Source organism: Anthonomus grandis, chromosome 13 (assembly GCF_022605725.1).
Source record: "Anthonomus grandis grandis chromosome 13, icAntGran1.3, whole genome shotgun sequence".
In the NCBI taxonomy this organism is placed as follows: Eukaryota; Metazoa; Arthropoda; class Insecta; order Coleoptera; family Curculionidae; genus Anthonomus; species Anthonomus grandis.
This window is the reverse complement of record NC_065558.1, coordinates 16,435,234-16,499,701: the sequence shown is the minus strand read 5'-3', so window position 1 is coordinate 16,499,701 and position 64,468 is coordinate 16,435,234. Positions and strand designations below refer to the sequence as shown.

Sequence of the window (64,468 nt, the reverse complement as noted above, 5' to 3'; positions counted from 1 at the left end):
ATATGTATATTGTTTTTAAATATGTTTCTATAGATTAATACTTCTTTTTGGTATGTTTCCTATGGCGTAAACAAGAAGATTAGAGGGAGGACAGATATCTTGCCTGTGCTGGATAAGCCAAATCCTGTAAGGCAAATTCGCTACCTCCACAATGGTATTCTCGAACTAGGATTTGCGCAGTAGCGTAATGCGCAACGTCCGCCTGGCAAATGTAAATTAAAATCAACACCTAAGCAAGCGCGAAACATGTTCAAACTCACTCCAAGAAGACAAAATTTGTCTTCCTGTCTACAAATTTTCAAGGAAAAATAACACAATGTTAATTTTGTGTCTATGAGTAAGACTAAAGAAAAAGATTCCTCATTTATCTACAATCTAGTAAATTTTTTAGTAGAAAATTCTACACCCAATTTGGTAGAATTTGTAGTAAAAAAATATGATACACTCTAGTGGATTTCCAAATTTATGGCTGGCAACACTGCACTTGTCACTGTCAACGTCAGCCAGACTTCTGGAACATTCCAAGTTCCATTGATTCCAAAAAGTTTATTGTTTATATTTATGTCAATATTTTATTGTTTACTTATTTGGAAAGATGGAAGAATCAATTTGTAGGATATGCTTATCGAATTCGGGCGAGTTCCAACACGTATTTACTTCAATACATTTAGATTTTGAGGGAATTAACACTAGGATGCACCTCTCTGAAATCATTTGCTCTTTTGCACAAGTACAGGTAGGTATTTTTACATTAAAATCCATGGATTCAAAGGTAAATCAACAAAAAATACATCAATATTATCTTTGGTTTTATTATTTCTGCTTGTTATCAACCTCAGCCGAAGGACAATCAAAACCAAGTCTTTTTATTTGGCCCTTGAAAATATTAGTTAAATATATTTCAGCTTAATCCTAATCTAAACTATTATATTGATTATCACAGGAGAATATATAAAAATAGAGGGAGAATTCCTATTTTTCCAAGTTCCCTCAGGTTTACTTTACGCTACTTAGACTCCTCAATACAATTGCTATATCCTTGTCTCTATACTTTTTATTTATTTATCCCATTATTAACTTTTACAAGGCATAGCTAGATAAGTTTTGTCAGGTGCATATGTAGATAAAGATTAATCACATCTTATTGATACAATCATAGGTGGAAAGCTATAAAAGTATAGACATTGCAGATATCTCAAAAAAGAAAAAAAATCCTAACATAAATTATATAGAAGATCAAAATCCTTGAAATACTTACCAAGATTCACCTTAGTGTGTTGATAAAACATTTTATTCATCTTAATGATTGCCAGGCTGCATAAAAATAACCTGTAGTGAATGAAATTGTAATTTAGTAATGACACTATTTCAGTTTATGCCTAAAATCTGGAATAAAAACTGTTGTCCTAATATTATAATATTAAGAATATAATTAAATATTTTAGTTGGAAGTATTTTGTGTGGGGAAGGAGGGGACTGCTTTTTCCACATATTGGTTTAAGTTTTTGGGCAAATTACAATTTTATTCATTGTATATTGTAACCCAATTGATGTAGCCCCATAAGAAAGTAAAATGTGAATGGTAAAAAGATCAGCTTGTCGCAGATGCCATCAACACTGTACTGATATATTTCCTGGGATATATTAGATAGGGTTGCCAGATTTTAAAAATTGAAAAGCGGGAGGTGGATAGTGCCTTTGAGGGGAAAATAAATAGAGGCGCAGGAAAATTTTTTTGGGATTTCACACCTTAATTATGCCACACTTTGGCATAAAAAGCATGAGAATATTATAGATAATAAAACACAACTTAGAAAACTTAACATAAAGATAATTTTTTTTGGCAACTATTTACCAAGTCTTGGCCACATTTTTCCAGGATAAAACAAATAAGTCAAAACAAATAACAACATAAAAAAAATTATTTTTAAAACCTTAAACTAAACAGAAAAATACCTATACTAAATACAAAATTTATTTATGTAATTGCAAAAATAAAATATCACTAAACTCTAAACACACTAAAGGTTATTAATATTTTTGGCTAGATTTAACCTTTTTTATAATATGTGAACTATCCTTTTTTAAAAATTTAGCAGATTCTTGGCAAGATTGGGTGTAATTATGTTTGACCATTAATTCGGTTTCTAATGTTTTTATTTCCAGTCGGTTTCTCTCTTTTCTCCATGCCAAACCCATTAAATTAAAAATTCTTTCGCTCATGGCGTTTGAATGCGGAAGGGAGAAAACTAATGAGCAAATTTTAAAAAAATTGGGGGCATTACTTTTTTTGAAATAGGCTACCCATTGCTGATCTGCAGTTAGCTCATGAAAATTTCCTGAAAATGTTTCTATAAAATCTAGTAAGGTAACATATTCATCAAAAAGTAAATCTTTATTAACTTCGATACGGAAATCTTCGCAAATTTTCAAAAAGTTATTCATATTTGGCTTGTTTTGCAAAGCCATTGCACTAAGTGATTTAAACTTATTATCGTCACCAAAGTTATACCTACAAATTAATTTAAATACATTTTTAACTACTTTAGTTGTTAAGTTAAGTTAATAGTTTATAAAAAATATTTACCATTTCTCCAAGTAGTTTATAATTCTCTCCAAAAATACACCTGCTTCTCGTTTAAACATGGTAACTTTCGTGTGATCATTGCACTTTCTTAATAGAGAAAGCTCTATGGATCCATAAAATTGTTGTTCCTTTTTTAATTTTAATGAGCACCTCAGTGATTGCATAATATTAAATAATTCTATTGATAACGTTTTTTCAGATTCTAACTTAGTTATTGTATTGTGCATCGAATTTCCGATATTCAGTAATAAACCTACAATTAAAAAAAAATGTGTAGCTTAGAAGAACAATACTATTTTATATAAAGATCTTTATCATAGAAACAACACTCAAACATTTTCACCAGCAAAAGATTAATACCTTGACACACAAACCTGGAAAAAACGTTAAAATAACAAATTTTATGACGTTGAAATAATTAATATGTGCTTACCTAAATAAGCTTCAGCAAGCTCATCTTCAAAAAAAGTTTCCAGTAATGGCGGGGATCGTTCTTGCGATTGAAAATATGATTTAACGGGACTAAAATGTTTTAAAAGACGTTCAGTGGCAGGAATTAAAGAAAGCCATCTTGTTGGAACGGGTCTTAATAAATCAGACCATTCTTCTTCACAAAAAATGAAAAATTCTTTTAATTCATGCACCTTTTTTGTGCTACTACTAAATTCATTGTAACACTTAATAACTAAAGATTCAACATCATACTTAAGTGCTACTTGCCCGTGCTTCCCGGCATTATGTATGATATGGCAAACACATCCAACAGGAATAATATTTTGATTTAATTTGTTGAGTTCAGTAATAACACTTTGCTTTTTGCCGAAGTTTACGGAAGTTTGCGCAATAAGCCGTAACGTTTAAAATATTTAAGTTAGCTTCTGTCAAACTTTCGACCAAACTTTTGGTCAATATCTTCTGAATTTTCTGAGGTGGCCGAATAAAATTTCAACAATTTTGTGCAAACACCAACGTCCTTTTTAAAATATCTAATAACAAGGGGAAATGTTTTAACACTCCCTTTATTTGACGAATCAGTTGCTATGCAGAATGGCTGATTATTGGCTAAGTCATTTAAAATAATATGTTTAGATTCTGGGCCAAGAATGTTTGTAACAATTTTTGTTGCTTTGGTTCTACCGCAGGAATAACGTTCGGCAATTTTTGAGTCTTGAAAAATCGTTTTAAATATTTTTCCCGCACAATCAGTTGATAAATAACTATGAGCATGTTTGATAGAGTGAAAAACGAAAGCACATTCTGCTTGAGCGGTTAAATCCAAGTCTAAATTGTTTTTTGAAAAAAAAATTATCAATTTTTTTTTCTTGTGAACCTTTAGCCGAATTTTTCTTGTGTTTTTCTGTTTTCATGTGTTTAATTATATCGTTTTCTCCGCCGTGATTTATTGTAAATTGTGATTCACAAATCGTACATTTAGCTTGTAAAATATCTTTTCCCTTAACAATCCAAGAATAAGTTTGGCTCCATTCATTATTAAACTTTACATTCCATTTAGTTTTTTTAACAGAAGGTCCAGCCTCCTCTTGATTTGGGTTATTTGTCTCAAATATCGGAAATTTTTTTTCTTGTTCATCATCATCTTGGTCAACACTTATTTGCCCAACCCAATCAATCTCATCACTTGAATCACTACTGCTAGAAAGATCCATATTATGAACCTCAAGAAAACACAACTAATAGAAAGGACGTCGGTAAAATCCATACGTAGGATGGCGATAGCCACGCAAAAATAAAATCCTGACCCGAACGACGCCTCGCTGTCGTTTTGTTTTAGTTCCTAGTCCGGGGGAGGGTTGGCAACCCTAATATTAGATTGACTTAGATCTTTTATTGAGTTCCTTTGATGATAATAGAAAACATCTGCAAATAAGAATATTGAAGCTGACACAAAACTCTTTTTTTTTACTCTTACTATATCTTACTTATCATACCCACACCCTACAGTGAGGTTGAGAATAAACTTGTCGAGAATCTTTTGACTCAGATATTTGGGGATTATATATAAAATTAATGGTGATTAATTCACCTTTAAATTCTTCAAAAAAAAAATTTAGTGCATATTTTTAAAGTACCTGTGTTTTAAATCAGATGATTTGACCATCAGTTACTTCTTGAACAACTTAACTTATATATCTTACTATGCCAACTTAAGCAATCAGTTGTTTTTTGTTCCTATTATACAAGAATAGAATTGATCACTTGAGCTGGCAACTACTTATTTCTTGTATAACCTAGAAATGTTGGTAACACTATTTACAACTATTTAGTTTCTAAGATTTAGATTTAATAGATCTGAAATAATGTTAATGTTTATGTAATATAAAATATTTAGTTTAGTTAAGTCTTTGTTTTAAGTTGATATTAGATAAACTAATTCTAGATATTAATAATAGACTATGTGTTGTTATTACTAATACAAAGATCTTACACTATTAGTTTTAGTTTGGTATTCCTTTGGGGTTTTCATTTTGTTTTGGGTGCCTCTAGGATAGAGTGTTCTTTTAGTCATACAATTATTAAATAGAATATTATAATTACTATATTCAAATCCTAGTTTTCTATTAGAACTCTTACAAATTTTTTATGATATATTACATTATTTCAGCTTTTACTTGTAGATTACATTAGGGGATGGCCTCCCAGAAAAAATCTGTGCCTCATGTATAGAAACATCATTAAAAATGTATCATTTCAAAATTCTTTGTGAAGTAAATGATAAGAAATTAAGACTGAAGACTGAAACAACTATTTATAAAAGTGAGATACTTGACAAACCCCCTGATAATAAACCTGCTTTGGAAGAAAATAATGAACCAGAACCTGATGCATTGTCACCTTTTTGTAATGCATCTTTTAGCAATGATGAATTTGATGATGATGAGGTTTTGAAAGGGGAGGGTAAGTTATGTAAGTTTTTATTGAAAATATTTTAACAAGCACTCTTTGTAGAGTTGTTTAAGATAATTAAACTAGAAAAATCCAAGGATTTTTTATGTGAAATATGCCAAAAACGTTTTACCAGAGAAGATTTACTTTTAAGACATAAAATCGCTCATGCCTCAAAGTTACCTGATTTTGAAGATTCAGACTCCTCTGATGTGAAATCTGAAAAAAGTTTTATACCTGATGAGGGATTTAAATGCTCAGTTTGTGATTTCAAAACTTTGGAAGATTTTATAATGGATAAGCATTATGTTGAAAAACACTCAGAGAGTAATCAGGACACTATAACTTGTAAATTGTGCCAAAAAGTGTTGGAAAATGAAAACAGCTTTAGAAAACATATTAAAAGACACTGTCAGAACAAAAGGTGAGGGTAAGCATTTATTTTAATATTTTGTTTATTATTTAATTTATCAGTTTAAAATTTGAATATGCAGTTGTGATTAATAGACACAGGGATAAGAATTACCATGTTAATATTTTTACAATTTGGACAATATTTATTTACTTATTTAACAAAGACATAATTTTGGTTTCTCTTGAAATCTGTAAGTTCATAAAAATATCCTGGAAATGAAAAAAAAAATTTTTCATTTCATGTATGTTGCTTTGAATCATGGCTGGAGATATAAAAAAGTTATTGAACATTGAGTTGGACATTTAGAATGTTAAAAAACACTTTCAGCAAACTGTCAAAAAATAATCGATTGATGGTGGAATGATTGTCCTAGCCTGTATGGCTAAAAACGCACTTTTATTACTTCTATCGATATTCAAAAACAGCTTGTTCCAGAAATACCAAGAGAAAGGCCAACATCTTATCTCACCACTTGAATTTCTTTTGTCGAATTGTAGAGATATTTCTTTTTAAAATATAGTCCAATGATCTGGTGTACTACAAAGGGCAAATTTATCGAGACGATTATTAGACGATCTTTATTATTTCTTTTGGTTGTTAACCCTGGAATGCTACACTTATTTCCGACTCTGCATCTGCTATACAGGGGTACAACCGTATCCCAAATAAAACACGTCGTATTTTAGAAAAACGAAAAATTTATTCACTTATAGAAAAATAATAACTTAAACCGAGTCTCTAAGAACACTTTTAACGCACATCCATAATAAAATGTTTATGCGGCACACACTGAGCATATTTTTTTTTGATGTTACAAACATCATGAAGTGGTTATCTTGAGGACCCTACATATAGGTTCACGGAGTTCGCGCCTCAAAGTTGGAGCTTCCAAACGACTCATCATGTGCCGACCAGGTCAAGGGCAAGCTTCTTGAGGTATTCTCTCCTGTGCTTTACAATTTCTTTATTCACTTCACCAGAGCCACACAAAAGAATCATTGAATTATATCCCAGAATATCCAATAAATTATAAAACATACATAATGGCCAGCGACGTGTTTTTCTACCAGTAGAATGAGTGTGGCACAACTGGTCTAAAGTATCCACTCCTTCTTTTGTAGAATTATAAAATTGAAAAACTTCTGGTAACTTGGTCGTAAATGGTCATCACCTTTTTCGTGCATTGTCGAAAGCATAATTACTGCTTTTTTAGCACTCTTGGGTGGACAGTATGATAACAGTGTCAGATGTCCACTGTAGCAAAATATGGCAGAATTCTGATTCCTTTCTTTGAGTTCCAAAAACGACTCAGGAATTTCTTTTTTATTTCTTCTCACAGTACCAGCAATGGTAATTTTCCTCTCCAAAAGATGTTTCGCGGTCTCAATAGTCTAGGTCTCAGAAGTAAACCAGTTATTCATGGTCAAGTTCCTATTTGTTCCTTGGACAGAACTGGTTAGCTTATTCAGTAATACTGAGCTACAGGAACATCAGTTGGTGTGGAACCTTTTCCTATATAAATTTCAGCATCAAGTGCAAAAGCTGTTTTGGCATCACAGGACAACACAATTTTGATTCCGTATTTATTGGGCTTTGAAGGGATGTACATTTTAAAAGGACATCGCCCTCTAAAACCAACCAATTGTTCATCAATTGTAATATATTCTGAAGGAGTATATAGGTTTTTCATTTTAATGCTTGACCTCTCAAATACCTCTCGAAAAGCTGCAAGCTTATCAGTTTCTTTTCTTTCAGCTCTGGACTGCTTATCATCAAAGCGAAGAGAGTTTATCAAAAACCTGAAGCGTGCCTCGGGCATGCAATATTGGAATTCCTGTGTCTTTATCAAACAGTTCCTTGGTCAAAACTCCGGCCATTTTCATAACACCGGCATAATAAAATAGCCCGAAAAGTGCTTGGAGTTCAAGGCTGTTTGTATCCTTAGTCCAAGAGGGTCTCTTACCTACTGGCGTAATAACAGGTGCATCAGTATCTTGGTCATCGTTCTTATTTGAATATTTCAATCCTTGAACTTGGATCTCGTTATAAGTATATTGGGTAATTTTATCGAGATTTCTTGAGTGAAACATAATTTCCAAGCTTCAGTTCCCGATGTTATATGTTTTGCTTCGTTTTTGTTTCCAGGTAAATGCAAAACCAGATTTCGTTTTGGTGTACGATGAATTGCGCCTTTCTTACCTGACCACATAAACCCATTTTTACCCCTTAATTTGGTAGGCACTGGTAAAATTTCCACCATATCTCTGTTGATCGCCTGTATTTCTGCCAATGGTATATTGTTATCTTCCGAATCTGTATCAGATGGAAAGGTATCCTGAGTCTGTTCTAGTGCAATAAAAGAATTTGATTGAAGATTGATTTGATTGCCGCGTATTTCATCCTCTTCTGGCTCCTCTCTAAAATCAGGTATAACGGCATCTTCCTGCTCGCTGTCATTCGAAAAACTGTCTGAATCAGATTCATAGAGAATGCGATAAATTTCTCCGACATCTTCAGGCTTTGTTAGGTCGAAGAACTTTTTCTGCCCAGCCATTATTCGTGCAGCCTAACAAAGAAAATCAATAATAACTTAAAAATCAAAGAAAAATATAATAACTTAAAAAAAAACTAAAATATTTTATAAGTATTATAGACATATTTTTCAAAAAAAAAGATACTTACTCATATAATAATAATCACCAAAATCTACGGAGAAGCGAAATAATCACAGAGTATATTTAACCTAAACTGCTACACTGGGGTACGCGCTAACCCCAAATATCACAAATCTCGAAAAGAAAAAACCGTGTGCCAATGTCAATTGTCGCACGCGAACTGACTTGCCGCGTCTTGAAACTAATAAGACGTCGGCGTTCGTTCCCCCGCCCACTTCCATTTAACTTGAGATATGATTAATGATGGGGTACAAATGTACCCCAAGTAGCATTCCAGGGTTAATAATGTAGAAAATAATGTTGGTTTTAAAAAATGACTCATATTTGCTAATGATTAATCATTGTTTTATGTAATAAAAGAATAAAATTTATTACAAAAGGATCTAAATTATTTTTTTCAGAAAATATAAATCTTAACCTAATATTCCAAAGTATGTTGTCTGACTTTCTTACAGGAACAAAAATTTTTGGGTATGAAGTGTTATATCATATAGGGAATAGTGTTTTAGAAAGGTCCTGGAATCAAATTAAACTCTAATAGCATAATAACATTACAAAGAGTCGAATGAAAAGTTGAAAATATTGATATTCATAATGACACCATTGTAAACACTAAAAATCACTTTCCTGATCGGTCTGAATAATATTTCTATTTTGGCCCTATAATTTATGTAGTGGCAGCTTGCAACTGTATCAAACTCTCTTGCCTTTGATTATTCCAAAACTTCAATGTTTTATTTGAGTCCCTCAATATGCAAAGTAAATGTGTTCAAAAGAAGCAACAACCAATTTCTTGTAGTATACTTGGTCTTCCTAGAAATACTGATATTTTTATGTAAATGAAGGAATAATACTGTTGTAAATAAATTTATCCTTGAAAAACTTTGATTTAGAGTAGGCAGTATTTATAGTGCACCATGTAGAGGTAGGTTTATACAACAATTCAGCAGAAAGAGATTATATTTTGTGATGTCTCCACTAGCACTTAGTCATTTCCAAACTAAACTAAAAGGAGCTTTACATCAATGTAAATTGTAGAGAATTTTTTTAAAAGCTTGATCATTTTTTAATCTATCATCATCATCATTTAATCTAACATTTGAACTAGGTAGTAGATGTGAAATGGCCAAGAGTAAACAAATTATCCTAAATATACAACAATTACTTTAAAAGTTTTTGGAATGTTTTTCATGGCGCAGATTTATTCATATAATAGAAATCGATGGCACCCTTGTCCAAGATATATAGAAAATAATCATGAGGGGTTGTATGGTACCAAGCAAAACTGTGAAAAAACAGTTCAGCAATAATCATGTAACATTAATGGAAAGGTACTTTATCCCTGAATTTAAATCCCCAATTGAAAATCTTTGGATCTATTAGGTAGTCCTATGTTATTACTTATACTACTTTTATGGTTGGAATCTCTGGTGTGATACTCATATCAATGCCACATAAATGTAGGCATATGCATAACATATATTTATAATTTTTATTAATTTATACTAGAGATATAATTTCTGTAAAATAAACATAATTTGGTTGGAGTGTAAAAAAATAAATTAGGCACAATTGTAAGTATAATATAAATGCCAATTAGTTCAACTGCTACGAAATTGTATTGATTTCTAATGAGTATCAAGTGCAAAAATCTCATCTAATTGTCATATATACTAAACCTAGTCTTCAACTCTTCATATAGGGCCCAAAGAATTCTAATAATTTTTATCTCTAACAAAATTTCTAAAAACACTAGCTGTTATAAAAATGGTTAGATATTAGTTAGAAAATCCAATATAAAAACATTTAAAAAAATTATGTTATTTCAGTAAAAGTCAAAAGTTCTCATGTCCACACTGTCACATGGCTTACTCAAAAAAGGGTAACTTAGACAACCACATAGAGTGCCACAAAAGATCAAATACCTTATCACAAGAACCTGCAGATGCAAGTGACGGAGAATTTGCTTGTGACCACTGCAACAAAGTGTTTAAATCTAAAAAACATATTCTGGCACATCTAAGTAGGGTTAGTGAGAGGAAAAAGGCACATTTTGGTTCCAGAAAACCCCATATTTGTGATATTTGTTTTAAAGGTAATGATTGTTCTAAAGTTACGGTAAACACATCTGTTAATGCAATCAGTAAAAAATCTGAGAACCCCAGTTCTTTGATAGCTGGGTTTACCTGATTTGCTTTTTTTTGACTTATCACTTTATACAATCATATTGTTTATAGCTTTTAACCAAATCTCAAACCTAAAAGACCACTTGCGCACCCACAACGGAGAAAAACCATTTCTCTGTCCCACTTGTGGTAAAGGGTTCAACCAATTGGGAAACTTACGACAGCATCAAGTGCGCCACAGCGGGGTAAAATCGCACATTTGCTCCACCTGTAACCACGGTTTCGCCAGTAAGGGCGAACTAGACGCCCATTTAAGAAAACACACAGGGGCGCGTCCGTTTGTATGTGATGTTTGCGGAAACGGGTTCACCACCTCCTCCTCACTAACCAAACACAAACGTATCCATTCGGGCGAAAAACCGTACGAGTGCGACTATTGCAAAATGAAATTTTCTCGGTCCGGGATTTTGAGTCGACATCGCCGTATACACACCGGAGAGAAACCGTACGTGTGCGAAGTATGCAAAAAGGCGTTCACGCAATCGAACGATCTGAATTCGCACGTGCGAATTCATACGGGTGAAAAGCCTTACGCGTGCGATAAGTGCGGTCAACGGTTTAGACAAAATTCCGCTTTGAGGACACACAGAAAGACACATTCGCAAGAGCCCAGATGTAGGAAGGAACGACAACCGCGACCTCCTCTTTTCGTCGAGGAGGAGGAGAATATTTTGATGGTCAACTTTGAGGAGGGAATCGCGCCTCATTCAGTATTTGCTGCCATGTAATTTTCAGTTAATAAATTATTTATTTTAGATATGTTTTTACTTTTAATAAATGCATTAGTTTTATCCCAACAATTTTCTGAAAAAAAAATGTAACTAGAGCCCAAATACGGGGTTTTTGGATCTGTTCTATTTCTACAACAGATGAAAACGACAAATTCAGCACAATTTAATTATTACACAATTATCAGCGGCAACGTCGCTTTTGTACCATGCCGCTTACGGTTTTTTGATGTTATATAAATAACCACCACCCGCGTAGTGCCTTTGAGTGAGTCGCCTCTGTCTCGTCTCCGCCCAGTCGTAAGGTGGAAGACACGCTCGCAGCTAATCAAATTTGAACTTGGTTGTTTTCTCTTCAATTACATTGATTTTACAATAAAAAACTGCTGCAGAAATTAAAGACGGTTGAGTGAAGCTGTAATAGGCCTCCATGGTGGAGCAGTTCATTCTTAAAATTGTAAGTAAGGTCTCTCATTCCAGAGGAGAGCGCTACAAGTGGTTGGGGCAGAAGAATCCTACCCATCAAGATCTAAATCTTAGCTCCCTCAACCCCTTCTCACAAAGTGGAGTGATCACAGTTTTAAAGGAAATGAAAAATCAACACACGGTCTTGTCGTCATTCTCTTTTTGTCGAGGAGATACATGATCAAGGCGACAGTAATTTCGAAGTTGAATACCAGAACCGCATTACACGAAAAAATAATCCAGCTAAATCCATCCTAGTTCAATTTACGATCTGGATTACAGATAACATTTTCTAATCTTTCACCAGGGTTCGTAAATATATTTTGTGAAGATTGCTTAAGATAATATCCATCCATCAAGATTATTTATGTTTCTTTCTGGCTTGGCGGTTCCTTTTCCAATTTTTCCCTATTAAGTAACATTGATTTAAAAATGCATATAGAACCCGTCTTATATGTACCTATCAGCTACAAGCCGTATCATTTGTCGTTATTAGAAAGGAATCAAGTTCGTCAGATTGTAGCCGATCTGCTAGAAAAAAATATTGAACCAACTACATCAGCTTATAGTAGTCCAATCCTGTTGGTTAAAAAGAAGGCAGGTGATACTCGTATTGTCGATTACCATAAACTAAATAACATTACAGTAAAAAACAGGTATCCACTACCTTTGATAGCAGATTTGCTAGCTAGGATGTCAAATAATGCTGTGTTTACCACATTGGATTTAAAATCTGGTTACCACCAGATTCTAATGGCGGATAACAGTAAGAAATATATAGCTTATATCATTACTCCTGATGGCCATTATCATTAAAATCCTATGCCATTTTGATTTTTTAACACTCCGGCGGTGTTCCAAAGAGCAATAAAAACAGCTTTGGGAGAGTTGGCATATGGGTATGTACTGGTCTATTTAGATGACATTTTAATTATATCGGAAACAAAAGAACAAGGATTAGAACGCCTAGAAGAAGTCTTGAAAGCTTTAAGTCAAGCTGGACTTACTTTAAACCTTTTTGAAAAGTTCTGTGGAATATTTAGGAAGCGAAATAAAGAAAGTATAGCGCGATCTCCAGCTGAATTAAAAGCAATTCCGGTTCCTAATAACGTTCATCAAACTCGACAATTTTTAGGACTGGCTTCATATTTTAGGAAGTTTGTAAAACCGTTTGCAATTCAAGTGAGACCATTAACCAGGTAGTTAAAGTAGAATAAAATGTAGATTTGTATGGAGGAACAACAAACTGCACTCGATAATCTTAAAACTACACTAGTGAATGCACCAGTTCTTTTTTTTTAATTATATATATAATTATAATAATTTTTAACCCTGATTGCGAAACCCAGGTACATACCGATGCAAGTAAGGATGATATTGCAGGGGTTTTATTACAACATCAACAAGGTGAGTAAAAGCCAATAGCCTACATGAGTAGACACATACGCGATATCACAGTTATGAGCTAGAGACCCTGGCAGTATTTGAAACTGTTAAAATGCTGACATTTTACCATAATGACGGATTGTAATGCAACGCGACAAACGTAGAAATTAATTATTCTTATAGTTTAAAAAATATGTTTTTTTAATTGAACCAAATATGGAATCGGTCTAATAAGTTAACATGCAAATGACAGCAGAGAATACACACTTGACTTATCCCCAGCATCTTTATATTCAAAACTTTGAATTTTTTTTTGTTTGATTTTTATATATTATGTTTTTTGTGTCGTTTTATATTCTTCCTGAAATAATCTAAAAGGGAAACATGTTCCTCTACATGGCAGACAAGTTTACCTAATTAAATAAAATAAGACGCTGTAATGAAATAAAAATGAATATATATAATGTCAATAAAATAATGATATTATATTTACAAGTTGTATAATAAATTTAAATAGATGTATAAGAGCAAATAGAATATCTTAAGCAAAGATTAGTACCTTAACCGAATAAACAACAAATGAAATAGATAACAGGAATAATGATAATAAATAAGCAGGATGAATTCACAATCGAAAAAATTGTGTTTTAAGGCAAAATTATGCCTCTTCAGACTTCTCAGTTTCTTCTACTGTTTGATTCTCATCATTTTCTGCCACTTTTTGATCATCAGTGGCATTTTCTCCTACTCCTAGAAAATGAACGAATAACATTTTTTTTTAAATAGTTAAGCTAAACATACCATCAACAGCTGGGGGTGATGACTCTTTTTTTTCTGGAGATGGTGATTTTTCTTTAACAGCATTTTCGTCACCTACATCACCGTTTTGTTCGGGGGTTGCTTCTTTAGATTTAGTTTCTCCATTAATTACTTTTGCTTCTGGCTGTTCTTCAGGGGATAACTTAAGGAACTTTTCCATTTCATCCATTTCATTTGCCATATCAAATGCATCATAATCCTAAACAAGTTAATGTTTATAAAATTATTGTTCAGAAAAATAGTCCATAATCTAGGTAATAAGCTTAATTTAAAAAAAGGGTCGAAGTCATGTCCAATCAAAAAAATTCAAAGCCTCCAATTAAAGCTCAAAATCAATCAAATCAAAAATGTATTTATTTCCCAAAAAGTTCAAATTAATTAACAAATTATAGTATGATTCTGGAGCATATTAAACCAAAGTCTGCGTGTGCACCTTGAATTAAAAATTCTGGCCTACAAATTATCGCGTTCACTTAAATTTTGAAAATTTCAATTGACAAAATTTGTAATGTCAACCCTACTGTAATAATTGTGAGCAATAATTTATCAAACAATTACCTAATAAACTTACATTGATGCACTATTAAAACACGTATAAATATAATCAAAACTATTAATTAACCAAAGGCCTATTTTATTTTTTATTTTGTTATAATTTGGTGCATTTTTTAATTCACTTGGAAGTATGTTTACTACTTTGGGTAGTATACAAGAAATGTCTTTGAGTAGATGGAAATTATAGAGTTGGAATATTAAACTTGGTATTTTTAAGTGACCTTGTCCCAATAGTATGGTGATTTATCACATTGTTAAAACTTCCATTTCTAAAACTGACTCAACCAGTGCTTGATAAAACATTTTTAGCAATGAAAAGGAAACAACTTGCCTAAGCTCAAAAATTTTGTAAATAAAGTTCCTTAATTTATTATTTAAAAACGTTATATGGGTTTGCCTGGTTAAATGACTCCTACATATTTAGCATAATCTTTTCTAAACATTTCTTGCGAGTAATTGCATGAGGCATCTCTCTTACAATTACAGTCGTGAAGAATAAGTCTTTTGGCAAGGTTTTCAATGACATTGCAAAGGTAAAAATGTGTTTTTTTGATATTAAGGGTTAAGAGGTTCAAGTCTAACCAGTGTTTATTTGGCCAGGGCAATCTCAAAAAATTAGAAAGATAGTGTCATTAGCAACACATATAGTTTGCATTTACACATTTACCATAGGTTAAAAGCTCCAATAGAGAATTTACAGAAATTAAAAACAGATTGGGGCCAAGCTGTGTCTGTGCCTTGTGAAACACCACACTCAACAAACTGAGGTCGTACTTTTTCCAACTTGCAATCTCTTGGTTAAGTAAGACTTGAACATATCCAGTGAAACACCTCTTATACTAACATTTTTAAATTTTATGAGTGTGTCGTGCTTCACTGGGTCAAACACCTTTGACAGGTCCAAGAAAACTTCTAATGGCTTAAATCCTTTAATAAACCTGTCGACTAAAAAGTGTGTGACCTTTAATATTGTTCCAATAACAAAGGTCACAGTACAGACACAAGACACAAACAAGAAAGTGTGACAACTTTTTAGAATACTAGCTGTGTCTCCCTACATTAAGCAATATTTAAGAGAATTAATGCTCATTATTAGTTCACGATTTATAATAGGATTAAAAAATATAGTTTTGCCTTTGAAAAGGGTCAGTTATTTTATTTTTAAGGACTTTTATTTCACTGGGCAGTTTTTTACCGATCATGCAAAAGAATTTATTAAATTCATCAGCCATTATGAGAATCAGAAGTTTCTTGACCTTCATCATTTATTATAGATTTAATTCCTTTTGTATTTGTATCAATCACACTTGGTAATTTCTTTTAAAGTTTGTCACATTAGTTCTTCCTATCTTTAATAAGAAGAGATTTGTAATAATGGACCTTAATCATATTTAATAGTCTTGACAGCTTATTTCTGTATTTTATTGAGAAGAGCAAGATCTTGAGGCTTTGAAGTAATGTCTTCTATGCTCTTATATATGACATATCAGGGATTAATACTCAGATCTTGTAACAACAAAATCTTAAAAATAATTAATGTATTTTTCATATATGCAGTCCATCATAGTTTGAAATTCTACAGATCAAGTTGTCATGCGAAAGATACATTTCTCATGCTTCCCTGGCCAAAATATGAAGCTGTATTATTATGCATCAATTAATATTTCAATGTTTCAGTAAGGCAACTTTATGCTTATTCATGCCTCAATAGTTGAAAAAATCCTATATACTTAAAAAGGGCTTAGTATGGCATGTCTTGGCTTAATCTGGCAATTAAAGCATATATTTATTTTTTTTAAATAAGTGGTTCTGATTTCCAATTTGTATTTTAGAGCTTTTTTCAACATGTGTTTTAATGTTATTCTATATACATATAAACTTTCGTTTTTATCTCACTATTAAATTTTAAAAAAATATATGACTAGCAAATAAATATAAATGTTTGGTTTCTCATTTTACTCGCAGCTAGTTTTTCTATTTTTTTATCAATTTTATAATATTAGTCATCATTTAAGTTAACTTTGTAATCCATGATACCTAACAATACATTACTAATTCTCAGTAAAACAAACCTTAAACCTTCTGTATGTAGCAGTAGGCTACAGCACCAGTGCACAATGATAATAAATACAACAACTACTACAATAAAATAACTATTGAAAAAAAACTTATTATCAAGTAGTGGCCTGTGACTACACACAGCCACCACACTCACATGCTACCTGAATAATATATAAAAAGTATCACACACCTATTCCGTATTTTAAGTTTGGCGGATGACCTCGGGCAAATAGCTTACTCCTCTCGCCCCGAGGGGTCCATAAGGTAAAGTAGGATAAAAGAGCAAGGCTTTATGGAAGGAACATTGGAGTAAGAGAGTAAGGAAATTTAAGATAGGTCGAGTTTAAATATTAACAATTTACCAAGAAACGCGTGTGTTATACCGGGTGAACTTTTATATGCAAAATCAATGTAAATATACCAAAATAAACAAAGTATTACCGAACTAATTATTAAATATCTTAAACTTTAAAGAAAACTTATGTTAACTAAAAATAAGTAAAATTAGCAAAAAGTAATAAAAGAAGAGAGAAAGAAACACCTATATTTAGATTGTATCTTGTAAATTGCATGTATGCTTAATCAGGATACCTATCAACTATGGTTCAATGAAAAACATTGAATATTTAAAAATAGTCTTGCAAATAACAAACAATGTAGTGAAAATATGCACTTCTAAAAAACTAATCTGTTTACAGCTCGTTTCCGATGAAATTTGAAACATTTAAAGGTGTTTAGTCTTCAAGAATCGATTTTGTGTAACATTGGTAAATAATTTCGCTTCCTTATTGACGATTGTCACAGTTTCTTTGCTGGTTTTTCAACATTCTTTAAAATGGCTAAAACAAAAGAGTTATCGGTAGAAACAAAAGATATTATGTTAGGAATGTCGATTATAATGTTAGGAAATTCACCAGAGAACTATTAGCAACAAACCTCGATCGGGAAGGCCAAAGGCAACAAGTTCAAAGGAGGATTTACATATTATAATTACAAGCAAACGCAATAGACGCCTTACCGCCCCTGAAACCACAGCAAAAACAACAAGGAGCGTAAAAAAGCGGTCAGTGTTTCGACAGTAAAATGGCGACTTTATAATGCTGGTCTTAAAGGACGTCTGGCTGTATTAAAACTGCGACTGAAGGATGTTAATAAGAAGAAAAGACTTGAATGGGCCCAATCACACAAAGAATGGACCATTGATGACTGGAAGAAAGTTCTCTGGAGTGACGAGTCGAAATTCGAGGTTTTTGGAACGAAGAGGTGAGTTTTTGTTCGCCGTTATGCCAATAAAAGGGTCGCTGAGAACTGTACGTTGGCCTCAGTTAAACATGGTGGTGGTTCGGTGATGGTGTTGGGTTGTTTCGGAGGATCTGCAGTGGGCGATCTAATTAGAATAGAGGGAATTCTTCGAAAAGAGGGTTACAAAACAATTTTAAGTGACAATGTACTTCCTTCTGGTACTCAAATAATTGGGGAAAAGTTCATCTTTCAACATGACAATGACCCCAAGCACACATTGAAATTGTGCAAGCAATATTTAGGTCAATTACAAAGGCAACATCTTCTGAAATGGGTATGGTCCCCACAATCACCGGACCTCAATCCTATCGAATTACTGTGGGATGAATTGGATAGACAAGTGCACAAATCATGCCCCACACAAAAGAAGACTTATGGAGGATCATCCAAGAAGAGTGGCACAAGATACCTCAGGAAACTTTGGACAAATTAATTAGAAGACTACTCAAACTCTGTGAAGCTGTTATTAAAAATCGAGGCGGACATGTAGATGAATCCAAAATTTGATTTTCTTAAATTTAATTAATTGAAAAATGTATTGTTTATATTCATTTTGTTATAAATTAACCTTTTCATAAGAATAACTGATGGGTTTATTATTTTTAGTTATAACTTTAAAACAGTCAGATGTGGGCAAATACTTTTGAGTGGTAGTGTATAACTGCTTTAAATTAAGCACATTACTGTCTTATAGTATGTCTAAACCAACTTTTGTGTTGTACAGAACTGAGATAATTCATATACCCTGTCCTTGCCTCATAACATAATTTAAAATGGATTCAACAAGAGCAAAACAGACTATTTTTAGTATTTTAAAAGTTATGAATTTGAAGATTAGCTTTCTGATTTTATTCATGACATACATTTACATGCTTTTACAATGAATGTTATCATAAAATCTGACCATACTCCTAATTGAGTAAAACACAACTTGTCAACTTGAAAAATTGAATGTGACTTTAAGCCTTTTTGCTTTTAAAATTATTGGCACATTTACTACCACCTGATGTTTACACATTTTAAACAGAATGATAAATACAAATTTTTGTCATTCATAGGAACAATTTGGCACAAGTTCAGAATTGTTTTTTTCCACCATAAACACAAGTTGTTTAATTCCATTATGAGGATTATTTATTTCTTATCTGGTTTGCTTTTGATTATTTATATCAGTAATATATATATTGATTTTTTTTACCATATATGTTATAGAACTTACCCCACAATATTCATCATCATTAAAAATCTGTGGAGGCAAGGGATGCCTTGGATTAGGGTCACTAATTGTTCCCCCCATCATTTTAGAGTTGTTTTGCATATACTCCTTGGCATCTTCCATATTGGGCTCTGCAATATCCAAGAGCTCATAATTGATGTTCTTTGAGTCAAGGATTAATTGGACTCTTTGCTGTCGCTTTTTTACCTATAAAAACGGTCTATATACTGTTTATATACCACTATTCCTATGAAGCCACTTTTCTGTAAATTTCTAAGGGTGTTTTAAATAAAGATGCCGATTTCAAATAGAAGGACAAAAATGGCGGTTTCTTACCTCCTTGTTACCAGAAATTCCACTAATATAAACTTTAACTACCATTTTTGTTAATAAATATAAATTCCTTCGATAACCTACCAAATTAAACTAAAAATATCAAAATACTAAAAATAAAAATATTTTTTGACAGGACGGTGACACTACACGAGGTCACGCCTGTTTTTTTTGGCCAATCTAACGCGTAATTTTATTATTGGCAACACTGCAGGAGAAAGTAAGGCTCCCTATACATGCTCCGACAATGGCAATCTGCAGGGATCCTGCGGATTGCATCGTGTGTGGACCTGATTGGCACAATCTATCAGGAGGTTTTAAGAATTGTATCAGGCACCTATACAACTTCGAGCGAATTGATTAAGTGACCAGAAGTATAAATCTATGGTGGTTCCTTTTCTTGAGTGAATTTTTTTTGTAATTATTTGTCCCGATAATTATGCAGAATTCAGTTTTTTTTTTAAATATAAAGTTACCTCACAAAATTATTTATTATTTTATTAGATAAAAGCCAAGAATTTACATTCTGTATAGCTCTATGAACTAAGCAGGCATTACAATATATTTGAATAAATCTTCAAATGTCAGCTTCCAAATTTAAAGACTTAACATGTCCAATTTATCCAGACGATTCTTGAAACAGTTTACAGTAGGAGCAGTTATGACATCTACGGGTAACGAATTCCAAACATCAAACACTCTATTAGGCAAAAACATTTGACGTGTTTTTGTTTTAGGTTTTAGTTTTGTTTTTCGTTTTAGGTAGGTCTGGGCATACGCAAACCATACGTAGATCGTGTAGCGCGTTGCTGCAACAATTCAAGTAAATTTTTGTCGCGCACCAAGTCCGCGCACCAGACGGGACCTGCATATTCAATAATAGGCCGGGCAAACGTGGTATACTTCATAAAGTTGTGAAATGGAGTTTTAACAAAAGCTGTTCGGGACAGTATTATTTTCCCTTAATTTCATATTTAGTTTAAGTGTAGTGGCAACAGCGCTCATCTGTCAATCTATTTATAATTACGCGCTGTTATTTCCCCGCTCCCCGGACAATAAGTTAGTCGTCTATTGTCATCGATTCGGTAACGATTAAGTAACGTCGCGCGGCCGCCGTGTTTTGGCCCTCTGTAATCGTGCGGTTACTGATGTAAATTTTAAGTTTAATGTTTGTTAAATACTCCCAATAACTGTGTAAGAAGTGTCTATTTGTTTTCTTTATCATTTATAACTCAAGTATGAATAAATTACGTTCTGAGTTCGAGGAATTCGTAGTTTATCATTTGCCCTGTATCCGAGTATTTTAAGTGGGTAAAGCAGCTAAGACGGGTAGTTTTAGCTGGCCCCCACATTTTGGCGACCGTGACAGGACCTCGGCTTACAGTGGCAAATCGACGCTTGAGTTTTCACAGTTAAGAGTACGGATAAGTTCGTTTGGATTTTGAATCAAGATTCTGTATATTGGGAAGTATTATTTTTTGGTTAATCACATATCGTGTGGGACGTGGTTTTGACTAGTTACCATGGATCAGGAACTAGAAGCTCAGAAAAAGGCTCGAAAAGTTTACCGTGGATCTTTCACGAGAACAGCCAATGAACTCGCGAATTTGTTAGATGGCCCCCGTTCGGAGGAAAATAATGAGGCTATTCGTGTTTTATGGGAGACTTTAAAACCAAAAGCAGAAGATTTGAAAGTGCGGGATAGTGCGATTTTTAAGAGTTTATTGGAGGACGCATCGGAAGATGAACTTTCTACCGAGGTGGACAGTTGTGATATGTATATCAAACGGTTTTGTGAACTGAACCTAAGGTGTGAAAAACTTTTCGTGGATGCCGATTTAGAGTCTAGTACCCGTATTGTGCCTAGTGTAAATTCGATGACAGGAGAAAGTCAAGGTAAGCGAAAATTTAAATTACCTCGCATCGAGTTAAAACCTTATGATGGTAGTGTTCAGGGGTGGTTGTCTTTCTGGAGCCAGTTCCAGAAAATCCATAGTGACTCTGACATTGATGACCATGACAAAATCGAGTATTTGTGGCAGACGACAATCCCAGGAAGTCGAGCAAGACAGCTTGTTGAAAGTTTTCCAGTTGTAAGCGAGAATTATGTCAAAATTATTGATTGTATGCAAAGTAGGTTCGGCAATAAAGACATGCAGATTGAGGTCTATATCAGGGAACTTCTTAAATTAATTTTGGGTAGCGCTACTGGAAAACAAAAGGTGGATATTACTATGCTCCATGATAAAATTGAGACACAATTGCGGGCACTCGAGACTTTGGGTATTACAACGGAAAGTTGTTCAGCTTTACTTTTTCCGTTGATTGAGTCATGTTTACCTCCAGAGTTGCTTCGAGTTTGGCAGCGTTCACCCTTTTCAGTAACCAGTGTTCCAAGTGATGTCCCTGATGATCCTGGTGGTTCTGTGTTAGAGTTGAGGTTAAAAGGTCTAATGAAATTCCTCAGTAGTGAGGTGGAGAATGAACAGAGGATTAGTTTGGCCGCAGACGGTTTTGGTTTGACGGAACGTATGTCAGGTGTCAGATTGTGTTCTAATGACGATAATTTTAAGAAAAGAAAGTCTGTTAGAGGTGACATAGTTTCCACTGCCGCGGGTCTTGTAAATTGCGATGCTGCCAGTTGTATTTTTTGTGGCGGATCTCATGAAAGTGCCTCTTGCTTCAAAGCCAATAAAATGTCACTAGAGGAAAAGAAAAATATTTTGTCCAGTAAGAAAGCTTGCTTCCGTTGCTTGAAAGTGGGTCATCAATCTCGAAGGTGTAGAGGGCGTTTCAATTGTGTTGTTTGTGAAAAATCCCACCTTGTTTTGATGTGTCCTAGTCTGTCAGTCAATCAAGTCGCTTCCAAACAGGAAAAATGCTATAATGGTGGTCAAAGCAGTGACGTTCGAGAAGAGAGAACTGTTGTACGTGATCAGACGTTGGCGAATTACACTAACACTTATGTATTTTTGCAAACCCTTCGAGTCCAACTAAAAGGTTTAAATGGGTACAAGACAGTGAGGGCGTTAGTGGATAGTGGTTCCCAGAGGAGTTATATTTTGAAGTCAACAGCTGCTCAACTCGAATATAAATCCAAGCGCTCTGAAAAGGTGATTCATTGTTTATTTGGAGGTAGAGAGGCAGGTTATGACCATCAATGCTATGATATTACATTAAGTGGTGAAAACTTTGTGTTTTCTATGGAGGCTCTGGATCAGCCTATTATATGTAGTAATATACCTCCAATATTTAGTGGTCAATGGTCAGATGAACTGGCAGACCTAGGTATTCAACTTTCCGATTCCCAAGATGCCGGGCCCATAGAGCTATTGTTAGGAGCAGATGTAGCTGGTATTTTGTATACGGGAAATCAAAAGTCTTTGTCTTGTAGTCTGATGGCGATTGAGACTAGGTTGGGATGGACTGTCATAGGAAAGGTTGTAACTAATGGAAAGAGAAATATAAGTGCTGCTATGACAACTCTAAATCTCTTTGTGAAGGATGCCTCTATAGAACAACTTTGGGAACTGGATACTCTGGGTATTAAGGAGCCAACGGAGCAGAGAACTAAAGAAGAAATGGCGATGGCAGCTAAGGAGCTATTTCTTGAAACAATTCGCATCAACGATGAAGGGCGATATGAGGTTAGATTACCGTGGGTTGATGGACACCCTCCCCTCCCTTCTAATTACTGTCTGGCTCAAAAGAGATTGAAGTCCAATATTACCAAACTGAGACGAGATGGACTTTTTCAACAGTGTGACCAAGTGTTTAAAGAGTGGGAAGCAGAGAAAATTATCGAACGGATTAACCCGGAAGTGCACGTTAATAAAGGTCATTACCTTCCGCACCGGGTAGTAATCAAAGACAGCAGTATGACCACAAAGTTGCGACCGGTATTTGATGCATCTGCGCATGAGAAGAACAAACCGTCACTTAACAATTGTCTAGAAAAGGGTTTGAATCTTGTGGAGTTGATACCGTCGCTGCTTTTAAGATTTCGAGAATATAAACTAGGAGTTATAGCGGACATCCGCAAAGCTTTCCTGCAAATCAGCGTGCATGAAAATGATCGTGATTTTTTAAGGTTCCTGTGGGAAGATGATCAGCACAATGAGGTTGTTTTTAGATTCAGGAGAGTTGTATTTGGAGTGAATAGCAGTCCTTTTTTATTAGGTGTGACATTAGAGTATCATCTTGAGCAATTCCTCAGAAAAGGTGACAGAAGCAGTTCTTATTCACGAGACACTGTTGAGAGATTACGGCACAGCTTTTATGTGGACAATTGTGTCACAAGTGTGCCAGATGGTGACACTTTAGCTATCTTTATTCGCGAGTCTGTGGCAATCATGGCAGAAGGACAATTCGAATTGAGAGGGTGGGAGCACACGAGAATTGGTAATTTAGAAAAAGAATCTGTTCCCTGCCCTGTACTTGGTTTAATTTGGCATCCCGACCAAGATGTTCTAACTCTTAATCCAGGTTTTTTGGAAATTGATGTTGACAATTTAGTGGTCACTAAGAGAGAAATTCTATCGTTAACTCAGAAAGTGTTTGATCCCATAGGATTTACGTCAGCAGCAGTATTGCTTCCCAAATTATTATTGCAGAAACTGTGGGTAAAGCAACTGACTTGGGATGAAACAGTGGATGAGGAGTATGCACAAGTTTTTAAACGCTGGGTGCGAGAACTACCATATCTGATGCAAATACGAATTGCAAGATGGACTTTGACTGGTGGGAGCAATATACAAGATGTCAGCATACATACCTTTTGTGACGCTAGCAAGGATTCTTATGCATGTGCAATTTTTTTGAGAGTGGTTGTGCACCAAAAAGTCAATGTTTTTCTGTTAGCAAGTAAAGCTAGGGTATCACCACTAAAGAAAATGACGATACCAAGGCTTGAGCTTTTGGCCGCAGTAATAGGTGCAAGACTTTTTAAGAATGTCAGAGAAAATCTCAATACTACCGCACATTGTTATTTTTGGAGCGATTCATCTACGGTAATATCGTGGATACAAAGAAAAGATCAATGGGGAACATTCGTCTGGAATAGGGTTATGGAGATCCGAAAGCTAACCATAGCGGAACATTGGAGACATATACCAGGGGCTTGTAATCCCGCAGATCTGCCTTCCCGGGGTTGTTTTCCAAAGCAATTATTTGAAGCTAAATGGTGGGAGGGACCTACGTGGCTCTATCAGGAACCAGACCAATGGCCTTTGGAAAACCCAAACTACAATGAAGAGGAGATTTTACAGGAGCGACGAAAACAGCTGGTATTAGCCCTTGCTGATTTAAATATCCAGAGTGAATGGAATTTATCCTACTTTTCGAATTATCACAAGACAATACGGATGCTTGGTTGGATTCTCCGGTTTTGTTATAACATCACGCATTCAGATAATAAGAAAAGCGGTGAGTTAAGTGCTGAAGAATTTACGGCTGCCGAGACCTTGGCATTTAAATTGATCCAGCAAGAGTGTTTTTCGGGAGAGGATGATAAAAATATCAGCAATCTTCAACCATTTTATGATGAAAAGGGAGTGCTTAGATTGAAATCAAGAGTGTCTAACAGGGAAGATACTGAATATTTCCGATTTCCCGTTATTTTGCCTGCCAAGCATCCTTTAGTACAGAGTTTGATTTGGTTCGAGCATACGAAGTCTTGCCATGTTAGAACCCAAGGTCTACTGAGTCTCTTACGAGAAAAATATTGGATTATGGGAGGAAGACGTAGTATTCGAAGTGTCATATCCAGATGTGTAGTGTGCAAACGACAGCATGGAAAACCCTTGGTTGTTCAATCACCACCGTTACCTCTGGATCGAGTGCGTTTGGCAGTTCCATTTGAGATCACCGGCGTGGATTTTGCTGGCCCGTTATTCCTGAGAACTGGACAAAAAGCGTGGTTGTGTCTTTTCACATGTGCGGTGTACCGCGCGGTTCATTTGGAGTTATGCACGTCGCTTTTGACCGCGGGGTTTTTGCAAGTGTTTCGTCGTTTTGTAGCTCGGCGCGGTAGACCTAAAAAGATTTATAGCGACAACGGGACTAATTTCGTTGGTGCGGAAAACGCTTTATCGGCTCTTGATTGGGACTCGATTTTACGCGATACCAGTGTGCAACGTATCGTTTGGAAGTTTAACCCCCCGACAGCGGCGTGGTGGGGTGGGTTTTGGGAACGGTTGATAGGAGTTCTTAAACAGCTATTACGGAAAATGTTGGGTCACGCGTGTTTGGACTTTGAACAATTGTTAACCTTGGTTTGTGACTGTGAAGCTGTTGTCAATGCTCGACCGTTAACATATTGTTCCGAGGATTCCACGGACTTGGCTCCTCTTACTCCATCTTTGTTTTTGCGCGAACAAACCGACTGGGGTTTACCTGACTGTGATTCTGTTGACCGCGCTTCCTTGTGTCGCAAAGCAAGGCATATCCAACGTTTGCGAGATGATTTACGCGCGCGATTTCGCACCGAATATATGGGACAATTGAAGTTACTATCCAAAAACGCAAAGTGCAGTCCAGTCCGGATCGGAGATGTAGTGCTAATCGGTAATGACAATTCTAAGAGAACGGACTGGCCAATGGGTAAGGTTAGTGAACTTTTATCGGGTAAAGATGGTCAAGTGCGTTTAGTGCGGTTAGAAACTCCCAGAGGTGAATTGTTGAGACCCCTGCAACGACTTTACCCGCTGGAGTGTATTACTATGGAGCGAGATGTGGAAGCAACTCCTGGTCCTGAATCCACTACACCAGAAGCGTTCCAAGACAGTGAGGAGGCGAGTGGAAGAACCGAGGATGTGTTGAACAGGTCGGCTGAGGCAGTGAAAGTGACTCGGTGTGGACGTGTCAGCAAAATACCTGCGAGGTATTTGTGATTTTGTTGACTGACTGTAAGTAGACTGTAGTATAATAATAGTTTATTGCTGACTGTCTCTCCTGAGTTGTGAGAAATCTTTATGTGAAAATATTTCTCAGGTGGGAGAATGTTCGGGACAGTATTATTTTCCCTTAATTTCATATTTAGTTTAAGTGTAGTGGCAACAGCGCTCATCTGTCAATCTATTTATAATTACGCGCTGTTATTTCCCCGCTCCCCGGACAATAAGTTAGTCGTCTATTGTCATCGATTCGGTAACGATTAAGTAACGTCGCGCGGCCGCCGTGTTTTGGCCCTCTGTAATCGTGCGGTTACTGATGTAAATTTTAAGTTTAATGTTTGTTAAATACTCCCAATAACTGTGTAAGAAGTGTCTATTTGTTTTCTTTATCATTTATAACTCAAGTATGAATAAATTACGTTCTGAGTTCGAGGAATTCGTAGTTTATCATTTGCCCTGTATCCGAGTATTTTAAGTGGGTAAAGCAGCTAAGACGGGTAGTTTTAGCTGGCCCCCACAAAAGCCTTTTGTAGCAGATACAGCATAGAATTTGCACGTTTCACAATTGAGGCAATATGCTGGGACCAAGAGAGATCCTTAGTTACTATTATTCCGAGATCACAATAAGATTCGACTTTTTTAAGTTCAATGTTATTTATTTGGTAAGGTAGCTGGGGATTATTTTTTCCTAAATGTAACACCACACACTTGTCCGAGAGAGAAGAGCAAGTAACCATTCACTGCACCACTTCCAAATAGTGTCCAGATCGGTTTGCAATTGTTGATGAGAAGTTAGGGGAACTGCATATATTTTTGTGTCGTCAGCAAACATTGATACGCAACATTTTAATTCTAAAGGTAAATCACACGTGTAAACTAGGAACAGGAGAGGGTCGAGGACGGAGCCCTGAGGGACTCCGCTGGATACTGGATAGAATTTTGACATGGTGCCCCCCACCCTCACACTGAACTTTCTGTTTTTTAAAAAGTCTTCAATCCAATTTAACAATTCTCCTCTAATGCCAAGATGTTCTAGCTTATGTAACAATCGCTTCGTGGGAACTCTATTAAATGCCTTAGCAAAGTCGAGGTAGATGATATCTTTTGGTTGGTTTTTGTCTAAGGCTGTTATCCACTGGTTAAGGCATTGAAGCAGGTTAGTAATCGTAGAGCGACCCCTTACAAATCCGTGTTGGATATTGGGTATTACATAATTTTCAGTAAAGAATGTTTGCACTTCATCTCGAACAATGGACTTCATAATTTTGCAAACAATCGATACTAGGCTTATCGGCCTATAGTTGCCTGGTGATAACTTATCGCCTTTTTTAAAAATTAGCGCGACCGATGCGACTTTCCACTGTTCGGGTACAGAGTTTTTCATCATTGAGTATTTCATTACTTTTGCAAGAGGCGCAGCTATCACTTCACTGCATTTTTTTAGAATAGTTGCCGTTAATTTGTCCAAACCTGCAGACGAATCGTTTTTTAATTTTTGAATCTTTTGTTTAATTTTTTCCTCATTTATATTTATTGTTGTTAATGAGTTTAAGATACGAGGATAGTGTGGGGTAGGTAATACATCTTGTTCAGGCCTTCACCGGCTCACATTGGTAACTTCATACTGTGGCTATGGCAACAAAAAAATAGACAAACAATACAAACCTATTTAATTTTTTTGATATTTATAATCAAGTAAAATCAGCTCTCTCTCGAAACAGATAACCATCGTCTTTATATTCACCATTTTATAATTATTTTAATATTAGTTCAATTTACAAACTTTGTTTGAGTAGGAAGAGTTTTATGGTTGGAACCTTTGGTGTGACACTCAAATCACAAAACAGTTTTACCATTAACCAAAACTCGTTATTTTATTCTCGGTACGTGTTTCGCTAACGATGTAAGCATCTTCGTGAGAAGATTAAAACTCAAAAATAGTTTTGGTTAGTGGTAAAACTGTTTTGGGATTTAAAATTTGTTTTGATTTTTAAAAAGTTGAGATTCCTTTCTAAGATATAATCAAAAACTCGACATTAAAAGGGTAACAAAGACGTACGGTGTAGTATGGCTGTTTACTGTAGCCGGTGGCTGCTCCTTCTTAAGGCCATTTTTCCAAAAACGTAATGATGGGGAAGAAAATATATGATATACAGGGTGTTCATTTAATATTTCAATTATATTCAATAATTTAACAATTCAAATTCTGGAGAGTCCGCGGCGGCAGTGTTTTGCGATTTATCCAAGGCATTTGATTGTGTAGATCATGGAATACTGCTGTCTAAGCTCAATAATTATGGCTTTAGAGGTGTGGCATTGCAATTGCTGGAATCCTATCTGTCTAATCGTACCCAAAGAGTTGCAGTATCTGGATGTTTATCCGATTCAAGATCCCTTAAAACTGGAGTACCTCAGAGTTCAGTGTTAGGACCACTATTATTTTTGCTTTATGTAAATAATTTGGGTTCATTAAAACTGCAAGGCAAAGTGGTTCAGTTTGCTGATGATACCACCATTTTATGGAATCATAGAGATTCTGATAATGTTAGAGCCCAGGTTTTTAAGGATCTTAAGATTTTATCGGAGTGGTGTGCTGCAAACAGGCTTGTATATAATGTGGGCAAAACCTTTATTATGGGATTTAAGTATGACGTTCAGGGCCTTATGTTTAGTGAAAACTCCCCCTTGCAAAAAAAAGAAAGCTGTAAGTTCCTTGGTATTACCATTGATGGTCGCCTTCGCTTCGAAGATCATATCCTAAATCTTGCATCAAAATTATCCTCTGGATGCTTTGCAGTAAGAATGGCGGGGCATGAGCTGGGAGGGGTAGTTGCACGTTCAGTGTACTTTTCTCTTATTGAGTCCCCCTCTTCGTTATGGCTTGCCTTTTTGGGGTTTAAGCAACAAGGGATTATTAAACATAATTTTTGTGATTCAAAAAAGGCAGTTCGATACCTATGTTCCGCTGGGTTAAAAGATTCTTGTAAACCTCTCAAAAAATCCTAACTCTTTTTTCTCGTTTTATCTTAGAAACAGCTACTCTTATTCATAAATGTCCTAAACCTCCCTCTAACACTGGTCATATCACTCGCCAGGTTAACGATTTTCCCTTACCAATCCCTACATCCTCCCTCACCAAGAACTCTCTTATATACCTTAGCAAAAAAAATTACAATCATGTTCCTCATGATTGTCAGACAAATTTTAGAAGTTAAGAAATTCAAAAAGAAATTAAAATCACTTTTATTATCCAGGGCATATTATAGCCTTGACGATTTTTTTAATGATACCTTTTGACCTGTGCTCTGTCATCATTTTAGTGTTTTAGTTTGTTTCCTATTAAATATTTTAATTTACTTCGTCTAAATTCTGTTTTATTGACAGCTTTACTTATTTTTTAATCAAATTTATCAAAAAGATCTTTTTTTTTTATTTTTTCAATCTGTTTTGTTATAATTAATAATGTGTCTAAATTTTATGGTAAAATGTTTTACATGTTATGTTTGTTTGAAATTTAAAGTGAATTTGGAATTTTTTAGTTTTTAGGATGCTTGTACACAAGATTTTGTTGTCTTACGTAATATAGCACATTTTCTTTCTTTCTTTCTTTCTATCGCGGTGCTCGATTGCGGCTAAATCTTGAAACGGAAAAAACCTTTAATAGGGGTAATTGAGTTCGAGAGGCTACTTTTTAAAATTAATTTGGTTAAAACAGGGATATCCCAAAAAAGCGTGGTACATAATTTGATTTTCTAATAAATGGAACCACTATATTTTTTTCCAAAATGGAAGTCTCATTTGATTATCTTTAACCCTAAAACTGTTTTGCCCTAAAATGCGACGTTGCCCAGTTATTAACAATTTTAAGAAGTTTTCACGAAAACCAATGTATCTTATCACTTAAATTTTAATATTTACCATCGAAGTTTTTATGTTTTTGAAAAATCTAAGTAGAAAACTATTAATACTATTAATAAACTATTAAAAGTTGGACTTATTTCTTTTGTGTTAAATGTAGATAATATTAATACTTTACTTAGATAATATGAATACTATTAGATATATTTTAGAAAATAGACCACCGTCCTTTGGAAAAAAAGTTGAAATTAAAAAAGTTAGATCGTCCTACGCCCGACTTACAAATAAAATAAACAGTAGTATGCTTAATGTTTGGAAAAAATTATAAAAGAAAATAAGAAGGTAAAATAAAGTCGTGGTCAAATGGGCTTATACATAATTTAAATTCAGGTGATTTTAATTTCCTTTTAGAAGCCCTTCATCAGTCAAAAGAATGCAGGTAGTATTTAAGTATGTAATATATTTTGGAAAACACGTACAGGAAATTCGAAATCATAAAATGTAGTTATTATTCCAACAAACTAACAATGAAAATAATGAACAAATGCATAAACGACATCGTATTGAATTGCCTGAATCTAATAGCCTAATTTTAAAAGAATACTGCGGATTACTGCGACATTTTGATTTGTTATTTTAAAAAGAATTAAGTGTTTTTTAATAAGTACGATGGCTCAGGGTAGACTTAATTTAACTCTTGATATGCTTTCATTAGAAAAAAACGTACAGCATATTTTAGAATTTGATAATAAAGATTAAAGTGATCGAAGTATTTGCCGCCTGCAAAAATAGAAGAATACGTAGATTTTGTAGTTTTTGTTCTTTAAAAGTTTAAATACTTTCGTTTTTCTACATTCAGTTTCACCTGGCTTGATAATGGGAGATTTCAAACAGATGAATTCTACTCGGTGCAAAGCCATAACTTTTAAGAGGATACAAAATATGCTCCAAAAATAGTTTTTTTAATGACTCTCAGTCAAGAATTTGGGCGAGCAATCTTCAGTTTTTTCAGCCTTCAGCGGATCGTCCGTCCCTTCTTTATTCTTCTTTTCATACTACCATTTACATACTTTCACCTCCAAAATTAAAAATCCACGAATCCTCTCAGACATCACTTTGTTAGCTGATGATTTGTTAACTACTGCTATTACATCTACCAAAGATCTAGAAGACAGTATTAGGAATGCCCAATCACAAATCCAGCGTACCACTAAATACTGCTGAGAGTGAAAACTGAGAATAAATTTCTAGGCTATAACCTGGACTTTTCAACATGGGAATTAAGCCTTCAAACATAAGGATTATCTTTCTAATTTTTGTATTTTGGCAACACCGTATAAATTTGATAGCTAATATCATAATTGACATTTGACTGACAGCAATGGCTATCAGTCATTCTTTCTTGTGTCAAAGTCAAAAGTTATTTCTTACATTCAAAACAAAAACAAACATTAGCTCATCTAACATTAAAATGTAAAAGAATCTCTTTTAATCATAGTTTTTGTAATTAGGAGGACTGACAAATCAACATCATGTCAGATCCAGCGATTTACCAACAATATTTGGAAAGTTTAAAGGATACTGTAGAAGGCCTATTAGTCACCCAAGTGGCAAATGTTTGGTCAATATATGGAGGCCTTAACAGACTTTATTTATGTTTGGAAAAAATATTTAGACACGGATGCAAAAACACTTCACAGGAAGGCTACTTTTATAATTTTATTCAAGGATTGGAGTGGCTGCAACCAGCTCCAATAAAATCCTACTTTTCATTGGACTGTGAGTACCGCCCATATGTACCTTCAGTGCTTAAGGATGACAAATCAGCTATATGGCTCTTTCGTGTATTAGAATCTCACTCTTTATGCGTTAAATTATCTTGGTTGCTATCTGATGAAGCCCACCTGCATTCTTGTTATGAGCCATGGGCATTTCTATGCCAAAAAGATTATACTGATGCTACTTTAATATGCTTAAGGGCAGTGGAGAAGAACCAGGCCACCTACTTGTCTGAGATAGACCCACGGTTATTTGTAAAACATGCCGCAACATCACAATTTTCTAAAAGTCACAGACGGTGCTCATCTTTTCCTATTAAATATTCTACTAGAACTAAAAGTGGTGCTAAATGGGATGTTGTTGATTCACCCAGAGAAAAAAAAATGGTTTTAGGTAAATTAAAGCCATGGTCCAGTTTACCAGCCCTACAAATAGACAGCTCTATTAAATGTAGTAAAAAGGTGCATTTTACTAACAAAACTACACCAAATACTCCATTGCATAGCAAGAAAATCTCTCCAAATATGCTAAAAGTTGATTATAGTAAATATAAGGTACCAACAAAAAAATGTCTTAAGAAAGTCAAGGCGAAACCAGTTTTAATTAATAATAGGTAAGAATTGTTGCTAATACATTTTCATATTTCTGTATATCTAGTCTAATCAGCACATAAATCTTTAAATGCTACTTCAATATCTCTAATATACAATGTTGGTCGAAAGTAATAAAACTCTATTCCTCTGGTCTGTTTCAATAAAAAAATAGTATCCAGGCATAGATTATTGTTCTTTTTTATTTTAATTATTCATCTTTCAAATTAATTTTCTACTTTTAAAAAAATGCATCTCCACTTGATCAACTGAAGTTTTTTTATCATTATAAGAGATTTATAAAACAATTGACTAACGAACTTAGAAAATGGTCTTATGTATGTATGCCATGTATATATATATTCTTTATATATTATGTATATATTATATTCTTTAGATTTCTGAAACGAATACTTTACAGGACTGGTGAGTGCATGAGTGGACAAGAGTGCATTCCAAAAACTTTTACTACTTTTTTTCTGTCATAAAATTAAAACTATTATATTTTTTTATTGTTGAATGTGTATCTCATAAATTGACAATTCATTTTCTTATCAAAAAATGCAAAAGAGAGTATATAATTTATAAAATACTTAACTTACTGAGTTAAAAAATGGGTTGATGACAAACTCAAGGTAAATACATAATCATTAAATATCTAGCATAAATAACAGATAACAGGTAACATCAATAAAATTAAATAAAATATAAGGACAACAATGGTTTAAAACAGAGTAACTGCAATAGAAAAGAAGACACACTTTAAGCAAACTCAAGATATAAAATTATATTGCACTTAAGCAGATTTTAAAACTTGTTGAAGTGAACTCAGAGAACAATGAAACAAATCTATACTGACACTATTTGATTTAATCATCATTCTACCTATTGCACAGTTTTCACCATACAGTGTATGATGTTGTTCAAGGTAGAATAATCTAGTCTGTCTGAGCACTGTAGTAGGAGGAACATTTAAATTAAGCTAACACAATAACTCAGGAGACTGTATTACATTGTTAAGAATCTTGTATGTTGTGACAATATCGCAGTTTTTACGTCGAGTCTACAACTTTTCAATGTTCAGCAATCTATACATTTCACTGTAATTAATATCAATACAAGGAATATTAAGCTTGTAAGCAATGTATCTTATGAATTTACATTGAACTTTTTCTAGACACATTATATATTTAGCATAATAAGGTGACCATATACATGAATTCGACTCAAGTTGACTGTGAACCAATGAAAAATACAGAAGTTTGATGGAATCAATACTGCTGAAATCATGAGTGTGCCTCTTAATAAAACCCAACATTTTGTAAGCCTTATTACACATGTTTTCAATATTTGTTGAAAAAGTTTGTTTGCAATCAAAAAGCACCCCAAGATCATGTATCTCTGATACCTTCTCAATAAGTAAACTCATTAGATGGTACTGATGAAATGGTGGACTAAAACTCCTGGTAAATTGAATATATTTGTATTTTTTAGCATTTAGGACCATTCTATTGTTCTTGCACTATAATTCAAATTTGTGAAGATCAGAACAAAGTTCATGATGTGCCAAGTTACTGTCTATAATTCTAAAAATCTTAACATCATCAGCAATAAGTATTAAAATATATAATATCCCAAATATGCATAATCATATCAGATGAGCTGATAGATATGTTCCATAAGCTACAGCTTAATTCAGTGCTACTACATGATCATCTTGCTATTAACATAAGCTATTAACCATTCTTGGTCTGAAGGTGTTTCCTGCTTGCCTAAAGTCTTCTCTGATGGTTCCCATTTATAAGGGAGGAGAAGTCGATGATCCGTCGAACTATCGCCCAATCTCCTTACTTCCAACCTTATCAAAAGTCATAGAGAAGCTAGTCAAAAAAAGAGTCTGTGATTATCTTCAATCTCTTAAAATTATAACACCAAGACAATTCGGATTTCAGTCATCTAAAAGTACTCAGGATGCAATTTACAACTTCCTCAAGAGTGTTTACTTTGGTGTGAATGAGGGTAATGTGTCGGCAGCGGTCTTCTACGACCTGTCAAAGGCATTTGATTGCGTGGATCGCGGAATTCTACTGTCTAAGTTCGAAAGATATAGGTTTTGCAGAGTTGCACACTCATGGTTTAAATCCTACCCTGAAGGTCGAAGCCAATCAGTTGTGCACTCGGGTGGGAGATCATCAGCCCTTAACATCAATTGTGGAGTCTCCCAAGGTTCTGTTCTTGGGAAAATATTGTTCCTAATTTATATAAATGACCTTGTCAAACTAAATATCTCTGGAGAATTCACCCTATTTGCAGACAACACATCTATCATGTGGAAAGTGAAAGAATAGCTAATGATCTTAAGATCATTAAGGACTGGTTCACATCTAACCGTCTTTGTCTGAACCTGAGTAAAAATCACATTATTCGGTTTAAATGTGACGTAAATGGTCTTCTCTTAGATGGTCATGCATTGCCAGAAACTACAACATCTAAGTTTTTGGGTATACTAATTGACCAGGAATTACACTTTAAAAATTATATATTATCATTAGGAAGAAAGTTCTTATCAAGATGTTTTGCTGTGCGGGTGGTAAGGAAGGAATTGGGTCAACAACTAGCCCGCACAGTTTATTTCTCATTATTTGAGTCTCACCTTAGATATGGTATACCATTCTGGGTGTTGCCATCAGGGCTTACTAAACTTAGTTTTTGTTCTTCCAAAAAAAGCAGTCCGCTTTATTGTCAATATAACACAAAGATAATCATGTAGACCACCCTTTGTGATTCAAAGAATTTTAACTCTTACATCCCTTGTCATAATGGAGACATGTCCCTTATCTTTAAAAACCGTGATAAACTCCGAGGGCCTTCCTCAACACGAAACACGTCAAATTCACTTTCTTCCTCTACCAATTCCCAAATCTTCTCTGGTAAAAAAGTCTCTGATTTACGAGTGTCGAAAAATGTCTAATCATCTGCCAATCAACTTAAGAACAACTTTTTCTCTTCAAAATTTTCGCTGTCAATTAAAAAAACTACTTTTAAATAGGGCTTATTACACTGTGGATGAATTCTCAATCAGGATGAGCTCTAATATTTAAATATTGATTGCTTATTATCATTAAGTATATGATTTAATTTAGATATGTTTTGTATAGTAAATTTTAATCTATTTTATAATGTATTTATGTATGTGATCTTAATATTTATGTATGTACTTCTTAGGTTATTCTTATATTATGCTTTGTCAACAAAATTTATATTTTATGATACTTGAGATTGGAAAGCGATGAACTCTTACATAGAACCCAGACTGTAAGAGTGTTGTCTGTATAGGTAGTAGTAATGTAAGAGAATATGCTTGACCAGAAAATTCTCGCAAAAAGTCTTCTAAACAGTCAGCCAATTTTTTTGTTCTATTACTTCCTATTTACAGTGACTGAAATGAACATAAAATTAAGAAAGAGGGCATATCGGGCAAAGTATTATATTTATAGCATATGTATATTGTTTTTGCAATTTCACCTACTGAAAATTATTATTCGTTAAGCCCAAACACCTATTTTGCCTCTCATGAAATGCTTTTTCGCCGACAGTCGAATCCAGAAATTTTAGGTAAATACCCCAAATTCTAACGAGTCAGCGTCGAATTTAGAAGTAGCAGGGGAATCCCGCGAGCCACTAGGATATTTACAGTCTTAGTATTAATAATTATTTTTGAGCTAGATTTGGAGGAAGAATAAAAAAAAAAAAAAAAACACCACAAAATTCCACAACTTCTTATCAGGCCATAATCCAGGATGACCTAATGATAGAAGTAGATTCTGAATTTGAAGACGAGAGAATTCATCTGTTTCAGATTAGATCACCACATCCATAATTTGCTAAAGAAAGATCAAAGAATAAAATTCAATTTTTTTATATTGCTTAATTCAATCAATCAAGTAAATTTGTTGACAAAGCTGTAAAAAAGATAAACATATACACAAACATGTAAAAAGGTTATTTAGCATGCTATGGTCCATCATCCTAAAGGCATTCTGCTTCCATGAATATGGTTTACCTATACCGGTAAAACCAACAACATCCCCATTCTTCAGAAATACTCCTCTAAGCCTCTGAACCAAAACATACAAAGCTAATGTAATATCAAGAGTATCAATATGTATAACACAAACAGATATTATTCACTCCCGAAATATACAATTTTATTAAATGTAAAACTATTAAAAAAAAAATGAATCACAGAAATAAATTAGGCGAAATAATATGGTGTAAAAAATATAAAGAATATACCTAAAGTCCTGCAAGAAAAAGGTAAAAATGACTAAAATCTATCCGACAAAAATTCAGTTATTTCATAATAGCCCTTTGCAACTAAGAGTTTTTTAACACGTTTTCTAAAAAGTTTCAAGCTACTTATACCTTTCAAATCTGTATGAAGATGATTAAAGAGTTTTTTACCATCAAATATAAAAGTTCTTTTGATCAGTGAACTTGTAGGCATAGGCAAGAGCACATCATTAGCTCGTCGACTGCTATATTCATGCCTATTAGTTAAACTATATGTTTCTCTATTATTTTTGTATTTTCTCTGTATGAAAAATGCTGTTGTTTCTTCCTAAAATTTTGTGTATGATTTCATGATTCTTAATACCCCATTTCATCTTTAAATTTAAACCTAAGCGCAATTATTCTCGAAATTTTTGAGGTCCCAGGAGGTCGATACGGAAGATGCTAGAGAATTTATAGTTTAACTCTTAAAGTATCTATCAATGAAATTTATATTTTTGAAAAAAATTGCAGATAAATTATTAGACCAGAATAAAAGTATGTATGTTTATTTATTTTTGTCACCTTTTATAGTGACATAATTGAGTATGCACCACCACTAAGCAGTAGTCATAGCAGTGGAGCAGCTCAAGACGAGTTTATGAATAGTAGTTGTGCATCAAGCAGTGTGCAGGGGGAGAAAAAAAAGGGATTTTTTTCGCAAAGTCCTTTATTTATGGTTGAGTACAGCTTTTTGCCTATGCAAGGTAAGGAAGGAATCATGTCATAAACAATCAGTAGTAACTTGCAATTGTTATAATATTTAGGCGAAAAAGACTATAGTAGAAGGCGTCCAAAAAGCTTTATAGAAGATGGCGGCATGAGTATCCTACCAATGTCTACTGGTCAAGGATACTTACCCAAACCTATCAAAGGCCAAACTTTGACCTCTTACTTGACATCAAGCAAAATGGCACGCAGCAATGCAGAATTAGACAGAGAAAATGCACATTTTAGTGTTTCAGAAGCCATTATTTCTGCTATGGAGAAATTGAAGTGTCAGTATAGAGAACATGTGGGATATTTTGATTCAAAAATGCATAGTGACAGCGATGAGAGTGAGGCAAAATTGTTAAATGATTTAAAGCAAAGGATAAGGTTAAGAAAAAGACAAAAATTGACAAACAGTAGGTATCTTAAAGAAGACGGAGTTTTGAGTGATGGAAAGACTGATAGTAAGTTGTATTTTGGCACTAATCCTTGAAATATGCATGAACTTTTAATGACAGTGAAATTAAATTGAAAACTGGTTACAATGATTTGTCTTTAATATCTTAGCAATAACTACTGCTAGTCCATCATCAACTCCATCTGATTCTTTTACTGATTGGAGCAGTACAGATGAAGAAGATATACAGGACGTAGAAATCGAAGAAGCTAATAATTTGAGAGAAAACTTAGGTAATGTTGTTTGTGATAAAATGTAACCCTATATAAAGCAGTCCATTTTCAGAAGGTTTATCAATGTCAATGGCATCTCTGTACTCAGAAGCAGATATCTTTAAAAATCCCAGGGGCGTGCCAGATGGAGCCTCTGAAATTGTCGCAGCAAAATCACCGGACGACGTATTGAGTCCCGAAGGAGTCGCTTTATCACTTATTAGCAAATTTAATGAGAAACATTTGCCCAAGTAAGAATTTTGATCAATACGTTAAAATATTAATTTTGCAACCTCTTTGTTCTGTGTTTAGAGCTTCGGATTTAGAATGGTTGGTGTCGGAAAAAGATGCGCCGCAAGCGTTACTTCCTTTACCGCAAAGCTGGCCGGTCAATCCAGATGATTGTGAACCAAATTCAACGATGCTTTTGCGCGGTACTAGAAATTGGGCCCCACCCAGACCCCAAATTGTTCTTTCTTTACTACCTGTTCCTGTGTAAGTATGAAAAAAATATATTAATCTGTGTTTTTTTCTTTTGATAATCAACCAATGATACAATTATTTTTTGTTTTGGTTTTAAAAATTAGGAACATGTTATTCCTGAGCTTCGAAAGTCCCAGGACTAACCAACGACGCGATTATTGATAAATTAATACGATTTTCAAATAGTACTGATCTTTAAACGATACCTGTTGAAATTTCATGATAGTGTGATTATCATTTTTTGGAGTTGCAGTGGTTTAAGTGACACTATTTTTGTATTTTTAAAAAATATGGAAAAAACTTAGTTTCATGTGTTATTAATATTGTATTAAAGCGTTTAAAATATTGCTTTTCAATGGAAAAAAAATTCTGTTTAAACTCAGCAATGGCTTGAAGAGTGTTATTCGGACTCTGTTCCATAGGAAACAAATTCGCGAGTTCCGCACTAAGCAAGATGAATTTTACAGTCTGTGGATTTTTGTTCTCATAAGGTGTCGGAGTTTGAGGAATCTCTAAAGAAGTTAAGTGAAGAAATGAAGGTAATTAAAATATTAAAAACGAAAAAACCAATTTAGAAATACAGGAGTGCCTGAAGGAAGAAATGAGGATCTTATTAGCATAGTCAAGAAGATTCACACCTTGATCGGAGTTGAAGAAGATGCTATAGAGCATGCGCAGAGGTTTCAATCCTTTCGCAAAGATCTACCTAAAAATGTGGTAATAAAATATGCATCACGCAAAGTAAGAGATAATGTTCTTCAGGTCTCAAAACTAAGAAGACGTAATAATAAAGACGGTCTCTCTCTTGAAGGTATATCAAATAACATATTCGTAAATGATTATCTATCCCCATATAATAAACTCCTTTTTTAAAAAAACTCCCGAACAAGCTCGAGCCAAGTCTTACAAATATGTCTGGATTAATAATGGCAATATTTTAGTGCGAAAAATGCCCGGAAGCAATGTCAAGCAAATAAGAAGTGAGGAAGATTTACTTACTATGTAGGCTTTTTCTTCAAAATCTAACTTAAATTTGCGGCAGTGATATTTTCTTGGTCTTAATATATCCTATTCAAAATAAATTTTTAAGATTTTTGGACTATAAAAGTACTGGTATATTTAAGCTACATGCTAATTTAATAGAACTTAAAGAGTTAAATATCAATTATATTCACTTGAAACACGGCGCTCTCACACAGACATGTTCTTTCTCTATAAAATAATTAACTATCAGATTAACTCGAGTTATCTAATATCCCAAATACTTTTCCATATACCTCAGCGAAATTTTCGACATTCTTATTTGTTTCCAGTCTGTTTGTATAGAACCAATGTAGCAAGGAATTCGCCGTTAAGTCGTATGCTTTCCTTATATAATTCCAAATTTTTTTCTGTAGATTTATTTTGCCGCTCTCTTTCTATGTTTAAAAAGAGAATAGAGATCCTTGTTCTAATTAACAAAAACACAAAATTAGAAACTTGGCACTTTACTGTATTTCTGCTCTTGTATTATTTTTTAATTTTGTATTAGTTAAAGTACACCTGAAACACTTTGTAATTTGTGGATGTTCCTTTGGGTTTCGGCCTGTTTGTTTTCAACATCCTATTTGTTTTTGATAAATAAAATAAAATAAATAAAATAGGAAACAACAATTTGTGCATAGTATGTGGATTTGAAACGCAGTCGATAATAAATCGCCAGATTTAAATCCTCTAGATTTTTGCATTTGGGGTTTTCTTAAGTCATTAGTTTATTCCACTCCCGTCCAAAATGTTGATGACCTGAGAAATCGAATTATAGCCGGCTGTGAGATAATAAGAAATCCATTAGGCATATTTGCGCGAATACGAGAATCAATGAGGCGAAGGGTTGAATATTGTGTAATGTCTGAGGGAGGTCATTTTGAACACTTGTAGCTTTGGGCCTATTTAAAATTTTAGTATTGTTATTTTCTATTATTATTCTGGTTTAATGTTGTTGTATTAGATAGTTCTTGATAATGTATTAAAGAAATGAAAAATACGCGTCAAGATGTTTTTTTTGCATAAAGGCGGCGCCACATACGAAAAAAAGGTGAGAGAGGTGTTTTGTCACAAATTGGACGAGGAATTCAAAAAATATTTTAAATCTAAAATATCTCAGCGGCGTACCATTTTTTTCTTCAAAAAAATGAGATCCTTACCCGTATGCGCGCCAATGGTGAACGCGATAACTACCTCTTAACCCGGCGTCAGTGTGGTGGGGTATGACATACCCCAGTAAATTTAAATTAAGCGCGATTTTCTAGTACACTGTAGGAGCGCGCCGAGCGCCTTAGTACCTTCCAATTATACTTCAGTCATCCTGTCCCCGCGGCAAAATCAGTGCTCCTGTTGATTCTGTAGCGACCACACGTCTTCAAAGTTGTCTGGGGTATCACATGCCCCACCACACAGGTAAATTAATTTTTCAATACTTTGTGAAATTGTTAGTTTTTTTTTAGTGGGTGATATTTTAAATGTGTTTTATTGCATTTTTAGTAATGGGTGACTTTGAAAAAGAGGAAGAGCGTCTTATTAAGTTATGGCAAGAGTTAGACGAAGGAGAAGCGCTAATAGGTTCAGAAAGTGAAGGAGAAGAGGATTACGAAAGCGGAAGTGATCACTGCAGTGATAGCGAGGAAGACGCTATGATAGATGTAAATGATGGAGAGGGAGAAGAAGAAATTAACAACCTAAGCACGACTCAATCAGCACATGTGGAAGAGATTGAAGAAGAAAAAACGCAAGAAACGACAACCGAAAATGGAGGTAAGGCGAAACGAAATCTGCACTACATAGGAAAAGATGGGACAAAATGGGCTAAGGTATGCTACCCTAGAAATGTAAGGACTCGTAGTGAAAATATTATAACACATTTACCAGGTGTTAAAGCTAATGGCAAAAATGCAAAAACACCTTTAGAATGCTTTGACTTATTCATGGATAATGGTATGATTAACGATATTATCAAGTGGACTAATTTTTATAATGAAAATCATCAATACGTTGTAAAAGAGACCAGTTTGAATAAAATAAAGGCAGTAGTTGGGCTTTTATTTTTAGCAGGGAAATATAAATCGGCAAGATTAAATTTAGATGATCTCTTTTGTTCGGATGGTTCTGGAATAGAAAAATTTCGTAAGACCATGTCATTACAAAGATTCACTATACTTCTTTCTTGTTTGAGATTTGATAATATTGAGAATAGAAATGAACGTAAAGCAACTGATAAATTAGCCGCCATTCGGGCAGTCTTTGAGCGCTTTATACACAACAGTCAAAACAATTACACCCCAAGCGAGTATCTAACTATAGATGAAAAGCTAGAAGCATTTAGGGGACGCTGTGCATTTCGGCAATATATGCCTAACAAGATACGGCATTAAAATTTTCGCTTTGGTTGATGCAAGAACTTACTATGTTTTGAATATGGAAGTATATGTAGGTGCGCAACCTGAAGGACCCTATACAGTTAGTAATAATTTGATGTCGTAAATAGACTTGTCGCACCAATTTCAGGCTCAGGGAGAAACGTCACATTTGACAATTGGTTTACCAGCTTTGAAATATTACTGCATTTGTTGAAGGAACATAAGCTTACAGCCGTTGGTACAGTCAGAAAAAATAAAAGACAGTTGCCTCCAACTTTTCTGGTCTCTAAGGGTCGTGACATTTTTTCTAGTAAATTCGGCTTTCAAAAAGATGTTACGCTCACGTCCTACATACCAAACAAACAAAAAATTGTTTTAGTTATGTCCACTTTACATCACACTCCCGATATTGATGCGTCAACCGCAGAAAAGAAAAAGCCTGAAATTATAACTTTTTATAATTTTAGCAAGTGTGGGGTAGATGTAGTAGATGAACTCTCGGCGTCCTATGATGTATCCCGTAATAGTAGGCGTTGGCCACTCACTATATTTTATGCTCTATTGAATTGCGCGGGAATTAACTCTTTAGTCATATATAGAGCTAATACTCAAAATGAAATAAAGAGGAGAGTATTTTTGAAAAACCTAGTCTATCAGCTCATTGCTGATTATACTGAAACGCGCTCCCAAAATCCAAAGTTACCGAGGAAACTGCAAGGTAAGATGTTCAAAAGGCAACAACAGGCATTAGATCCACCAGGAAAACGCCAGAGATTTGCAAGAAGATGCACGATTTGTACAAGAAGTAATGATCGTAAATCTTTCTTTACTTGTGTAAAATGCTCAAATTTTGTTTGCGTTCAGCATTCTTTTACTATACAGTAGTGGCAGAAAGTAGAGCAACTTCTTTATTTTAAACACATCTATTTTATTTAGTAAGAAAATACAATAATATTGGAAATATAATACCAATAAGATCTAAGCATTATAAATCTATCAACAACTTAACTTAATATTCTTTGTTTATATTTTTTATGTACAAAAATTAATTCTGGGGCGGAAAAAAGTAGAGCAACTTTTTAAGAATTGATGTTTTTCTTTTAGTAAAAACTGAAATACAATTACAATTTTAGTATTTTGTAAAATATCCATCATTTTTGATAACTTCCTCACAACGGTGGCGCATAGATTGCAGTAACCTAGAAATTATTACTGGGTCCATATTAATCCAAGCTTCGTGTAATGCATTGAACAATTCGTCCTTATTTTTGTAAGTTTTCCCCTTATTTTCCTATCCAAAATTTCCCATAGGTTCTCGATGGGGTTTAAATCTGGTGATTGACTTGGCCAGTCCATTACTTGAATATATTGCTGTCTAAACCAAGCCTTTACATATTTAGAGAATGCTTTGGATCATTGTCCTGCTGAAAAATGTGCCTAAGGGGCATTTTCTCGTCTGCATATGGAACCATTTCATTTTCCAGAATATCTTTGTACATAAATCTATCCATTATCCCATCAATTTTATGAAGTGGCCCCATTCCGAAACCGGAAAAGCAGCCCCACACCATAACTGATCCACCACCATGTTTTACTGTTGGACAAGTGTATCTGGGATTTAACCTTTGGTTTGCAGGACGTCGAACATATGCTATTCCATAACTTTGAAACAAATTAAACTTTGATTCGTCGCTGAATACTATCTTTTTCCAGTCATTAATTGTCCAGTGCAAATGAGATCGAGCAAAAAGAAGACGGGATCGTCTGTTTTTTGCAGATAATAAGGGCTTTTTTGCTGGACGTCTTGCAAATAATTTGGCCTCGCATAATCTACTTCTTATTGTCCTTGAAGATACCTGAACGCCTAATTCTTCTGATAAACGCTGCTTTATTTTACTTGAACCCAAAAATGGATCACTCTGAGATATTTTCAAAATTTGTTTATCTTGATATTTATTGGTTTTTCTTGGTCTTCCTGTTTTTTTTTCTAGGTAAAACATGTCCATGCTTCACATAACGTGAAATTATTCGCGATACTATAGATTTATTCAAACTAAACCTTCTTGCAATATTGATTCGTTTTTCACCATTTTTGTGACAGTCTATAATTCGTGTTTTTAAATCAACGGATAAAGGCCGTCCTCTAGGCATTGTAAACTAACTTTGCTTTTAATGCAACCGGTAAACAGCTGGAATTAAACTAATATTATTCGATTTGTAGGTTCTAAGAAAAATGTTGCTCTACTTTATGCCAGGTACACAAATTCTTATCAGTTTAAAAATAAACAGAAATATTTAGAAGGTCAATTCTTATCTGATTTAAGACTACCTACTTGACCAAAAGTATTGTGGATAAATATCATTGTTATTCCTTTGTTAGTTGTCAAGAAATTTTATTTTTTTAAAAGTTGCTCTACTTTCTGCCACTACTGTATGTGAGAACTGTCAAAATTGTATTTCTGAGTAACATGTTATTTTCTGTTTCAATCTGTACTTATATTTAAGGTTAAATTAATACTGTTTACTCCTAGAAACTATTATTTTGTTGAATATCTTGATTTAGAAAAAATACACTTTGTTTTTGACAATAGGTTCAATTTTTCGTAATAATTTTTTTTTATTGTTGTTACTTTTATTTTACTACTTATTCTTTATCTGATACGATGTATTAATATATTCCATCCAAAAAATCTACCTAAAACAACTAAATATTTTTAATTTTAAATTAATTTATTTGGGGTATGACATACCCCACCACACTAAAAGAACAGATAAATGTCACCACACTGACGCCGGGTTAAAACCCTCCAAATTTTATTTGCATATCTCGACCGGCTTCAGAGCAATAAATAAATCGTCAATTTTTAAGAAAAACTTTTAACACCTCGTATCTCGGAAAACGAAGCATTTGCGGACATACGTTTATGTAGCAAACTTTCATTATTTTTCCATGCAGAATCACCCCCTGAAGTTTGTCGCACTTATTTACTAACACCCTGTATACAGTTTTATTGATGCATTTTTTGTCTTGTGTTAAATAATATTCCTGGTCTATATTATCTGTATATGTGTAATGGAGTCTGGTATTGATAAGTTTTTCGAAAACCTCTTTTCCTAATTTTTTTTACATTGGGTGAGTTAATTATTAAAATTCTATGTTAATAATTGTGGTCATGTGTCGCTATTTATGCTGATTTTATCATTATTTATTTTTTAGTGTATACTCCCATCTATTTAGTTATTATGTATTTGTTCTCTTTTTTATAAATAATGTACGAAATGTTTTGATGATTTTATTTATTTTTTGTTGTCTTTACTAACTCCATATAGAGTGTGACCCATTTGTTTTCGGGTCACCCTGATAAAAAGTTTATTTTTGGTGCGATTTTGCTCGGGTTTTTTTTTAATGTTAGGTCCAGAAAAACTGCATCATTATAACAAAAAAAAATTCTGCCATGCAAATTCCAAGGCCTACTAATGTCAGTTTTTAAGGGCCAAATTTTAAGAAACCATGCTAGGCATTTTTTTAGCAAAAAATTGTGCACACCACTGGATTCATAAGTGGCACAGTCTAGCTGTATTAGCTACTCTACTGTACTCTACTAGATAGATAGTATATTCTAGATAGTATTAGTAATCATGGAAAATTTAAATTTAAGAGAAAAAATTGAAATTGTTCGTCTTGTTGGTGGTAACACGCGTTTGATGAGAGAAGCTGCCAGAGAATTTAATATTAGGCATCCTAATAGACCACTAAGTCTAAGTACTGTGCAACGTGTTAATAAAATTTTCAATGAAATAGGATCTGTTTCGAAAAATCTACTTAAAAATAGACATAATGGACGGCGTGGGCTCAGAAGAAATGACATTTACATTTTGGAATATTTTAACGGCAATCCTCGAAGTAGTGTCAGAACGGCTAGTTTGGTTCTTAACATCCCCAGAGAAAGAAGATGTTTGCAAAAAAATAACATAAAAGCATTTAAGCCAAAATTTTTGCACACCTTAGAGGATGGTGACCAGGCAAGAAGATTGGAGTTTTGCTATTGGCCTCAGGGAGAATATTTAAACAACAGAAACTTTCTAGATGAAATCCTTTTTAGCGATGAAGCCACTTTTACCACAAATGGCGTAGTCTTCAGTCAAAATTGCCGCCACTGATCCGTGCAGAATCCAGAATTTATAATAAATGCAAGGAGACAGTATTCGCAAAAAATTTACGTGTGGAATACTAAGCGACAAAATTATTGGCTCTTTTTTCTTTAATGGTAATTTGAATACAATTGAATTTTCTTGAGAATGAATTTTCGAACGCATTAGAAGATTTACCCTTAAGATATCACCTTAATTTGAAGTTTCAATTAGATGGTTGTCCTGTCCATAATGCTCGTTTAGTAAGAGACTGGTTAAATCAACATTTTGAAAACTGTTGGATAGGACGAAACAGTCCTTTCGTTGAGTGGCCACCGAGATCCCCTGCCTTAACGCCACTCGATTTTTTTCTCTGAGGCTTACTTAAAGAAAAAGTGTACAAATCAAGACCTCAAAATTTAGAAGATCTACAAGTCAGAATAATCCAGGTTTGTTCAGAAATTACTCCAGAGCAAGTCCGTAAAGTTATTTTAAATGTAGGCAAAAAGAATGTAAAATGCATAGAAAACAATGGTGGATTAGTAGAAATTTCAAAAATTTAGTAGTGGTTAATTTTTAATTTTTTTGTTTGTTGTTTTTATTTTATTTGTATTTATTTTTGTTAGTTTATTGTTTGTTTTTATTTGTATTTAGTTTGGAATTGTTATTTGCTTGTATTATCTTTGTTCAATTTGTTTTTTTCATGGCTATCTACACATTTTTAAATGTAAAAAAATGCATAATTTCCCTTTTTAATTTTTGTTATAAAATTGGTATTACTTAATATTTTTTGGTGAAATTTGGTATAAGGCCGTTTTGGGGGATGCCGAATCCAGTGGTGTGCACAATTTTTTGCTAAAAAAATGCCTAGCATGGTTTCTTAAAATATGGCTCTTAAAAACTAACATTAGTAGGCCTTGGAATTTGCATGGCAGAATTTTTTTTTGTTATAATGATGCAGTTTTTCTGGACCTAACATTTAAAAAAAACCCGAGCAAAATCACACCAAAAATAAACTTTTTATCAGGGTGACCCGAAAATAAATGGGTCACACTGTATGTAAAATAATTTATTGTTAATGAAATAAAAAAAAATCTCTTTTAGCCTTGATAAAGACGAAATAATACGTTGAAATAAACAACGTCGAAACGTCGGCAAATGTTGTCCTTAATCCCGCTATTTATATTTTAACCATATAATTGAAGGACACTATACTCTCTGGTTCTGCAATTTACCAAATTTTTTTTAATCCTGAAAAGTTTCTTAACACAAACTTTAAAAACTATAAAAAACATAATAATTGCATTCCAAAAACTTTGAAAAGTTTTTACAAATATCAAACACATTTAGACCAACTGTACGTACTTTTCTTGTCTTCTTGATTTTTTTTAATTGTATATTTGTTTCATATGTACATTTTTCTTATGCAGTCGGAAAGAGCAGATGGAAAAGCAAAACTACAAATGTGCCGGTTGCGGAATGACGGTAGCAACCCAATATGCCTCCAAATTTCGCTATTGTCATTATTTGGGTAAATATTTTTGCACCGGCTGCCATAAAAATCAGGTGGCCCTCATTCCGGCGCGGATTTTGCACAAATGGGATTTTAATAGGTAAGTGCCTCAGCCTCATAATGGAGGCTCCTAATAATTCGTCTTTGTTTATTTTAGATATCCGGTGTCTACGTTTTCTTTCAAACTACTGGAACAAATGTATTCGGATCCGCTATTTCGAATATTTGAAATTAACAAAAATATCGGGAAATTTACGAAAAATTTGGAGTTTATACGAAAATATAGGCGAGGACTTTCGTACCTTAAGGAATACATTTTTAGTTGTCGATTTGCTGAAACGTGCGTTTAATGTTTTTAGTTTGTTCTCAAATAATAATGCTTACATTTTAGGGCCCAAGAAAGACTGGAACAGGACCTTCCCGCTTATTTCTTATCGAAACCTGACGAATATTCTATCGACGATTTAGTCAATATTAAAAATGGCGATTTAAAGACTAGACTTAAATTTTTGGTGGATATTTGTTTAAGGCATACATCAGAATGCTCAGTATGTACATTCATAACAACATAATTTTGGTGTCAGTTTGGAATTAGTAAATGATACCCAATTTATTTTCCAGCTTTGTTTGGCACGTGGGTACATATGCGAACATTGTCGGGCAAATGAAGTGATTTTTCCATGGCAAATGAAACTAGTTACCAGGTGCTTAAAATGTGGAACTTGTTACCACACAGAGTGCTGGAAAAAATGCGAACAAATCAATAAATGCTCTAAATGTTTTAGAAAGTCGGAGAGAAACAAAAACGTGAACACTACTGTGTGATCGGTTGGTAACTTCTTATATTTTATAGTCAATGCATATTAGGATTTAATAAAGACTTATTAACATATTCATACCAAAGTAAAAGTATTTGTACCTAAATGTTAAATAGATAATAGTTGTTTATTAATTTATACATTTTATAAGCAACTTTATTTTTGTTACAAAATTAATTATTTTATTAATAAAATGTGTTTATGTGTTTAGTGTCTCTTTATCGAGCAATCTTTATCATATGGCCATATCAAAGGCTAGAATACAACAGTTCTCGCAGCAACTACAGGGTGTGGACTGGCATGGTGTGCTGGATGCGACTGATGTTAACCTGGCATACAGTAAATTTAACCACATCTTAACTGAAAAACTAAATTTAATCTGTCCAAATAGGACTATTAAAAAACCAATGCACAGATCAACCAAAAAATGGATAACGACAGGTCTAAAGGTTTCTTGCAGGAATAAAAGGGTTCTATATCAAGGAGTAATTAGAGGGGAAGTCACACTTCAATTTTATAGAAAGTATAGTGGAATATTAAAAAAGCCAAAAAAATGTCTAGTCAATATTTTATTGAAGCCTCAGAAAATAAGACAAAACCTACTTGGACCTTACTAAAAAATATAACTCGTCCTAGTTGTAAAAAACAAAGTCTGTTTAATCATTTTCCAGAAAAATCTGAAAAGGATATTTTAAATGCTATAAACGATTTTTTTTATTAATATACAGTGCTTTTCTTTGAAGTCCCCCTCCCCCCATTTATTTTTTGAATGGGTCAAAAAAATTTTTTGAAACTTGGCATAAGTAAATTGATCTATAGATACTATTTTTCGCTGTAAACTAGGTAGTTGTAAATTCCAAGATGGCGGCTGGGCGACATCTTGAGAAAAAATTTTAAATAGAAAGGGGGGTCGTGTGGTACCTCATTTTAAAGGTCTCAATGAGTACTTTATAACCCTGAAATATTAGACCCGTATCTTAACTCGTTTCAAAATGGCGGCCTAATAAAAAAGTATTTTTTTTTATTTTAACGTTTTACATTTTTATGATTTTTGAATAGGTAAAAATCAGTGTACGAAAATAAATGCCTCACTATTTTATTTTGACATAAAAACGACAGTTCTAAATGTCAAAATAACACATAAGCGCCATCTTGAATAAATGCATTAAATAGAAATCTTGTGTTACCTCATTTAAAAGGTTTTATTGAGTACTTTTAATATTTATTACATGGACTCGGTGGACTCCGTTTTGACCTGTCTAAAAGTAACAGCCAAAAAAATACACTGTTGCGATTTTGTTAACGTTTTTAATAGAATACAATGAAATACTAATTTACAATTAGCAAATAAACAATTTATCAAAAGAAAAACAATATTTAATTTGAAAGATGCTGGAAATGATTTCCTTGTACCTCTTGACACATAAATAACCTATCTGAAAATTCACGTCGAACATTTTGAAATACATCTGCCTCCATATTTTGACAAATGATTTAGAATGTTAGTGATTCTTTGTCGGAGTTCAAAAATTAAGGCAGGTTCTGTTTCGTATACCTTTTGCTTTAGGTATCCCCACAAAAAAAAGTCTAGCGGCGTTAAATCTGGTGACCGAGCTGGCCATTCAATAGGACCCCGACGACCAAAATAATTATCATTTAAATAATTTCTCACATTCCTGGCAAAATGCGGAGGAGCACCATCTTGTTGAAATGTAATTTCCATGTCAAATTCATGTACATTAGCCTCAACAATTTCTGTTATGAGAGGATCGATAGCATTTTCCAGCATATTTAAGTACAATTCACCTGTTAAATTTTCTTCTAAAAACAGCGGCCCTACGATATGATTCCCTAATATTCCTGCCCATACATTGATTTTTTGCGGATACTGAGATCGGGTTTCACGAAAAATGTGTGGATTGGTATCACTCCAATATCGACAATTTTGTCTGTGGACATTACCATTTAAAAAAAAAAGTACATTCGTCGCTAAAACAAATGTTGCGCACGTACGTAGGTTGCCTTTCTACTCTCTCTGCCATAATTTCACAGAATTGCATTCTTTGGTCAGGATCATCTTCAGTCAGTTGATGGACCATTTGGATCTTGTATGGGTGAAACTTATTTTTTTTTTAAACTCTCCATGCCGTCGAAGTTGAAACTTCACAGATATCAGCAACAGTTGGAGTAGAATGTTGGGGATTTTCTATTATTTCGCCAATTATTTGGACTTGCTTTTCTTCTGAAATAGACATATGGCCTGGGCGTTTTTTATCCTGGACAGTACTAGTTGAAAACCCTTTCAGTCTCATGAAAATTACGCGTTGCTCCATAAATAAAAATTGCTTCTACTTTTTCCTCCAATGGACGAGAATTAACCATTTTGAAAAAAACAATAAATTCAAACTGCCAAACACACTAAACAATATCTAACAATGACCGATACAAGAGTAATTTACCGGTTAAGGAAAAATATCTTAAAATTTTTTTTCGAGTTTTTTTAATAGCTATTTGGTTTTTGGAATGTCTAAATAATGTTCAATAACCTTTAACGTGAAATGTGACATACGAGGGCGGTTCAGTAAGTCTTTAGAAACCAAAAAGTTAATATTTAAATCCAAAATTCAAAAATTATAAATTATTTGTATATTATTATTAAAAACGTAATAAAATCGCAACAGTGTATTTTTTGGGCTGTTACTTTTAGACAGGTCAAAACGGAGTCCACCGAGTCCATGTAATAAATATTAAAAGTACTCAATAAAACCTTTTAAATGAGGTAACACAAGATTTCTATTTAATGCATTTATTCAAGATGGCGCTTATGTGTTATTTTGACATTTAGAACTGTCGTTTTTATGTCAAAATAAAATAGTGACGCATTTATTTTCGTACACTGATTTTTACCTATTCAAAAATCATAAAAATGTAAAACGTTAAAATAATAAAAAATACTTTGAGAAAAAGTATTTTTTTAAAGATATGGGTCTAATATTTCAGGGTTATAAAGTACTCATTGAGACCTTTAAAATGAGGTACCACACGACCCCCCTTTCTATTTAAAATTTTTTCTCAAGATGTCGCCCAGCCGCCATCTTGGAATTTACAACTACCTAGTTTACAGTGAAAAATAGTATCTATAGACCAATTTACTTATGCCAAGTTTCAAAAATTTTTTTTGACCCATTCAAAAAATAAATGGGGGAGGGGACTTCAAAGAAAAGCATGGTATGTCCTGATATTGAGGATGGGGGATCGATAAATTTCTCAAAGATACCAATTAATCAAAATGGTATCTTTATGTAACCCGTTACAAAAAATTAAGTCATTAGAATAATAAAATCTCTAAAAAATAAGAAATCAGTCGGACATGATAACATTCCTGTGCCTATTCTGAGGGAGGTGGCAAACATAATAAGCCTGCCACTAACCCATATACTGAATTTAATGCTTGAAAGAGGGGTATTTCCAGACTTACTGAAAAAATAATAATAATAAGCCTTTATTTCCAACAGGCAACTTGCCCAATAACAGGAAACAGTTACAAAACAATGAAAAATATAATTAAAAAAAACACACACAAACAAACCTAAAAGAATAGAAAAAAGTAAAGTAAAGTCACAATCTCAAAAGTTATCCAAAAAATTAGAACAAATAACTATTAATATGATATAAAAACCCAATTATAAAGGTTTAACAAGATAATCACATATTCAACAAAATTAAATTAAGTTAACTGCAATATACCTACTAACTATAACATGGGTCTTACTACTAACTATATCATGGTAACACATGGGTCTTAATCCCAAGAGTAATGATCCACCAAGATATCGACAATCACATGAACCGGAGAGAAATTTATATCGCCCATGTGACAGATCCGATTAAATATAGCGCATATTGTAAATAGTGGCGATTTCAACAGGATATTAGTATGAGGCCTTGGCAGAAAGAATGTTAGGGGATGTCTAGCATTAAGCCTAGGCACCATGAAACGTACACCAGAAAGAAGTATAGGACTATCAATGATCCCATAGTGCTGAAACACCCTGTAAATAGGTAAGCATTGAATAATTTGGCTATTCGTGTATTCGAATTCCGATCGTCAGTGAATGTAAAAATCTCGACATAATTCTAGATTATAATTTACAATTTCGCAGCCAGTTAGCAAAGGTCATTGTGAAATCTGTACAAAAATTACGATCTCTCTTATACTGCATATTGAATTGTTGTATTCACAACTTAATGGCACATAAACATGTCAGATTCCAAGTTACCTGCACTAAGATGGTTGAATATACATATCAAGAGACAGTACATTTTATATGCTTTCTTCACAGAATTGCATCTAGCAATTTTGTCTCTTATTATATAGCTTTCAGCTTTACGGAAAGTACTATCCCAACATGGGACCTCTTAACAAAACAACAGTATCATCACTGACAAACCATGTCACACACAGCAAAAAAACAATGGTCATCAATAAAGAGGCTAAATATAGAGTTGGGCCCAAAACCGTACCATGTGGTATGATAGTTATTCATCTGTGTAAAATATGTTTTTTTATGAATGTTTTGTTATTGTCAATTCCCGTCAATCAAAAATATTTCTATTTTAGAAAAAAACATAAATAATTCAAAGAACCGAAATTACTTGTCAGAACAATTTCTCTGGTATACTTCAAATTTAATTCTTTTTAAAGAGATTAATAATATAGTTTCATTAACAATACTCGTAATCAGTAAATTATTAAGGTAATAAACTGTAATCAAATAAATAACAGTTTTACTTTACACACTAGTATGTGTAATAACTTGTACTGCATTAAAAATGTGAATTTTATAAACCTAGATGAAGAGTACTTTAAGCGCATGGCAGTAGGAAAACATGCTTCGAATTCCCTGTTTGAGTTTTAGCATTTACTGTTCCTCTTCTTCAATGGTAGAGTCAATTGCATCTTTCAAGAAAAGATCAGAGTAGTATTTAAGTATTTAATTGATAATAATGGTCGTCTTTTACTCAAATGAAGCAAATAATTGTAATAAAGTCTAAGATTAATTAATGATTAATAAAATTATGGATACAAATTTAAGAAAAAACTGGTTGCAAAGAGGTTGTCTAGATAAGCTTAAAAAATGCGTTTATACACCTCCTTATATCATAATATTGTTTAGACTAATTGGCATTAAATAAACTGATGTAAGACTTAAACCAAGAAAAAACTATTAAAATTGTGCCACTTTTGGGAACATTAAGATTAATTTTCTGTGTTGCCAGTGTGCCACAATTCTTTTAGTTCTTGAATCAGGCCTTAATAATTTTATTCACTTCAGGTACTATTTAAGAAAAAAAAAATGGGCTATATAAGATATCAGTTTAATTTTGCTTAATATGGAAAAAGTGACAACTTAACCAAAAAATTATTAGTACAATAACTTACAAACCAAACAATTTATTTTTTAGCCTTCTTCTTCTCGGCTTCTTCCTCCTTCTCTTTCTCAATTTCCGTCACATATTGCTCAATGCTGTCCCCATCTAGCATCTGCATTGGTTCACCATGTCTCATAACAGCAATTTCTAGATTCTTTTGTCCTGACTGCACCACTTCCAGCAAAGCGCGAATTGCTAATTTTATTGTGCCTCTCTCGCTAGATACCTCCTCGGTCGTGTAATATTTTTCTAGAAATTCTCTGACCGTTTTAGCGGATCGACCAGTCGCGTTAGCTTTCCATTCGTAATAAATGCCAGAGGGTTCGGTTTGGTATAAATGGGGGGTGCCATCATAGTCAAAACCACCAATTAGGCATGATATTCCAAAAGGTCTCCTACCGTTGCTTTGGGTGTATTTTTGCTTTAGACTCGCAATATACCTATAAGAAATAAAATACTGAGGATGTGCTAGATACTAAAACTTGAACTTATGTAACTTTTTTAATACTGTTTATAAATGTTTATCTTTAATAAAAAGGGAATTTAAAACTTATTATAGCTTTTTCATTATGAAGATTTTAACACACTTATATTAGCTTGGTATGTATCTATGTATGTATGTAACAAAATCTTTGAGCTTAATTGTCACTGGTTTCTAATTTACTATCTAGTGGATATTTGATGGGTTATAAATAATTAGGAGTATTGCAAATTGTATACTTTTTAATTTTTTCTTTAAGTTGTTAAATTTGTTAATCTGGTTCATTATTGTGTTAATATGGAGGCAAACAACTGGCTTACCCCAAAATTAATATTATTTGACACTTTTGAAATTTGGCAAATACACTTATTAGGAACCTGGTTAAAAAGATGCATTTAATCGTTTTTTGTCACTTCTATTCTTACTGGGAATGGCCGTAACTAACATATTTTGTATGGAGCACATAATATATTTTACCTCAATAGAAAATGATGATATTTGAGTGTAAACCATAAATCATGGCATCAGGATAAATCAATATAATTTTGGAACCAAACATTAAGCTATTGATAATAAGCTATAATATCAATAGCTTAATGATAAGCGCTTAAGCTTAATTAATAATAATTAAGCTATTGATAATATCTCTATAAAGGTATTAAGCAGTTTGCCTGATTGTGTATTGCAGGGTCTAGCTACTGCCATAAATATATCTTTTGACAAATGCATTTTTCCAGATATTTTAAAAACACCTTTGGCAAGCTTTTATTTAAAGGAGGTAATACTAAAGATCCATCTTGTTATTTCACTTCATGTTCAGCAATTTGGATTCTAAACTAATAAAAATACTTGCAATGCAATATGTAATTTCCTGGAGAAACTATACATTGGTCTGAATAATGGGGAGACTGTGTGGATCAGGAAATACTGCTGTGGAAACTTTCCCATTAGAGTTTTAGAGGGGTCTAAACTAGCTACCATCATATTTTACTAATTGGCAACAAATTGTTAGGAGATTAAGTGATCTAATGGCAGGCCAGAGCATTGACCATGAAGTTCCCCAAGGCTCAGTGCTTGGCCGACTATTATTTCTCTTATATGTAAAAGATCATTTACTTTGTTTGTTGATGATACCTTTGTCTTATGATTGGGAATGGATACCACCATATTAAAGAATAATATGTACTAATCATGATACTAAAGCAATAATGCAGAGGTGCAATAGCAACAGGTCAATATTTAATTTTTTTGAAATTTGAAAAACCAATATCTTGAATTTTAAACAATGTTCCAATAAGGAATCAATGAGAGCTATAAGTTTTTGGGATTGTTTATTGGTACCAGGTTAAAATTTACGATCACATAGAGACCTTGCAAAAAAAATTGTATCAGCCTGTTATGCCATAACGGCAGTAAGATTTAATCTGGGGCTTGATATTTCTAGACAGGTATATTTTGGGAAATTGAGTCCCAGTTAAGGTATGGAGTACAATGTTGGGGTTTTCGAGAAACCAATTAATGCACTCAATTTTTGTCCTTCAAAAATGAGCTGTAAAATACATATGAGGGATTACTCCTAGAGAGCACTGCTGGCCTCTCTTTATTTGTGAAAAAATGTTAATATTGTCTGCAATTTTTATTTTGATGAATATGATCCACAAAAAATATAAAGGACAATTATATTTGGACAATAATAATATAGAATGGAGATAACATGGTTTAGCAATGATAACTTGGGATTACACATCCCCAAAACTTTTTTTACCAAGAATTCAATCATAAAGAAGAAAATAAAAATGTTCAATATTTCTCTAAAAATAAGAAGTTTGGATAGTGGTAGACTTTAGCTGAGCTTTATACTTTAGTGGTAGAACTAAGATGTTATTGTTGACTAAGGCCTTTTATTCTCTTGATGATTTTTTTATTGACAGATTGTAATTTAATAAAACTGTGTTTTAACATTTTTACTATTTGTTTTTCTCTATCTCTTTGGTGTTGTGTGTAAATGAGTTTATAGATATTTTGTTTTTTAGTGCTTAAGATTTCAATACCTCTATGGGTGCATTTCATTTAGTTTTTTTAATTATGCTTATTTTAAGTATTAATTATTTTATAATTTATTACATTTCTTGTCTTTTATACATTTTAAATCATATATATTTAAAACTATCACTTCAAATTCAACTTAATATTTTTTTCAGCTTTGTGTTGAGCTCTTCATATGCACAGTAAAGCATTTTTGATTTGATTATTGATATATTGTCTGGTAATACTGAATCAGATTTTAACTTTAAAATTCCAAAATTTAAGTTGGGGGCATCCCATACTGGGTGGGTGAAGGGTTTGGCCTTATTTTTACCATTTTATTTTACTACAATTATAGCACAAAATTATTGAAATTTAGTCTTTTGGTAAGATAAAAAAAAAACCTGGAAAGTATTTCCAGCCTATGTTGAAAGAAACTGTCTAAATTAATCTTATACAAGGATTACATTTTTTTGCACTATTTACACTTATTTCTAAATCACTATGCATTAAGTTTTATGTATTTAAACAAAATCGTTAAAATTAGATTAGGTATATGCCTTTATTTTAGAATACTAAAAAGTAACAAAAGGGGTATTACTGGAAGCAGAATGTCATTTTGTATTGAAATATAAAAAATATACTATGGGCACTAAGTTATGACTATTTTCCATAATATTGGATAACTTAAAATTATCTGGGTGCCATATTTGAAATAAGGAAATTATGGCAATTTGTGGTATAATAGAAAATGGCAAAAATAAATAAAAAAGGTATGAGGTCAAAAAAAAATTATGAGCTGTTTTATAATTTTTATAGCAACTACTTTCAAGATAGTTACTTTTAAGGCTATAATATAAAACAAGAGTTTTTTATCTTTCACATGACTATATAAAAAGTTTTACAAGTAGAGGTACTATAAAATATGTAGGTACCTAAGGTCAGACATTTAAAAAATATAAATAAGTACAAGCACAAGTGATCTGGTTTATCAAAATGTTTTGTTTGGAATGACAGAAGTTTTGGTTTATCTGGTAAGGCCCTGTTGTATTTTGAATCCAATTTTATAATATATCCTAACAAGTTACCTTATTGATTTAGTTTGGAAACTTGAAAATTGTTGTGTGCTAATGTTTGCTGATGATGTGAAGCTATTTTGGCTTATCACATCCCTTTCTGATGCTGTGCTCCTGCAAAAAGACTTCAATTTGTTCTTTGATTGGTGCCACTTGAATAGAATGTCCCTTAATATCAATAAGTGCCATAAGATTACTTTTTCTAAGCAAAGAAACCCTATTGCTTTTCTTTATAAAATAAATAAAGTAGCAATTGGTGTCAAAACAGAGGTTTCTTACTTAGGAATATTTATTGACTCCAGGTTGTCTTTTAAAAGTCACATCAATCAGGTGACTGGTAGGGCAATGAAAATGCTGGGTTTTATCCAAGGGTCTACAACTGATTTGTCTTTGCTTACTTTTAGAGTACTTTATTGCTCTCTTGTTAGGCCCATCTTGGAGTATGGCTCAATTGTGTGGTCCCTGTCATATAACTGCTACATTGAGCAGATTGAAAAAACTCAAAATAAATTTTTAAGGGTGGCGGCTTTTAGATGTGGTTACAGGAGACAGGAGTATTACTATCAGTGGGTCAGGGATAACCTGAACTTACCCACATTAGAGTCACGAAGAACATTACTCGACTTATGTTTTATGCATAAGGTTTTAAATGCTACTATAGATTGTCCCGAGTTATTGTCTCTTTTTAAACTTAGGGTGCCTTCCAGATTGAATAGACAATCAGAAATATTTTCAGTCCCATTCCACCATACCAATTATGGCATTAATGAGCCAATTACACGAATGGCTCGAAGTGCTAATGGTCTGTCAGGACAGATAAGCTTTTTTGACTCTAGGATTACATCTTTTAAGAGGCAGTTAAAGAATATTATTTCATAGGGGCTTTAATTAATTAACTCATCTACACCTTTCATTGATTTATAAATAGTTTTGTATCTGAATATATATGTTTGTATGGGTATGCTATGTAACACTTTTGTAAATGGGTTCCATAAATAAATAAATAAATAAAAACAAATATTCTTGTAAGTAGGCCTTTCCAAGTCAAAATCAAGGGCTAGTGAATTCCTAAAGATTCCTTATGTATTTCTTAAACAGATAGTTTAATCTCAATCATACCTAAAATTGTATTTCTCTCTACAGACTATTAAAAAATCCAATAACCATATATGAGTTGGTGTTCTTTAACTAATTGGTCACGGTTACCACCAAACCAAAGCATTTGAGACAAACATGCTTGTTTTTATTTGACAGTGCATTTCAGTTCTTTATTTTCAAAACTTTGTATTCTTTGCATTTATGTGCCATAAAATGAAGTCAACTTGAGCATGGAGAGCAGACTTTCAAAAAGCTTTTTCTGCTAAATTTTAATGAACTTAAATAAGAATGAACTTATACTTTTTTAAAGCCCTCGTCATGTGTGAAATTACTAGTTAGGTAGGTATCCTTCACAAACACTTTGCAGTCACAAATTTCCTAAACTAAAGTAATTTTTTTATATTTTTTAAATGAAAATTGCAGGACCATTTGGAGGAAAGTGACGAAAATACAATCTGTAGAGTAGGTATGAGTTATATTACCGTGTAATATATTCCAAAGTGACAGGATCTTCCACTGTCAGTTTATGGCTCTGGCATTCGATTTGTGCCCTGTTAATTAGGATTCTAGCGTCTGCGGTGAGGCCAGCAAAGGCCATCACAACATGCTCATCCAAAAGGCAAATTTTCCTCACCGTTCTCTCCTCTTGTAACTTAGCTACTGACTTTTTCTCTACACCTAAAACTACTGCATTCGCACCTCTGACACCCACCTAAAAAGTTTATAGAGCTCCTGAGTTGATATTTGTACCAAATTTTCTTATTTAACTTACTGCTGTTGATCCTTTTCTTACTGCCTCTTGTGCATACTCCACTTGCAATAAGTGGCCGTCAGGAGAAAATACGGTAATCGCTCTATCGTATCTAGAAGACATTTTTACTGTATTACTTTATTTGCAGTTTCTTTAATAATTTAATTCAAACTGAAATATCTAAAAAACAACCTCAAAATTGATATTTTGCTTTGTAATTCGCGTCTTGCCGACTTGCAAGAAAGTGACATTAGTGACAAGTGACAAAATCACTTTTCAGGATTCACCATTATTTCACCGGTTGAATTAACCGGTTAATCAAAAATGTTCGGTAGACCTCAGGATGCCGTTCGGTTACTTAAACATTCGGAAACGCTTCGGATTTCTTGATTTTCTTCATAGAGAAATGAATATTAAATACTTTTAATTACTCTACATACTTTTAATTACTCTATACTTTTAATTACTCTATGATTTTCTTAGAATTTGTTTGACAGTTGGCAGTTGATGTCGATTTTTGTTTAGGTATGTTTATATTTTAAAATTTTTGAAAGCATTTTCCATGAAAAGATTGAAAGGTTGCCACTGTTTTGATGTTTAAGAAACTAAAAGCCAAACAAAAAGTTAAAAACGACCCAGTTCCATTGGGTTCAAAGGGTCTCAGTTTGTGGCTTTTATAGTCGGCACCTATAAACAAACAAAATTTAAAAGAAATTATATTAAAGTTATATGTTATTCTTCTAGTATTCTCACTCGACCATCAAAATAAACTTAAAATATCCACAAAAAATCAACATGAAAATTGAGCAACAACAAATTTACAAAAACTAAGGGGCAAAAATTACAAAACTAGGTTGGGGTTAGGAACCCTATGAAGAATCTATTTGACCAAGATTCGACCACCTTAAAATCCCGGTTAATCCGATACTTCTACCAGCTGATTTTACCGGGTAATTTTGAAGCGTGGGGTTTTTTGTACGTACGATGTATGTACCGGTGAATTCTGAAAAGCGCCATATATGATGAAAATCCACAAAATTCCTTCGAGTATTAAGTAAAATAGATATTTTTTTAAACAAAATCCTTTATTTCATTATTATTAGCTGTTATTAATACATCGCTTGTTATGGCTTGAGTTACAGGTATTATCCCAAGCAGTACCTATATAGTACTGTTAGCGAACAATAAAAAAATCTACAAGATGTTTGCCACAAAAAATACTGTTACTAAATAATACATATACAGCACCAGCATTAGAATAAGTAATGCACTTTTTTATTATTAATTATCTAATACATTCATGTTGCCTGATCTGTGCTAAGGATACTACTCGAAGGTTGTACGTTAATTATTTTATTTATACCTTCAATATGAGTTCTTATTTCGAATGTTCGTAAGTTCTTTGTTTCAAACAATTTGAACTTTTTCAAAGTTGGTTAAGCTACCTACACATCACATTGTGCAGTTGCGTATCCCATACTGGAATCTCATGACAGATAAAAAGTATGCATTAAAATACCATATTTCGTATCAAAACTTAAAAAATCTCCGCATCTACAAATAGCCCTAATAAAGAAATATAACCCTTCTTTTATATGATCGTTATGTCCTAAGCACGTTAGATTCTCGTTAAGCACAAGCCCTAAATATTTTATACTTTCTACTTTTTGATTAGAACATTAAAGGAATTTCAATGTTCTAAGACTTTATTTATAACTATATATTATTAATACATTATTTATAACTTTGTCTTTTTGTTTAAATATAACATATTTTGTTTTGTCTATATTTAGTTTTAATTTATTATTTAACAGCCAGCTATAGTATCTATCTAAGTCATCTAAGTCGCTATTCACTAAATTAACCAGCCTTGCACTATCCCTATTTGTATAAATCAACACTGCATCATGCGCAACGGTATAATACCGTTGATTGAATATTTGTATTATATATTAATATTCAATCAACGATAATACTGTCCTAACAGACTTGATAGTCTTAGGCTCAATGCAAAGAAAAAATATAGGAGTGGCCCCAGGACCGACCCTTAAGGTACTCGACAGTTAAATAGCATGATCGGACTTATCTCGCCGTTTCTCTATATATGGCTCTTAAAGTTTTGATATAAAGCCTCTGAAACCAATATATTCTAACTTTTGCAATAAAAGATCATGACTTGCCTTACATGCCTTACCTAAGTTAATATACGTCACACCTATAACTGTATGACCTTTATCAAGCAGTTGATAAATTATGAAAAAGAACCACAGTAGCACTAAGTTACTTAACTGCTGCTTGTTTTGTGAAACCCATACGGAAAAAATAATGATATGTGTACTTTGTTACAAAAGAGATCATCTGTATTTTAATAGTTCCTATGAACGTACGTGGCCTCGTTTTTTTCTCAACAATAAGCATGTGGTGCCCACTGACACGCCACTGGACCTAATAATTTCAATCTAGTTACAGCTAAATAAGCGTCTTATAACTTCAAATAACTGCACCAAATTTCAACCAAATCGGTTAAGGGATAGTTATAGTATTTTAAAAATACCGTTATTTTTTTGAACCTTCATCGCCCTGTATCTCAGAAACAAAGCAACTCCCGACATACGTTCATAGGAACTTTTTTTCATAAAACGACCTAACGATTAACCCTGTATAGTTTCGTACCGTAGTTAGGAAACACCCTGTATATTCCTGTTTCTAATGTTTTATTTGCTAATCTTGCAATTATATTCGTTGCAAAATTTTAATCTAAAATTTTTAAGTCTAAAACCAATACATTATGATGTCCTGCAACTGCATCACGTTTAAGATTAACGAGTATTTTTTCTATTTCGTATTTGTTAGTTGGGATTAAAAAAAAACTATTATTACAGTTAATTCCATATATGAAGTAAATACGTAAATTTTAAATACTAAATTAATATTTTAAGCACCTAATTAAACTTAAATTCAAAACTCTTTTAAATCATAAATTATAGGTTATTTTTGTACGTTGACAAATAGTACTACCCTTCGATTAGGTATATTAAAAGCGTTAGTCCATTCCAAGTATCGCCACAGCATGGATGAAAAAATACTATAAACCTATAATATATTTTAAAATAATAAAAAAAGCAGAAGAAGCAAAGAAAAAACTATAAAACTCTCAAACAGTGAGATGTCCACTGATTCCTGAAAGTGATTTTATTGATTCATTGATTCAATGTATTTTTTTTTTGATGACATCAAAATGAATATAATTTTGTTATCGCCTGATACATTTTTCTAAGATAAACTGTAATTTAATTATTAATGCTACATTTTTCTTGTCAGACTTAAGATATTTATTATCTATTTGGCAAACGCGTAGAAAAACAAAAGTCTAACTAAGCAAATAATACAAAATATATCCTAAAAATCTTATTTACTTATAATAATCTTAAATCTACCCACTAATATTTTATATCGGGAATTAAATATACTAACTTTAGTACATTGAAACAGTATTGGAACTCGAACAGTGCAAACTTATATATAAAATATTTAATAACTTGCAAAGTTAAAAAACAAGATCGGGCACCAATTTATATTTAGGTTGAAGCAGAACTAACAAAGGTTTAAATAATCCTATACAGTTTGCATTTAATAGCCTTAGCCTAAGTCATGACATGAGATTTTCCAGCTATTATTAGGAAATGTAAAATACACCTGAATATTTATTTAAAAAATAATTATATAGAGGGTGTTTTCAAAGTTGAGTCATTTATTTTAACACCTAGTATAACCCGTCAAAAGAAATCATTAAACCAAAAATCACCTATATAAAAGTTGCATAATGAGAGAATTATTTTCCATTATTCAAAATTATTTTTTAAAACTCTTTATTAAGTTAAATGGTTACCGTTTTACAAAAATTGTTCAAAATTATCTCCATTTTTTCGATTAACACACAATCTTATTCGGCGAATCCACGACCCTTTACAACCTCCGAAAATGAAATCCTGGTGTCTACGAATTAAATCACAAGAATTTTCAATGCGCTTCTGAAGTTCTTCCAGAGTATTTACTGCTCTATCATGATATACCGACTGTTTCAAATAGCCCCACAGAAAAAAATCGCAAGCCGTTAAATCTACGGAGCAAAGAGGCCAAAAAAATTGATCTATTGCGCCCTTATCTATCTATTCGGAAAAACACTATTTAGATGTTCATGAACTTCTAATCTAAAATGTGATGGAGTCCCATCATGTAGGAACCACATATCCTGTCTCACATTTAGAGGAACATCTTTTTATAATTGAGGCAGATTGTGTCAAACAAAATCTAAATAAATTTCATTAGTCAGTCGAGGTGGAAAACAGTAGAGTCCAATAAGCAGGCTATTTACCACGCCAGCCCAAATATTTAATGCAAATCTATGTTGGAAATGAAATTTTTTTACAGCATGCGGATTTTCTACTATCGACACATGATGGAAATTTTATACTTTATCTCGTGTAAATGTAGCCTCGTCTGTACATAAAATTGATTTCATACAATCTTCATTTCTGCTGAACTAAAAACCACTGACAAAATGCAAGTCTTTTAGGATGATCTTCAGGTTGTAACGCTTGTACCCGTTGGATAATGATAAGGATAATACTGTTCTTGTTGTATTGCCTTCCACCCTTTACTATGAGAAACTTCAACTTAAGCTACTATGGGTCTAGTACTCATTGTTGGGTCGGCTTCGACCATTACTAAAATGTCTTTTAGTAATGAGTATTTCAGGATGATTTCTTAAAGGAAATGTTTCCGCATACAACCTGTATGCTG

General features: G+C 33.3%; 4 protein-coding genes across 5 annotated transcripts; 2 read left to right on the top strand and 2 right to left on the bottom strand.

Annotated features, from left to right (window-relative positions):
* Window positions 1-469: 469 nt before the first annotated feature.
* Window positions 470-11,522, top strand: LOC126743991 (zinc finger protein 239-like). 2 transcript variants are annotated; one of them, XM_050451294.1, is made up of 5 exons: window positions 470-736; window positions 5,224-5,503; window positions 5,555-5,921; window positions 10,411-10,676; window positions 10,819-11,522. In XM_050451294.1, the coding sequence occupies exons 4-5, from the start codon at window positions 10,445-10,447 to the stop codon at window positions 11,493-11,495; spliced, it is 909 nt and encodes a 302-aa protein (XP_050307251.1). In that variant the 5' UTR covers window positions 470-736; window positions 5,224-5,503; window positions 5,555-5,921; window positions 10,411-10,444; the 3' UTR covers window positions 11,496-11,522. The 2 variants fall into 2 exon arrangements, with proteins under 2 accessions (XP_050307251.1, XP_050307250.1); XM_050451293.1 differs by having other exon boundaries at window positions 474-736; window positions 5,555-5,915.
* Window positions 11,523-13,786: 2,264 nt separating this feature from the next.
* On the bottom strand, window positions 13,787-19,798 carry LOC126744022 (SH3 domain-binding glutamic acid-rich protein homolog). The gene is made up of 4 exons (XM_050451331.1): window positions 19,636-19,798; window positions 19,303-19,506; window positions 14,148-14,364; window positions 13,787-14,096 (listed from the first exon to the last, which is right to left on the bottom strand). The coding sequence occupies exons 1-4, from the start codon at window positions 19,678-19,680 to the stop codon at window positions 14,005-14,007; spliced, it is 558 nt and encodes a 185-aa protein (XP_050307288.1). The 5' UTR covers window positions 19,681-19,798; the 3' UTR covers window positions 13,787-14,004.
* An 11,989-nt stretch (window positions 19,799-31,787) lies between these two features.
* LOC126743866 (run domain Beclin-1-interacting and cysteine-rich domain-containing protein) lies at window positions 31,788-49,011 on the top strand. Its single transcript, XM_050451107.1, has 10 exons — window positions 31,788-32,775; window positions 37,619-37,791; window positions 37,852-38,259; window positions 38,363-38,485; window positions 38,538-38,715; window positions 38,777-38,959; window positions 47,901-48,083; window positions 48,141-48,323; window positions 48,375-48,531; window positions 48,605-49,011. Exons 1-10 carry the CDS (start codon window positions 31,916-31,918, stop codon window positions 48,806-48,808), a joined length of 2,652 nt encoding a protein of 883 aa, XP_050307064.1. The 5' UTR covers window positions 31,788-31,915; the 3' UTR covers window positions 48,809-49,011.
* Window positions 49,012-54,164: 5,153 nt separating this feature from the next.
* LOC126744008 (proteasome subunit alpha type-7-1) lies at window positions 54,165-59,923 on the bottom strand. Its single transcript, XM_050451315.1, has 3 exons — window positions 59,687-59,923; window positions 59,397-59,626; window positions 54,165-54,674 (listed from the first exon to the last, which is right to left on the bottom strand). The coding sequence occupies exons 1-3, from the start codon at window positions 59,786-59,788 to the stop codon at window positions 54,257-54,259; spliced, it is 750 nt and encodes a 249-aa protein (XP_050307272.1). The 5' UTR covers window positions 59,789-59,923; the 3' UTR covers window positions 54,165-54,256.
* Window positions 59,924-64,468: the final 4,545 nt, after the last annotated feature.

Excerpts from the sequence above, each read along its gene's own strand:
- LOC126743991 (XM_050451293.1), top strand. The coding sequence starts at position 596 with ATGGAAGAATCAATTTGTAGGATATGCTTATCGAATTCGGGCGAGTTC. Across the intron at positions 5,916-10,410 it reads AGACACTGTCAGAACAAAAG|TAAAAGTCAAAAGTTCTCAT; the intron begins GTGAGGGTAAGC and ends ATGTTATTTCAG. Across the intron at positions 10,677-10,818 it reads TTGTGATATTTGTTTTAAAG|CTTTTAACCAAATCTCAAAC; the intron begins GTAATGATTGTT and ends TATTGTTTATAG.
- LOC126744022 (XM_050451331.1), bottom strand. The coding sequence starts at position 19,680 with ATGGTAGTTAAAGTTTATATTAGTGGAATTTCTGGTAACAAGGAG. Across the intron at positions 19,507-19,635 it reads GAATTTCTGGTAACAAGGAG|GTAAAAAAGCGACAGCAAAG; the intron begins GTAAGAAACCGC and ends CCGTTTTTATAG. Across the intron at positions 14,097-14,147 it reads ATCACCCCCAGCTGTTGATG|GAGTAGGAGAAAATGCCACT; the intron begins GTATGTTTAGCT and ends TTCATTTTCTAG.
- LOC126743866 (XM_050451107.1), top strand. The coding sequence starts at position 31,916 with ATGTCAGATCCAGCGATTTACCAACAATATTTGGAAAGTTTAAAGGAT. Across the intron at positions 38,960-47,900 it reads TCTTTACTACCTGTTCCTGT|TCGGAAAGAGCAGATGGAAA; the intron begins GTAAGTATGAAA and ends TTTCTTATGCAG. Across the intron at positions 48,084-48,140 it reads CACAAATGGGATTTTAATAG|ATATCCGGTGTCTACGTTTT; the intron begins GTAAGTGCCTCA and ends TGTTTATTTTAG.
- LOC126744008 (XM_050451315.1), bottom strand. The coding sequence starts at position 59,788 with ATGTCTTCTAGATACGATAGAGCGATTACCGTATTTTCTCCTGACGGC. Across the intron at positions 59,627-59,686 it reads TAAGAAAAGGATCAACAGCA|GTGGGTGTCAGAGGTGCGAA; the intron begins GTAAGTTAAATA and ends TAAACTTTTTAG. Across the intron at positions 54,675-59,396 it reads ACTTTGGAATATATTACACG|GTATATTGCGAGTCTAAAGC; the intron begins GTAATATAACTC and ends TATTTCTTATAG.